This window comes from Peromyscus eremicus, chromosome 1 (genome assembly GCF_949786415.1).
Source record: "Peromyscus eremicus chromosome 1, PerEre_H2_v1, whole genome shotgun sequence".
In the NCBI taxonomy this organism is placed as follows: domain Eukaryota; kingdom Metazoa; phylum Chordata; class Mammalia; order Rodentia; family Cricetidae; genus Peromyscus; species Peromyscus eremicus.
Window position 1 is genome coordinate 91118983 of NC_081416.1, and position 72089 is coordinate 91191071.

The 72089-nt window shown below is 40.8% G+C and overlaps 1 protein-coding gene, 1 long non-coding RNA gene and 1 other non-coding gene across 3 annotated transcripts; all 3 read left to right on the plus strand.

Moving 5' to 3' along the window:
- The first annotated feature begins 7042 nt into the window (after positions 1-7042).
- LOC131915489 (uncharacterized) lies at positions 7043-51462 on the plus strand. The gene is made up of 3 exons (XR_009380341.1): positions 7043-7271; positions 8830-8944; positions 50659-51462. It is a non-coding gene; the product is annotated as an uncharacterized LOC131915489 (long non-coding RNA).
- A 2180-nt stretch (positions 51463-53642) lies between these two features.
- Positions 53643-66852, plus strand: Eif4g2 (eukaryotic translation initiation factor 4 gamma 2). The gene is made up of 24 exons (XM_059259790.1): positions 53643-54006; positions 54298-54416; positions 54482-54728; positions 55519-55645; positions 56056-56121; positions 56657-56797; positions 57655-57757; positions 58546-58677; positions 58767-58833; positions 58967-59118; positions 59446-59556; positions 59673-59756; positions 59839-59937; positions 60122-60260; positions 60343-60503; positions 60845-60958; positions 61497-61622; positions 61759-61863; positions 61961-62176; positions 62256-62514; positions 62615-62819; positions 62931-63142; positions 63239-63360; positions 64788-66852. Exons 1-24 carry the CDS (start codon positions 53643-53645, stop codon positions 64851-64853), a joined length of 3537 nt encoding a protein of 1178 aa, XP_059115773.1. The 3' UTR covers positions 64854-66852.
- LOC131903246 (small nucleolar RNA SNORD97) lies at positions 61010-61191 on the plus strand. The gene has a single exon (XR_009377486.1). It is a non-coding gene; the product is annotated as a small nucleolar RNA SNORD97 (small nucleolar RNA).
- Positions 66853-72089: the final 5237 nt, after the last annotated feature.

Below are 72089 nucleotides of genomic sequence, written 5' to 3' on the forward strand. Positions count from 1 at the left end.
AGAGTCCCCCTCAAATCAAAGGAAACTGAGCCTCCAAGAAGATTCCCAGAGGTGAAAAACTGCAAAGACTCTGAGACCAGATGAGCAGCCTGGAAGAGGTTTAGGCCAATTGAGGCACCTGGAAAGGACGCTCTCCAACCTGGTGAGCTGCCTGCAGGCTGTGCAGTGTGCTCCAGGTTGCCAGCTTTATGCTGGGGTGGACTTTGGTGGTACAGCTGTCTTTGAGGTTTTGTAGATCTTAGGCAAAGGGTGGTGATATGCTAGCCAGAAGCTGGGACTGTTCCCAAGTATTGCCAAAGACTAAGCCCCTGGGTGGGCACTTGGGTGGGTGGGCTGGTCATGTCAGGAAGGTGGGTTGCACTGGCTGCCAGAAATACAGAACTGGGCTTTTGGTGCCATTCCTTTGTTGAGTTTTTCAGTGCAGGCGAAGTTGGGGGAAGCAGGGCAGATGGGGTTTTCTAGCTTGTGCAGGGATGAGCTAGAAATTCCAACCGTGTAGTCTCCATACTCTGGTCTGCCACAGGCTCCCTCTCAGGGGTGAAGAGACTTGTGTTGCATCTCCTCAGAGAAAGTTTTGTCACACAACAACCATTTTTCCTTCTTTCCAGAATTACTTCCTTTTAGGCACAGCCCCTCATCTATTCCATGGGGTTTAAGTGGTGGATGAGAATAAATCTGCCCTCAAAACAGGAGGGGAGCTCAAGAGATGGTTCAGCAGCTAACACGTGCTGCTCTTGCAGAGGACCCGTTTGGTTCCCAGCACTCATGTCAGGCGGCTCACAACTGCCTTGCATCTCCAGCTCCAGGGGCTCTGATGCCCTCTTTTGGCCTCTGCAAACACTTACGCTCGCACACACAAACACACACACACACACACACACACACACACACACACAGAAGGGGAGGAGGGGAGGGGAAGGAGAGAGTATGAATGTATTAATAAGTCTTTAAACAGAGAGAGAGAGAGAGAGAGAGAGAGAGAGAGAGAGAGAGAGAGAGAGAGAGAGGCAGAGAGAGGAGAAGAGGAGAAGATAGTGCCCAAGGTGGCCATGCCAACTATTTAGTTCACAAACATAACCTAAAATTAAAGTCCCTTCTGGGAGCCGTTCTTCTAATGCTGCTGGAAAGAATGTTCTCTCTCCGAAGAAGTTTTGGGAGGTCTAGACCATTACACTGTCATGAAGAAAGGGTTTATCAATAGATATAGAGTAAAACAGACATCGAGTCATAGAATCTCCTCATGCCCCCACTGATGAATTTTTCCTGGTGGTTTTTGTTCAGGGTCTTAATACATAGCCTAGAAACTCTAATTGGCCATCCTCCTGCTATAGCCTCCTCCTGAATGCTGGGATTATAGGCATGCGCCACCACACCTGGTGCTAGGGACTGAACCTAGAAGCTGGGAGTGCACACAGACATTCAGGCACACACAAGGAATAAACGTAATTTTGAAAAGTTCTTCTTGAGCCTGGTCTAGGGAACATGTAAGAGGACAGAAGGAAGAGGATGAACACTAAAAACACTAACAGAGGGCTGGAGACATGTAGCACAAGTCCTAATTGGTCTTTTTTTTTTTTTTTTTTTTTTTTGGTTTTTCGAGACAGGGTTTCTCTGTGTAGCTTTGCGCCTTTCCTGGAACTCACTTGGTAGCCCAGGCTGGCCTCGAACTCACAGAGATCTGCCTGGCTCTGCTTCCCGAGTGCTGGGATTAAAGGCGTGCGCCACCACCGCCCGGCCTAATTGGTCTTAATAATAAAATTGTGGAGCCAGATATTGGAGAAAATGCTGAAAAATCAGTAAAGGAGCCAGCCACTAGAGAGACTTCTTACCTCTATCAAATCCTCAGCCTAAAAGAGGCCAAGCTCCTGTCTCCAGCCCACCTTATCACTTCCTCTCTCGACCCAGCCATATCATGTCCTGTTTCCTCCTCCCAACTGCTGGGATTAAAGGTGTGTGCCACCACTGCCTGGCCTCTAGTGGCTAGCTCCACACTTTGATGTCCAGGCAAGATTTATTTGTTAAAGCACTAACAAAATATCACTACAGAGACATGGCTCAGTGGTTAAGAGCATTGGTTACTCTCACAGAGGACCCAGGTTTGATTCTCAGTACCCACCTGGCTGTTTACAACCATCTGTAACTCCAGTTCTAGTGGCTCCAACACTTCTGGCCTCTACATGCATCAGGCATTGAAAGACCCTAACCCTTCAGGCTTACACCCCTCAAGCCCCAGGAGAATAAGGAACTAAAAAGTAAACTAGGTCCAAGGGCAACCTGACTCAGCCATTATTCAACCACCCCTGCAACAATGTAACAATGTAAAAAGATTTCTGTTAAGAGATGCTCTCAACTGTGACTGGGATAGTTGCAAATGTTCCAGGAAGGACCACTGTGACCTTTGTGTAAACTCCACTCCTGCCCTGATAACCCCCTTGAGGTTTTGGGAAGAATGTACATGTGGACCTGACTGTACCCACTCTGTGATCAGACCATGATCTTGTGAAACAAAATTGTATGGAAATTGTAATCTTATGGCTTTTGTGGGTTTTTCCTTTAAAAGTGCCCATGTGATTGCAATAGCCACGACTCTTGCTCTTTGGAGCAAAGTTTGCCCGACTGTACAGCCGCATCAATAAACACCTCTTGTTATTGCATCAACTGGACCGGAGTCTGGGTTCTTGGGGCGCCCACTTGAGACCCAAGATTTGGGGATCTAACAGCATGAGAGTGGTATACAGACATACATGCAGGCAAAACACCCACACACATAAAATTGAAAACTAACAACAAAAACACTAATGGAAAGTAACAACTTGATGCCTGTATCTGTAGGAGATGTAAAATGAGTCAAGAAAGACTGATGTGTACCAAGTGTACCAGTGTAGGGTTTTAAAAGAATATAAAATTTTTAAATATTTTACTTACTTACTACTTATGTGTATGGGTGAATACATAAAAATGAATATGAGAGAAATAGTGCAAGTCTCTGGAGGGAATATAAGCTACTTAAATACCTAATAATAATTTGACATGATTTGTTTGGTCATTAATACAGTCAGAATATGTTAAATTTTATGTAATGGTTACTTCTTAGGTCTTTAAATTTAACATATAAATATTATGTTTTTAAATTTCATAATCATAAAATACGGACACTTCCACTTATACTTTGCTATGATCTAATTCACAAGCTTAACTAAATATTTCTTAAATATTTAATGTTATTTATATATTCAACTAATTAAGTTTCCTTAGACATCTGAAACTATGATTACAAATGTAGTAATATCTTAGGCAGTGAACTCTTTATGAGCATTTCTATAACTTTGGCAAATCTAATACCAATAAACCAATCTTATACATATGGTCACTAAACAAGTAGCCTTTACTTACCAATTTTCATAGATGTCAAAAACCGAGAAAGCATAATGCTAATGATAATGTTCACACAAATAATGAAACTGTATTATCATTGTTAAATGTTTCGGATTCTGAAACTGGGCAGTGGTGGTGCATGCCATCTTTAATCCCAGCATTTGGGAGGCAGAGGTAGTTGGTTCTCTGTGAGTTCAAGGCCAGCCTGGTCTACAAACCAAGTTCCAGGACAGCCAGGGCTATTACACAGAGAAACTCAGTTTCAAACAAAAACAAGTGTTACAGGTTCTGATAGAAATGGAGGTGCAGCACGCCAGTCTTCCTTCAAGAAAGGACATACTGCATTGTTTGGGAAAGATGGTCTCTAGCTGTCAACTCTTTCAGGATCTGTCTGGGTAGCAGGCATGCCCTTTCAGGGCATCTATTAGCTGAGAGAGATAGGGTGCATCATCAGGCCCAGAATGAGACACTGACCCACAATACTGGATTCAAAGCTTCTTGGCTCATCATCTCTTCTGGAGAATTTACCTGCAGTGCAATCTAACCACAACCAAGATCAACAGAATTGCCATCTCAGACTTCCTACAGGAACCAAGTTCTTGTCATTGTTTCAGTGATGATTTTACTTGAGCCCAGATCACAGGGTTTTTTGTCTGTTTGTGTGTGTGTGTGTGTGTGTGTGTGTGTGTGTGTGTGTGTGTATGTGTGTACATCTAAGAGATTAAACTCAGGTATTGTTCTTCCAGAGCCATCTTGTTTCTTTTCTTCTCTGGAATTTTGGTTTGCTCTTTGTTTTTTAAAGTTTCTTTTACTTTATGTGTATGAGTGCTTTGCCTGCATGTGTGTATGTGCACCACATGTGTGCCTGTTGGATTCCCTGGAACTGAGCCACCAGATGGATACTGGCAATCAATCCCAGGTCATCTGCAGGAGCAACAAGTGCTCCGAACCTCTGAACCATTTCTCCAGTCCTCCCATCTTCTTTCTTAAGACACTGGGATCTTGGGGCTGGAGAGATGGCTCAGTGGTTTAGAGCATTGACTGTTCTTCCAGAGGACTTGAGCTCAATTCCCAGCACCCACATGGCGGATCACAACCATCTGTAATGAGATCTAGTGCCTTCTTCTGGCCTGCAGCCATACATTGCTAATATTCTGATCCTGCCCCTTGGAGCCCGCCCTGCATCCTGAGATAGAAGCCTCTTCTTAAGGAAGAACTCTGCCCATCTTTCTCTGTCTCTCCCTCATGTGCACCCCTCGGCCCCTCTTTCTCTCTTTTTCATATCTTCTCTTCATCTCTCTATAAAAAATTAAACCAGGGCCGTGGTGGTGCACACCTTTAATCCCAGCACTTGGGAGGCAGAGCCAGGCAGATCTCTGTGAGTTCGAGGCCAGCCTGGGCTACAGAGTGAGTTCCAGGAAAGGCGCAAAGCTACACAGAAAAACCCTGTCTCGAAAAACCAAAAAAAAAAAAAAAAAAAAAAAAAAAGAAAGAAAGAAAGAAAGAAAGAGTTTGCTAATAAATAAATAAACAAATAAATAAATAAAAGACACTGGGATCTTGAGCTTGCCAATTAGGTTAGACTGCCAGGTCAGAAAGCCTCAGGAATCTGCCTTCCCCAGCTCTGAGATTACAAATGTGTCCCTATGCCTCGCTTCTTAAATTGGTGCTGAGTACTAAACTCAGATGTTCACACTAGCCCTTTCCTACAAGCACCTTACTGAATTATCTTCCTACCCCTCCCTCCACATTTTCTAGACAAGATCTTGCTTTGTAACCCTGACACTTCTCAGTCTTGGTGAGAATCTTCTTTCCTCAGCCTTCTCAGTGCTGGGATTTCAAATATGTGCCAACACACCAGCTTTCAGTTCCTTTTTAAAAGTGAGGCTCCACCTTCTTACTTGATATATTACTGTAACCTTACAAGTCTTCTAATATAAATTAACTTTGCATGAATGCATACATGCCCACAAGCAAAATTTGTGGTTCCCACAACTAGAATTGAACCTAACACAGTCTATTTCTTGGACAAATTTGCAAAATTTATTTCTCTATGCTCAATGTCCTTCCCTGTAAATAAGATCTGATCATAGACTTCTGAAGAGAAAGAGTTAATACATTTAAAAGTACATAAAACAGCCTCTGGCTCCTATAGCATATTCCATAAATATTAGCTATTATCATTATTGGCTGAGTCCTATACTGCTTGTATTTATCTCGTAACCAACGTTTTATAATAATTTGACAAAGCAATGACAGAAAACCATCTGTATGTTTTAAGAACATTATAGAATCTTGTCTATTAACATGTTTAATTGATTAAATATTCTTCCCATTGTTCTAATTTTGAGGTTTTTCCAGTTTACAAAGATACAAATCAGGTATGTGAAGTTTAGATTAGAAGCATATATGTAAATGTAAAATAAATATATGAAATATTATTCCAAAATTATACTGAAGCTAGACAACTTCATTCAGTCCTGAAAACGATTATTAAGAGTTAGGCTTCTGCCGGGCGGTGGTGGCGCATGCCTTTAATCCCAGCACTCGGGAGGCAGAGCCAGGCGGATCTCTGTGAGTACGAGGCCAGCCTGGGCTACCAAGTGAGTTCCAGGACAGGCGCAAAGCTACACAGAGAAACCCTGTCTCGAAAAACCAAAAAAAAAAAAAAAAAAAGAGTTAGGCTTCTTTCGCCATATGAAGATGCTTGATCACTAGTTGAACGAGCATGTTTAAGAAAAACAAATCTCCTTGGTGTTAACTCCAAATGGAGAATTTTCTGTCGTTGGTGCAGGGTTTGAAACAATCCAACCTTCAGCCATTTCTGTGAAGTCTCACAAGGCCAAAATTTTGTAAATAATGGGAGCCACTCTCTAGTACTACTTGTACTTTCACACACAAAGTATTACCTATTTCAAGGTGTCAATCTAGGGAATGCCTCCGGGTCTACTGGGATGCCACACGATACCAAAGTGAAGAGCGCACACGGCCTCAATCCTAACCATGCCCTTTTGGGGAAAAGGGAGGACGAAGATGGATGGCTTAAAACATCCAAACGTTGCAGCCCACCAACGGAGGGTTCAGGAATAAGCTGGTAACTGTGAGGGGCACCTCAGAAAAAGAAGAGGTCTAGGGACTTTCTCTTTCGTCCCACACCTTGGCCACCTGGGAGACCTGACCTCCGCAGGGCCTGAACCCCTGACTGCCACGGTCAAGAATGATGCACAGTGGAGAAAGTGAGTTTTCCTCCTCGCTTCCCGGTACTGCGTGTCCGGGTCACGGGGTAGGTAGGGCCTTGGAGAAGTTGCTGAGATCCAGCAGCTCAGGCTCGCGAGTTTCCGATCCACACCTGTCAGCGCCACCCGCGCAGGACACCTGAGCCGAGGGGAATGCCGCCCTGGGCCTCCGCCTATCTCACGGCATCACCCAGGTGGAATTGGCGAAGCCCGGGAACCCGCTCCTGAACCAGCGCTGAGCCAACCACGGCGGACCGGGACTCGGAGGACAACAGCCCCGCATGCTACAGCCGGGCTCTGCCGGACCCCGCTCAGCCGCTAGCAACCCGCTCTGCGCCTCAACCAAGCCTGGGCCCTTAGTCCCGCCTTACTGCTCAGCGCGGATTGGTGGCAGGGATAAGCTCTGGCGCTGATTGGACGGCGGCGAAGTCGCTCCCGCAGACCATAGCGTCTGGCCGCCCCGGAGCACTCAAAGGCTTTCCAGGCCCAGCACCGCGCTAGCCCGGAATCGGAACCCTTAGAGGTGCCTTAGGCGGTATCCCCGAGCTGACAGCATCACCCCGTCCCGCGTCCTCCTCCCCTCTGTTTTGTTTTTCACCCCTCCCTCCTCCCTCCAGTCCGCGACGACTGGCTCTAGACCCGGCTCTGGCCTCGCTGAAGGTGAGGAGCAGAGCCGCCGGCGAGTGGGCTGCTCTGAAATGGCCGCTAGCCTGAGCTGTCTAAGATGGCGGTCTCGTGCTGGGCTGGGGACCGTGGCGCCGCGCTGCAGCCCAGCCGCGGCCGAGACAGTAGGCTGATGAAATGGAAAGGGGTCGAGTGTTGACACGACTTCGTGTCGACCGCACAGGTGACATCCTGGGGCGAGAGAAATCCTCAGGCAAGAGTGGGCTGCGACGGGACGCGAGCCTCCGGGGGCGTGGCGGGCTGCGGGCAGCGCACACCTGTGACCTCCCCGACAAGTCACTGAGGGATGGCTGTCCCTGGCCGCGGGGCAAGGTGACTGGGTCGAAAAGCTTGTAGGTCCCGGCCCGGCCTCTCCTGCTGCCTAGCCTTCGTGATTGGCCTGTGCTCCCGCCCCTCAAGGAGATACTGTTCACACCTAGGACAGCCCCACGGCGAAGGCAAAGGGTGAAAGGACTGCTTACCTTTCAGTTCAGTCCAAAGGGAGTGAACTGAAAACTTAGGAGCACAGGTTATTTGTCCTCAAGAGTTGGCGGGATGTACCTCTGAAGAGAAAGGCATGAGGTGCTGCTTTAAGAAAATGAAGCTACTTGTTCTCTGCCCACTTGACAACAAGGGCAGGAGGAGTCCGAATTTTATGGTGAACCATTGGTTCCATGAAATGTTTTTGTTTTGTTTTCGGTTTTTTTGTTTTATGTTTGCCAAATTCAAATCAAGGCTGAAAAGAGAGGCCACTGCTAAGGAATGGATTTTATAACTGCTGCCCAGTTTAAGATTGCCGCCTCTGGCAGTTGCAACATGCTGGTAATCTGTTTCTGCACACACACCAACTCTTAGTACCAGATGGTTGTGGTGCTTGATGAAGTAGAGGAAAACTCACAAGTAATGGTGAAGCACATGGGCTGTACAGTCAAACTTCTGAGGCTCAGTTATTGATTCTTCACTAACAAAATGAATTAACCTAGCAGGTAACAACTTCTCTGTGTCTTTCTCTAAAGTACAGTCATTAACATTCCCAGGTTTTTGACAATTGGATGAATTAACCTATGTGAGGAATTGAGCACAGATCCTAACAGCTCACAGAAAGTAATAAACAGTTACTCAGTGAGCATTAGTTGTCAGATTGGGGACAGAATTTGGTTATCGTAATGGTATATGTCATGTAACACTTGCCTGTATGATTTCATTTTAGATTCAGTGCTTAGTTTTAGAGATATTGAAATGGGGCTGTACTTCTTAAAAATAGGCTTAGGGGGTGGGGGGAAAATAGGCTTAGTTTTGTTTGTTTTTCCCCCCAAATGTTTCTGTGTTGTCAGTGGGTAAAGAAGCATTTCAAAGCAGGGAAACTGCAGGAATAGTAAGTAAAATGAAAATATTAGCATGTTTACTACCTGCTAGGCACAGTCTGTTTATATCCAAGAGCTGCACTGCAGTGAAGAATCATTTGTGTTGACTATTTAAAATATGATGGATGTTCATAGTGGAAGTTTATAGTTCTGATTGTCACAGTGTCTAATTTTAACCTTTCTTATTCTAGGCTTCTGGTTACTCCCATTCCCACCCTATCCTTTAATTTTATTCTTTTGAAGAATCTGCATTTCAAGCTATCAAGTTGGAGAGAGTGATTGCAGAAAGAAGTGTTCATTGTTCAGGTATCTTACCTACTAGCTATTAACAGGAAAACCATTTGATTTGAGGGTCTAAAAGGAAAAGAGAGAGCTTAATTTGTAACCACATGAAGTTTAAAATCAACGGGATCGATCTGTATAGCTTACAAATTTAGTTTAAAACTAGAAAACAGTATTCATTAAATGGTCTTAAGTTCGCATTACTTTTGTGTTTCTTTTATTACACGAGAGAAAAACCTACTAAAGTAAGTTTATATTTTCTTAAGATTTTGATTATTTCCTCTAACACAACAGTAGTCAGTAATTAGTAACAATGTGCATTACTTTAAAAAAAAGTCTTTAAGATAATGTAAATAGATATGTACTTTTAAGTCTAGAGAAGTAGTATCTGCTTTTTGGCTTGAAGTTTATTCTTCATTGTAAATACATAATGCTTAGGATACACTAGAATTCTCTGTCCTGGAACACTGTGTTTTCAATATAGCTTATTAGAATTGTTGCAGCCCTGAAGGGAGACTTGTGATACGTAATACTATCAACATTTAATGCATCTAATGGCAGTGGTTATCAGAAAGATAAAAGCAATTCTAAGATACTATCTACTATGAGATAAGGTTGGTAAATTATAGGCCACACAATCTGTTTTGGTACATAAAGTTTTATTGGAACACCCACCCATTCTTTAATCTGTTGTTGTGCTATAACTACAGAGTTGAATAGTTGCAACAGAGCCTGTATGACCCACAAAGCAAGCATTTTTACTGTATGGTCTTAAGTGTTTACCAACCCTTGCCATGGAAGGATTCCTAAAGATGTTTCTAAAGAGCTCTTCTTTAAAAATGTACATATGGCCGGGCGGTGGTGGCGCACGCCTTTAATCCCAGCACTCGGGAGGCAGAGGCAGGTGGATCTCTGTGAGTTCAAGGCCAGCCTGGTCTCCAAAGCGAGTTCCAGGAAAGGCGCAAAGCTACACAGAGAAACCCTGTCTCGAAAAACCAAAAAAAAAAAAAAAAAAAAAAAAAAAATGTACATATGAGGGGCTGGAGAGATGGCCCAGAAGTTAAGAGCACTGACAGCTCTTCCAGAGTTCCTAAGTTCAATTCCCAGTACCCACATGGTGGCTCACAACCATCTGTAATGAGATCTGGTGCCCTCCACTGTGTACATAATTAATAAATAAATAAATAAATAAATAAATAAATAAATAAATAAATGTGAACTTATTCTTATTTCGTAGCCTAATAGTTCCCAGTTATTTTTAGTATGTTAATATTCTCTGAGTGTTTTGAGGAAAAAAATAATACTAACAATAATTTTCTTTATAGTTTTAATGTAAGTTGATTTGAATATAAGCTTCACTACTAAACTCATTTCTGTAGTTTTTATTTTTATGTGATAATCTGCCTTTAAGAAAGGTGTGCCATACCTGAGAGTACCAGAAGTCGAATGAGAGATCACCTGATAAAAGAACAAGTGATGTTCCATCTTCAAAGTGATGCATAGGCAGCATTTATGAATTAACTGATGTGTTGCTATATATCTTCTCTCATCTTTGTTTCTTGTTTTACAATTTCAAAACATTTGTGATACTCGGGGTTAAGTCTAAATTAACCACGTTTTGTACCACAAACTTGTTACCCATGGATCTTTTGCTGAAACAAGGAAGTCTTAAACAAGAAGCAGAATCATTTTGTTACCAAATTGTATCTGAATCAGACAGTCCAAAGTTTGGAGTAGTACAAAGTGAAGATGAACCATTGCAGTCTTCATTTTCTATAAAACCAGAAGGTGAGCTTTCCAGGGTCAATTTCATGTCCAATTCCAATAAAATAGGAACATTTAGTAAGAAAATAAAAAGAAGAAAATATGATGAAAGTTATTTGTCCTTTGGATTTACTCACTTTGGAAATCGAGATGTACCTAATGCTCAGTGCATATTATGTAAGAAGATTTTATCCAATAGCTCTTTAGCTCCTAGTAAGCTTCGAAGACATTTAGAAACTAAACATATTGCATATAAAGACAAAGACATCAGCTTTTTCAAGCAGTATCTTGATTCACCTGAAAACAATAAACCTCCAGCACCTAAGACTGTCAATACAGATAATGAAAGTGCTACAGAAGCGTCATACAATGTAAGTTACCACATAGCCCTGAGTGGAGAGGCTCATACTATTGGAGAATTACTTATCAAACCTTGTGCAAAAGATGTAGTGATGCGGATGTTTGATGAACAGTATAGTAAAAAAAATAGATGCGGTACAACTCTCAAACAGTACTGTGGCACGCCGAATTAAAGATCTAGCTGCTGACATTGAAGAAGAGCTTGTTTGTAGACTGAAAATTTGTGATGGATTTTCACTGCAACTAGATGAATCAGCTGATATTTCAGGACTTGCTGTGCTGCTTGTGTTTATTCGTTATAGGTTTAATAAATCTATTGAGGAGGACCTACTCTTATGTGAATCTTTGCAGAGTAATGCAACTGGTGAAGAAATATTCAACTGCATCAACAGTTTTATGCAGAAACATGAAATTGAATGGAAAAAATGTGTTGATGTTTGCAGTGATGCTTCTAGGGCAGTGGATGGGAAAATTGCTGAGGCTGTCACCTTGATAAAATATGTAGCTCCAAAAAGTACCAGTAGTCACTGCTTATTATATCAACATGCATTAGCAGTTAAAATAATGCCTACATCTCTAAAAAGCGTGCTAGATCAAGCAGTACACATTATCAATTACATCAAAGCTCGACCACGTCAATCCTGGGTACTAAAAATTTTATGTGAAGAAATGGGTGCTCAGCACACAGGACTTCTTCTGAATACAGAAGTAAGGTGGCTTTCCCGAGGTAAAGTTCTTTTAAGACTTTTTGAACTTCAGCACGAACTATTGGTTTTTATGGATTCTGCTTTTCGACTATCTGGTTGCTTAACAAATTCATCTTGGCTGCTAAGACTTGCTTATCTTGCTGACATTTTTACTAAATTAAATGAGGTTAATCTGTCAGTGCAAGGAAAGAATATAACAGTGTTTACAGTGTTTGATAAAATGTCGTCATTGTTAAGAAAATTGGAGTTTTGGGCCTCATCTGTAGAAGAAGAAAACTTTGATTGTTTTCCTACACTCAGTGACTTTTTGACTGAAATTAATTCTACAATTGATAAAGATATTTGTTGTGCTATTGTGCAGCATCTAAGGGGTTTGCACTCTACTCTTTTGAAATATTTTCCTGTAACAAGTGAGAATAATGCTTGGGTTAGAAATCCATTTACAGTAACTGTTAAACCAGCCTCATTAGTAGCACAAGACTATGAGAGCCTGATTGATTTAACATCTGATTCCCAAGTGAAACAAACTTTCAGTGAACTGTCATTAAATGATTTTTGGAGTAGCCTAATTCATGAATACCCAAACATTGCAGGACGTGCTGTTCGTGTGCTCCTTCCTTTTGCAACAATGCACCTGTGTGAAACAGGGTTTTCATATTATGCTGCAACAAAAACCAAATACAGGAAAAGACTTGATGCTGCTCCTCATATGCGGATCCGACTTAGCAAGATTACACCTAATATTAAACGAATATGTGGTAAAAAGACACAAAAACACTGTTCTCATTGAAATTGGAGGGTTTGGGATGTCTCTTGGTAATATAAGATGAAAATAAAAGATTATTTACTTCATCTCTAGTATTGGAATTTTAAGAAACTAAGTCAAAAATTCAAACGTCATTGCTATTATTTCTTACATTGTAAATTTCAAAGGGTTCCATAGTCACAACTGGGAAATGATGATCCATAAAATAAAGTTCTAGTTCCTTACTTAGTGTAGCACTTTAGAGTATAGTTCCTACCCTTTTTCTATCCATGTTTGCCCTACAACCCTCCAGTTCTATGAAATGTCATTCCATTCCCTAAAAAACAGCAATTTCATGCTTTCAGGTTTCAAAAACTCGGTCATCCACATCTTGCTTCCTGGTGACTTCTACTTGCTTTTCAATACTATGACTTAATTTGCCAGGGTGCTCTTTCTATATATTTCAGTTTTCACCCTATTTTATCCTGTTGTATACTCCATGTGTGTGTGTATGTGTAGTCTCTTGTGATTTCAAATGTTACTGGGCTGATCCTTTAGAGGGTCTTACCCAGCTCTCTACCTTCATTATCTGGCAAAAGCCTTTACTAAAGTTCAGTAAAAAGGAGAGGAGGAGGATAGTGAAGGAGAACCAACAAAAAAATGGAAATGGAGATTTCTTACTTCACTAGTTGGTACGGTGACATGTACATCAAGTTTGGGGTTTTTTGGCTGTGGCTCAGGTACTCTGTTAGCTAGAATTCAGTATGACCCTTCTGCGGAAGTCATTGAGGAATGTCCTATCGTTTTGATACACTCTGAACTACAGAGGGAAAGGGGAAGAAATAATGAAAAATACTTCAGATATTTTCTCAGTTCTTCTTAGATTATTGCAAATTCCATTGTGCTTTAGCCTAAATTAATGAGACTTTTTGTGTAAAATACTTGGATGGCTAACTTAATTTATTAAGGCTATTAATTTGTTCTTGGAGTACTATAAAAAATTCCTTGTTGACTTGCTGTCTCTGGACTACTTTTCCCATGTCATGTCATATAACATTGGTAACCAATTCTGTTAAATATTTTGTGTTGCTCCTGGATTCAAGAGCTACTACAAATAGTCATTATTTAATCTCACTTACTGAAACATTTATTCTCCTGTTTTGGCAAATTGTGGTAAAATGACTTGGGCTCAAACTACTATTTAACTACTTAACTAAATGTTTGACTACAGCATTCTGAACTTTGTTAAATTTCCTTTTAATTCTTTTTTATTTATCTTATTTTATTTGGGGAGGGGTCCCTAGACAGGGTTTCTTTGTGTAACATTGGCTGTCCTGGAATTCGCTCTGTAGACTAGACTAGCCTCAAACTCACAGAGATCCTCCTGCCTCTGCTTCCCAAATGCTGGGATTAAAGGTATGCACTACTACCACCCAACTCAGTTAATTCACTTTTAAAATTAGCTTTCAGGGTGATTTTTGAAAGTTAAGTGAGACTGTGTTTAAAGACTGTGACCCAGAATAGGTGTATGGCATATGTCCTCTACTGTATCGAGTTCCCAAATAAATTTGTCTTAATAATTCACTAAGAGACTCAATAGTTGTCTAAGCCAGAAAACATATTTTGATATGAGGCAAAATGAAGCACTTCTGTCCAGGTTCTCCCCTACTCCTGCCTTTGTCAGCTTATTAAACATCTGTCTATCTGTCACCTCAGTAAATTGTTGTTTATGATTAATATTTGTAACAACGCTAAGACTTGGACTTGAGCAAGGTCACACCAAATGGCAAAAGTTTAGTCTTTCTTAAAGATGACACTTTTCTCTGTCATTGCCCTTCAGACTTTTCAAAGAAAAACAGTGACTTTATAATTCAGCACAACATTCCCTCCTAAAATCTGAACATTTGAAATTTTTTTTCTAAATTAATCCAAAATGGACCATCTACTTTAAACTATAACTTTATTTTCTTGTAAAAAAAATGTATAAATCACTGTAATATAAAATTAAGTATTCAAAAGTACATCATAGTTTCCCATACATACTGTACATTCTATGAACACACCTAGTATTAAACATGCCCCAGTTTGAGAAACATGCACAGAGCCGAGTCTGCATCTGTCTTGTCCTGAAATCTGGTAATTAAAGACTCTGTATGTGATTGCTGAGCTTGATTAAATCTCTCTCCAGGATGTCCCACTCTTCAAATATATTCTTTTCCTGAACCACATTTTTTTTTTTTTTGGCAGTCTGGTTTCTTCTATTTAAATTCAGTCTCATTAACTAGGACCCTGTTACCTGCTATTGGATCTCTAAGGCTGACCTTGCCCAACTTGATACCAACTCAAGAATTCCGAAACCTATCTGGCCCCTTGTATTTTGACGAGCATGCATAACTAGGGAGAATGGGCTCTTAGCATGCATGTAAAGATGGTCTGATGCCGGCTGGGTGATAGACTTGACTCCCACACCACAACTTCTTCTAAAATGCTCTAATCTCTTAGTTCTAACCAAATCCCCAGAGAGAAGACTCTTTCTCTCTATGTTTAAATACTTCTTGCCCTTCACAATTGGTTGGCTGTCCTATAAAAACCAAAGTTAGCAACACTGCCAGTCTCCCTTTCTTGACTGTTTACAAGCCTTTTGGTTATTGTGCCAGACAGCATCCTTGAGCACAGGAGCCTCTCAAGCCAGAGGGAAGCCACTATCTGATAACTGATAACTTTCCACACAAAAAAAAGAAATGTTGAAAGAAGAAATAAATGTCATTTGACTTAATAGAGTATCTACTTGGGGTCTAAATGGTATCTGCAAGGCACTATCAATGGCAGCTACCCTACCTGCCTATCAAGCAGTGATGCACAGATGTGTTCAACCCCAAAGGACTTTATCTTGTATTCTCTGTATTTCAAATAGTTGAAATTACTTAGACTTCTTAATGAGGATTGTTTCATTTTAATCTTGACTTATATCCACACATAAATACAATGGTAGTCGAGTTTTCTTATGGTCATTTATAAAACTCAACACATTTCTTTTTGGTTTGTTTGGTTTTTGGTTTTTGTTCTTTTGAGATAGGTTTCTCTGTATATCCCTGGCTGTTCTAGAACTCTGTTTTTAGACATGTTAGCCCCAAATTCATGGAGATTTGCTTGCCTCTACCTCCTGAGTGCTAGTATTAAAGGTGTGCATCACCATGCCCAGCAGCAACTTACTTCCTTTCTTTTTCTTTTTTTTTTTTTTCAAGACTGAATTTTTCTGTGTAGTTCTGACTGGCCTGGAACTTGCTCTAAAGACCATGGTGTCCTTAAACTAAGAGATCCACCTGCCTCTGCTTTCTGAGTGCTGGGATTAAAGGCATGTGCCGCCACCACCACCACCCTACCAAACTTCTGATCATAGAAAAGTGGATTGAATTTTCTAGTTAAAAGGTGAAATACAATTCATAGAGCCTTCCTTAAACAGGATGAGAAACTAGTCTGTATTTCAAGAGCTTCAAAGGCAGCATTTCGTTGGAAAAACTCCCTATTGCCTTAAGATTGTTTTATTCCCTAAAATGTAATTCACCTACAATTTACAAAATGGTCCATCAGCTTTGGAAATGTACCTGTGGAACTGCTTCATCTATCTATCTTTCTTTTCTTTCTTTTTTTTTTTAAAGTTACTATAACTGACTACTGTTAATTAGCACAGTGGAAAGAATTCTAAAGTAGGTATCAAGAGACTTGTGTTCCATAACTAATTAACTGTCTTACATTTAAGTTCATGCCTTTCTAGGTTTTAGTTAATTTTTTAAATGAAAAGGATTGAACTGGCCGGGTGGTGGTGGTGCACACCTTTAATCCCAGCACTTGGGAGGCAGAGGCAGGCAGATCTTTGTGAGTTCGAGGCCAGCCTGATCTACAGAGCGAGAGCCAGGACAGGCACTAAAACTACCCAGAGAAACCCTGTCTTGGAAAAAAAAAAAAAAAAGGATTGAACTGAAGCGATTTCTAAAGTTTTATAAGATATGATCAAATTTTAAACCCAAATAAAGATTAGGGACTCAGTTATTTGAAATTTAAAGGTTTTGCGTGTGTGTGTGTGTGTGTGTGTGTATGTGTGTGTATGTATGTGTGTGTGTGTATGACTCAGCTATTCAGAGCACTTGTTGCTCTTGCAGAGGACCAGCTGCCAGCACCCTCATGGCAGCTCTCAACCATCTATAACTCTAGTTCCAGGGGATCCAACTCTTCTGACCTCTGTGGGCACCAGGAATACATGTGGTATATATACTTCTATCCATGTGGGCAAAACATTCAAACACATAAAATTAATAAACCTAAAAAAATTTTTTTTGTTTGTTTTTTGAGACAGGGTTTCTTTTCATATCCCTGGCTGTCCTGGAACTCACTCTGTAGACCAGGCTGACCTTGAACTCACAAAGCTAACCTTTTTCAATTATCCTTTTACCATAATACTTTCCATCAATCAAATGATAAAATTAACAATTGCCCTTTCATGGATACTGACTGGAAAGAATGTAGTGTTTTGAGGGAGGGAGACATGCTTTGAAATTTGGGAAACATTTAAGGACAGGCTAAAATGTGTGCAGTTAGGTCCAGTTATCTTTCCATCTTATGCATCCTCAGTTGGTAGAGCATAAATCTGTCATAGTTACTATTCTATTCCTGTGAGGAGATACCATGACCAAGGCAACTTATAAAAGGAAGCATTTTATTGGAGACTTGATTACAGTTTTAGAAGGCTAGTCCATAATCATGGTGGGGAGCAGAGCGACAAGCAGGCATAGCACTGGAGCAGTAGCTGAGAGTTTTACATCCTGATCTGTAGACAGAGAGGGGCCTACTGGGCCTGGTGTGGGCTTATGAAGCCTCAAAGCCTACCCCTAATGACAAACCTCATCCAACAAGGCCACACCTCTTAATCCTTCTTACATAGTTCACTAACTGGGGACTAAGCATGCAAATATATGAGCCTATGGGAGCCATTCTCATTCAAATTACCACAAGATCATAATGTAGTTTCCAGAGTGTTCTTTGCCCCAATCCACAAGAAGAAACATTTTACATTATATTCTCTGTGTGTATGCCTAATTTGGCATATGTGAGGTGCATTCTCTAGATTTATATAAAGTTCTGTATTTAACTTATTAAGTGATGGCTAAGACTGATTCATTTGGGGTTTTTAACCCACTATTTGAAAGAAATTAAGGTAGAGTATTACTCTAGCTACAGGAATAGTGTGTGGCTCAATACAGGCTAGTGAAAAGCAAAGACAATATTTAGGGGAGTTAGAAAATATGTCTTTACTTAAGGAAAAGAGAAATATCCTGTGTGCTAGAATACTGTGGCACCATAGCTTAACACCTATGCAAAGCCAAAAAAACTGATAAGAAATTGAAACTTGGGCCTTAACCAAATCACACTTGATCACTACCTTGCTTTCATTTTTTTAAAGTCAACTAGACTAATAAATGCTTTTTAATGTCCAAAAGAGTTTTAGTTGTGATTTCTATTATAAGCAAAATCCATCTTAACATGATGGTCTAGAAGGAAAGCAAGAAGTAACAGAATTTCTTGAACTTTGCTGTGGTGTGTGCCATCCCAAAGTAACATGATTTTCTAGCCATCTACCAGTGTTTCCATTTAAAACTACCACTGGTACTATTTTGTAGATGAGAAGCTCAATTAGAACATGGCTTGATAATAGATATCATCAACTGTCTTTTTCTTTCAGTGGAACAACTTGCTATGGATTTTTTTTTTTTTAAGTTTAGGCTAGTCTTGAATTTGCTATATAATTGAAATTACAGATAAGGACCTATTCAATTTTCTTTAATTTGCTGAAGGTTAGTGTCTTAGTTAAGGTTTTGTTGCTGTGATGAGACACTATGATCACAGCAACTCTTATGAAGGAAAACATTTAATTGGTGGTAGCTTACAGTTCAGATGTTTAGTCCATTATCATCATGGTAGGAAGCATGGCAGCAATTGGGCAGATATGGTGCTGGAGAGGTAGCTCAGAGTTCTACATTTGGATGGACAGGCAGCAGGAAGGACAAGTGAGCCAGCCACCTGGCCTAGCTTGATCTTCTGAAACCTCAAAGTCCACCTCACAGTGACACACTTTCTCCAACAAGGCCACATCTCCAATAATGACAGTCCTTATGGGCCTATGGGAGCCATTTTCATTCAAACTACCACAGTAAAGATGATGAAATTTAAAAACAACACCTTAGTCAGTCATGATTTGCAGAGGAACTGCCAGACAGAAGTAGTTTGAGTAGTTCTCTACATTAAAAGTTGTTTTTTGTCAAAAACTTTAAATAGGTCCCCTAAAGGAGCCATTAATATAAGCATGGCCCCTATCCAAGATACTCTTGAAAAGCTTAGTTTTTATAACAGTGGTACCTTGAAAGACTGCTGAGCTTTTTCACTTTAAAGACCACTTTGAGAAATGTACACAGTAGTGGAGACTCATCTGTTTTTGTTTCCTTGAGATAGGATAGCACAGAATTCTCTTTGTAGCCCAAGCTAGCCTAGAATTCTGTCCTACTCCAGCCTCCCAATTACTGAGAGTGCAGGTATGCAACACTGTTCCTGGCTTACGACTTGCTGGGGGGTTTTTTGGGTTTTTGTTGTTGTTGTTGTTGTTTTGTTGTTGTTTTTGAGTTTGAGTTTCTTTTCATAATGTATAGCACCTTCTATATCAGGCTCTTTGTGTAACTTAAATTGAACAACTACCTGATTTGACCTAGAGAAATAGAGTATACTAGTCAGGCCTGCAATCTATGAAAATCCCCAATTTTGTTGTCTTAGGGCTTCTATTACTGTGACCAAAAAGCAAGTTGTGTAGTAAAGAGTTTATTCGGCTTACATTTCCACATCACTGTTCATCATCGAAGGAAATTAAGACAGGAATTCAAACAGGGTAGGAACCTGGAGGCAGGAGCTGATGCAGAGGCTATGGAGGGGTGCTGCTTACTGACTTGCTCCCCCTGGCTTGTTCAGCCTGCTTTCTTATAGAACCAAGGACCACCAGCCCAGGGATGGCACCACTCACCATGAGCTGAGCCCTCTCCTGTCAATCACTAATTACAAAAATGCCTTATGGCCAGATCATATGGAAGCATTTTCTCATCTGAGGTTCCTTCCTTTCAGATGACTCTAGCTTGTGTCAAGTTGATCTAAAATTAGCCAGGACTTTTGCTTTTGTTTTTATCAAGTGAGAGGAATGACTGTCACATGAAGAGACCTTAACTAGGTCCCTTCACCTGCACAGCTGCTGGATCTTGGCTGCTATGCCTCTCCCTACTCTTCCTCTCCTCTGAGAATTCTTGAGGAGTAGATTTTGCTGTTGGAATTATTTTAAGCTTAATTTTTAAATTCTATTCTTCTTGAATCATGATTTCAAGGCTTCATATAAAGTATTCTTTCCTCCCTGCCCAAACTATGTAAAGGGGAATGGTGATCTGAATAATAGAACATGGGATAAACTTAGACAATAGGACTTTATCCCACAACTTTTCTCTGCTACCTGAAACAGTGTTTTAAAAAATAGTCCATCCATTTCAGAGCACTTCATAGGTGTTAGGTAACTCATTCTTCACAAACTATATAACTAAGTCAGACCTATTGAGAGAATTCATTGTTTAACACTTAGGAAATACTTCATTCTTTTTACAGGAACCTTTAAAGTGCAAATGTTACTTTTTAATTCCAGATGATCAATGAAAAGACACTGTTAGGCTAGCAGAAGGAAATAACTGTAGTATTATCTTCAAAAATGCAAATGATTTGTGCTTGAAGAGTTTACCAGTTTCATTCAGCCGCTCTGATTCATCATTTCTTTTCTCGACCAAGCACCTGTTCCAAGAGACACAAGTGAATACTTCTGCCTTAACAGTAACTCACTTTTGAAGTGCATATCATTTAAATGTGCACATGGGATCTATCAAAGCACCATAGTTTGTTCAGACAGTTGTTATCAGGAATTAAACCATCTTTTCAGAAAGTCTTATGTGTGTGTTGGGAGGGAGGGTTCTGACAATAAATTGTATTTATTCTAGAAAACAGGTTACTCTGAAACCTGCAGTATCCAGACGAGTACAGAATTTTGCTTTCATCTATGTATAGTTCTGAGTTTAGTGACTTCTCGGTCTTACTCAGTAAACTGAGTTACAACATTTTCATATTGTTCTCGGGTTCATCATCAGTCCAACACTAAATTCTGCATTACTACTGAGTAGGCTGTATCTGTTGTACTTTTGATTATTTTTATACTTAAGAGAAAAGGCACTCTTTTCAACTAAACTACATGCCAAGAGATGAGTAAAGCTTATGAAGCAAAAGATCTGAAGTTGAAAACTCAAATTATGTTAATCAATGAAAAATTGTTCAGTCTATATATAAAGCCCTATCTGGAATTTAGTCAATGAAATAAACCAAGCCAGTGCTGTGTGTTGTATAACTGCTTATAAAACAGCCTTAGGGAGTCATGACAAAGCTAATGATAAATATTGCATTTTCAAGTCAAAATATTTTGAAACATAACCTTGACTATTTCTTAATAAACACTAACATCAGCTTCAAGAGAGCAGATTCTTTGAGTTCCTTATCTGTCTTTGTATTCTGAACATAAAATAATTCCTTATGACTAATGTTTATTTACTGAGTAAAGTTTGAATGTTAGTTACATAGTAGTGATGGAAAGGGTTTAGGCATGACTCTCAGGTCTAATAACTTTCTAACTGTGAGACCCTGAACAAGTCACTTAAGTCTTCTGACCCTAAGTTTCTTCATCTCTTAAAGGAAAGTAATAATTGGCCAAGCATGATAGCACACTATCATTGTAGGACTTAAGAGGTGAGGGTAGGAAGATGAGTGCAACATTAGCCTTAGCTACATGAGACTTAATCTCAAAAAAAAAAAAAAAACTATCTGCTCTGCCCAAAGTAAAGTCATCTAATTATGTAAACCACCATGGAAAATGCTGTAGCTTTATTTAAAGTCATTATTTTAATACCAACAGTGTTAATAACAGAATGTAGCCTGCAAGAGTAGACTTGAGTTCATAATAACATTCTTTTTTCTTCAATAATATACTGAGTGCCAATTGCTTTATGTAATTGCATTTAATAACATTTGTGAAGTAGACTATTAACCCTGTTTTGGAGACTAGGAAACTAAGTTTGTTATCTGATGCATTAAAAAAAAAAAGAAGAAGAAAAAAGAAAAGAAAAATTTAATTCTAGCACTTGGGAGGCAGAGGCAGACAGATCTCTGTAAGTTCAAGGCCAGCCTGGGCTACAGAGTAAGTTCCAGGATGGCCAAGACTAAGCAAAGAAACCCTGTCTCAAAAACAAAACAAAAAATGCTGTTTTAAAGCTAGAGTAAGTTTTGAGAGTTTTTTGGTTGGTTGGTTGGTTGGTTGGTTGGTTGGTTGGTTGGTTGGTTGATTGGTTGGTTGGTTTTTCTGGTCCAGCTTAATTTTTATGTTTATGTATTTATATACTAAAATATTGACCCGAGGACCTTATGCATGCTTGGCAAGCACACTGCCAGTGATCTCTAGCCACAGCAGTATTCCTTAATTCACAGTTTTTAACATGTCAGGAATCAGATGCAGCCTAGCTTCAAACTCTGCTTTGGAACCTCTCACAAACTGGTAGTGAAAGTGTGGCCAGGACTGTAGTCGTTTTGAGACTCCACTAGGGAAAGGTGTTCTTCCACATTTATTTGTGTCAGCAGGATGTGGTTTCTGTCGAGCTGTTCCAAGTTCTTTAATACGTGGACTTCTGTAGGGCAGATCACAACATACCTAAGCTGGCTCAATCAAGGTGAACAAGTGAAAGTGCCAGGAAGACTGCAGTCAGTCTTGTTGTTTGGAGACAGAGCCTTGAGCGTGCTAGATAAATGCTACACTGTTGAGCTACATCCCTATCTCTCAAGTCAATCTATTTATAATCCAGTTGTTTTAGAATTGATACCCCTGTGTTTCTGCTGTGTTCTAGTCATTCAAAACAAGTCAACTACATGATCCTGTTCCTATTCAAGATGTGAGAGTATTACAGAAGGGCATAAATACCAGGAGGCACAGATCATTGTCAGCAATTATAGGAGGCATCTCCCGTAGCCTGGGAGAGCTGAAGTTGCTTTTCCAGTTTCACATTGGTAATGGGTAGCAAACCTGAGACTCCCAAGTCACATCTGCCTAGCAGCAAAGCCATTGTACCCATCTATTATTCTTCTCCCAGTGAATGTAGAGTGATGTTTGGCTGGCATAAACCCACTTAGAAATTAGTAATTCTTCACTTTTTAAAATCTGTTTGTTCTCTAACATAGAATAAGCTGCTTTCATTCTAATTGTTTTTGCAAGGATTGTTTATCTTAAGCATTTTCTTCATAAATGTAAAGAGGTAAACTTTTCATTTTTGGTTTGTGATAACTGCCAAATTTCAGCAGTATCTGAATTTTCCTTTTTAAAAAAAAGTATAAGGGGAAGTTACTTTTCAGCAAGGCTAAAGAAAATAGTTTAGTAGATATCCTGGTACAATGAACAGACTGTGGGAGAACATATCTTTCATTTGTTAATTTACTCATAGTTTAGTCAGGGAAGGACATAGACATTTGTAAATAATAAAAGCATGTACAAGTTACGGTATAAATGTAGATAAGAAATAATGACCAAAGATGTATAACTCAAGAACTTAGACAGGAAAAAATACTTTGAGCCTTGCCACAAATTTGAATTTTCCAGGTAACCATAACACTGAGTTTTATTATTATTATTATTGTAGAGCCCAAGTTTAGATTATGAATGGATTTATAATTTTTGAGGACATTCTGAACCAGTTCAAAACAACAAAAAACTAGATATTTGCTCTGGGACAAGAGCTGTAGCTCATAGTTAAATCATTTGCCTCACATGTATAACATCCTAGATTGAATACTCAGTACTGTCAAAAATAAATAAATAAATTACAAATAAAACAGCGTGTGTTCCAAAGAAAAATAAAGTAACAAAACTGGAAGAGTAAGTTTCAGAAACAGTTTTTAATTACTCCAAAAGAATAATTGAGGTTTGGCTCAGTTGGTAGAGTGCCTCAAGTGTATGAAGTTCTGGGTTCAGTCCCCAACACTGTAAAACTGGGTGTAATGATTGCACACCTTTAACCCCAGAACTTAGGAGGCAGACACAGGCATATCTCTGTGAGTTCAAGATCAGCATAGTCTACATAGTGAGTTCCAGACTGGGCAAGCTACATAGCAAGACCTTGTCTCAAAAAACAAAAACAAAAACAAAAAAAACCCACAAAAACTATAGTGAAATACACACACACACACACACACACACACACACACACACACACATAGATACATATTCATGTCTGCATAACATAACATACATATGTAAAGAAATACTTTATTATGAAGTACATTTAGATTTACAGAAATCTCAAAAATAACCTTCACAAAGAATCCCCTAATGTTAACATGGAATAATGATTAAAATTAATTTTAAAAGAACAAAGCCATTATGAAAATTAGAAATATGGCTTATATATACTAGAACAAAAAAATAAAGTCAATGGTAATGATTAACATGTATAGATGGGTGCTAAATAAAAGGAGATTGATAGTTGCTCTATCCTTATTTCTACACCTATTTATTATGTTGTGTTACCTTCTATATTTTGTGGATTTGAGTTTTCAATGAATTAATAACCCTCAATCTTGAAATTTTTGAGTCCCTAGTATTTCCGCTTGAATGAATTACTAAGACTCCTTTTAACATTTCTCACTCTATTTGGCAACACAAGGTGAATGTCTGTGTCTCTTTCAAACCATTTTCATTCTTTTTTAGTATGTAGCAGCAACCATATTTCCCCTGGCTAAATGGAACTCTGTTTTCTTTCATTGTTCCAGTGGCATAAGAAGCCCAAAATAAGGCCAGATGTGGTGGCACATGCCACCTGGTCTACATAGTGAGTTCTAGGACAGCCAGGGCTATGTAGAAAGACCCTGTCTCTGAAAAGGAAAAAAAAAAACCACCAAAACAATCCAACAATAGTATAAACTTTCAGTTAAGTGAAGGTTAGGCCATTCTTGGGTTTTCTGGGGAGAGTATTATTACTTCCATGGATACTAAGATCTATAGGCAAAGATCAAAGTTATGGGACCAGAAAGCAAAATATGTTATGAGTTGGATCAGCAAGCATAACAGATGAGAGAAGCAGCACTTGATGTTTGCTGCTGCTGGTTCACTAAGCATAGTGCTGTAGGACAGGGATGAAGGGTAGAATGAAAATGTAAAGGCTGTGTAGGTACTGGCCTGTCATGTATTCTTTGCTTTTGTTTGTAACTCTTCTAAAGTGTAAAAAAAAAAAAATGTGAGGGGGTGATTTTTCAAGACAGAGTTTCTTGTGTAGCCCTGGCTGTCCTGGAACTCATTCTGTAGACCAGGCTGACCTTGAGCTCACAGATCTTTCTGCCTCTGCCTCCAAGTGCTGGGACTACAGACATGCGCCACTACTGCCCATCATAAAAACATTCCCAAAGGCTGTACAAAAACAGGATGTGGGAAATATTTGCCCTTAGATTATAATTTGCTAAACCCTGTTTTGGGCAGCACTGTAAATTTGAAAAGTACTCCCTCCCTGCTGACGTTGAAGCTAGCTAAGTTTAGAAAGCCATTTAAGAGTTCTAAAGCCCAGCTCCTTGTAGATAATGGGGTATAGTTAGATCAGTGAGCCTTGTGAGCATAGGGATTAACACTACTGTCTGATAATTTGTTTAAAGATGTGATATATGCCTATCCCCTGTGCATGGATTTGCTTTTATATGTCCCTTTTAGTGAAGGGTGAGAGAAAGATTTATGTATGTTACTTCAGATATCCTTGATATGCAAGATCCTTTCTCAGAGTACTCTATACACAAGGCTTTCTTTGTCTGAATTTCCCAAGATTAAGAAATTAGTGAGAGCTGTTCCCCTTAGTGAGGCCTCTCAGTCAGGCCTAAGTTAGATTTGTTCATTCACCCAAATCTTTAATTTCTTAGTGAGGTGCCATGTACTTTAATACTGGAAACTAATCAGCCACAAACCAACCAAAGATCTGTAAGCCAAACATTTCAATCACCATTCCTGACCCTATTTTATAATTTGCAGTGTGACTATAGCCATTACATTCTGCCACCTAGCCTCTGCCACTTTGGGGTCCTTCATGAACAATGATATATGAATGCTCGTTTTGAGCCTGGCATGGTGGCCCATGCCTTTAATCCCAGCATTTGGGGAGGCAGAGGCAGGCGGATCTCTGAGTTGGAGGCCAGCCTGGTCTACAAAGTGAGTTCCAGGACAGCTAATGTTCACAGTTGCTTGTTTTATTCTGCCAGTCTATTTCTTCACACTCTAGTTGGGAGATAACGTGCTTTAGGCCCTAGTTAGGACAGGAATAGATGATCCTGTACAAATAACAACCCAGACTTTGGAACTTGTCTTCAATCTTATATTTTAAAAAAAATGTTCAGGCGGTAGTGGCACAAGCCTTTAATCCCAGCACTTGGGAGGCAGAGGCAGGCGGATCTCTGTGAGTTCGAGGCCAGCCTGGGCTACAGAGTGAGTTCCAGGACAGGCTCCAAAGCTACACAGAGAAACCCTGTCTCAAAAAAAAAAAAAAATGTTGGCACTCAACTTTATTTTTTGTTTTGTCATTGGATGAATCTTGTTTTTAATTAGCACAATAACCTTTCTAACTACCCAAACTAGTGTCCCCAGGATCTCTTGTAAGCAAGAATTCTTATATCATCAATAAAACCAGTGCAATAAAATTACATTTTCCTACAAAGAGCACATATTCCTCAGCATTTTGCTTCTGTGACTTAGCAAAATCTTGTCATACTTCTGCCATGTAATCCTTCTCTCATGTTTACTTTGTAATTGATTGCCTAGAGCATACTAGGGTCTGCCTCAATTTAATACCTACAGCTAGTGATGGGGTAATAGGATAAAAAAGGAAAGCTGGTATTCCATGCAAGATGAGGTCTGTATTATCTATTATTATATAGAAAATTACCAAAATTTAGCAACTAAAAATAATAAGAATTGTCCTGTATAAAACTTTAGGCCTGTAATGTGGGATTAGCTGGGTAGTTCTGGCTTAGGTTCCCTTGTCAATTGGTGTCAAGGTGTCAGTGGAGGTAACAGTTATGAGAAGAGTTGACCACAGCTGGTAGAACTGATTTAAAGATAGCTCACTGACATGTCAAGTAAAGTAATGCTGGATGTTGGCTGAAGATTTCATTGCCGTCCTCAAAACATGGCCTTTGACTTTTCCCACACCAAAGAGAGAACAAATTGGAAACTACAATTTTTTTTTTTACATTGCTTCAGCAATAATGACATCAGCATCATTTGTGCAATATTCCACGGGTAACATAGGTCAGTCTACCTTAGAGTGGAAAGAGATGGTACACATAGGGATTTAATAAGAGTTGAAATATGGGCTTTTTTGGAGACTGACTACCATGAAAGTACAATAGGATTTTCAAGCTAGGAAAGTCCACCCTCATTAGGAGGGGAAAGGGACTGCTGTGGGCAATGAACATTCAGTATTTTGTGGGAATGGGAAGTCATTTTTTAAGTTTCGTTCTCTTCCAGTGAATATCCTAGTGTTCACACCATACATCAATGTTAATTTTACCTCTATAATTCAGCATTCCACTGATTCATATTCTGCTTCTGCTTTTGGTGTTAGACTTGTAGCTTTGGAGACAAGACATTTTTAAAGCAATACTAGAAAGTCCCTGGTTTTGTGAACATTCTCTAGCTGAGAATTTGGAATCTCTCCCCCCCCCCCCCCCCGCCTCCATTTTTTGAGACAGGGTTTCTATATGTAGCCTTGGCTACCCTTGAACTCTCTTTGTAGGCCAGGCTGTCCTCAATCTCACAGAGATCTGCCTGTCACAGCCTCCCAAGTGTTGGGGTAAAAGGTGTGTACTGCCACTGCTCGACTGAGAATTTGGAATCTTGAGTATAATTTTCTGTAAAAATTTTTACACAGGAACATCCAGCACAAACCCTACTTTTTGTGTCTTTTTTTTTATTTCCATAACAGTCTATAACTGTTGTCAGTTGGCCCATCAAAGACTTTCCTTTAATAGGCCTTCATTCCACATAACCACAGGTAATATTTTTTTAACAAAAATAATATATTTTCTCATGTAACTGAAGTTAATGGGTAGACCTAGATCCAAGGACTTGAATTTTTAAGAATCCCCTGTCATCTCTTGGTTCTGCCTTCCTTTGCTGTGATTGTATTCCCGAGAGACCCTTCCATGTGATAACAAAGATGATACCTGTCTTAATCTCACTATCTTAGCAATTCATAGGTGATATTTAAATGAATTTCTCCTACGTATATCATAAACTACCAGCTTTCCAATAGAAGTCAAATCCTCGCTGTTTTTAGATACAACCAGTTTAGATAACTCATCCAACATTCCTGTCTCCTGAACAATCTGTTGCTTACATCGTGATGCCTAATCTTGATTGTCAATGTTTTCATTTTGGTTTTTGGTTTTTGGTTTTTCTTTTTTTTTTTTTTTTTTTTTTTTGGTTTTTCGAGACAGGGTTTCTTTGTGTAGCTTTGCGCCTTTTCCTGGAACTCACTTGGTAGCCCAGGCTGGCCTCGAACTCACAGCGATCTGCCTGGCTCTGCCTCCCGAGTGCTGGGATTAAAGGCGCGCGCCACCACCGCCTGGCGGTTTTTGGTTTTTCAAGACAAGGTTTCTCTGTGTAACAGCTCTGGCTGTCCTGGAACTCAATTCATAGACCAGGCTTGCCTCAAACTCACAGAAATCCACCTGCTTTGCATCTAGAGTGCTAGGATTAAAGGTGTGCACCACCACTGCCCATCTTGGTTATCAACTTGAAACATCTGGAAAGAGGGAACCTCAATTGAGAAATTGCCTCTAAAAGATTGGTCTGTGGGCATGTCTGTGGAGGCATTTTCTTGATTGCTTATTGATGACACTGTATGGTGTCATCCCTGGGTAGGGAGGCCTGGGCTATATATAAAAGGTAGCTGAAGATGAGCAAGGAAGCAAGCAAGCTAGTAAGCAGCTTTTCTGCCTCTGCTCCTGCTTGAGTTCCTGCCCTAAAGTCCCTTAATGGATAGACTGTGATCAGGACATGTAAATAAACCCTTTCCTCCCCAAGTTGATTTTGGTTAACAAAGACCCAAACTAATATACACACTTCTGTTTGGTTGGTTTTGGTCTGCAGGTTGGGAGGAATAGGGTCTCAAACTGTAACTCAGGATGGTCTAAAACTCACTATGTAGTCTTGGCTGGCCTTGAGTTAATGGTGATCTTCCTGCTTCAACCTCCCAAATGTTGGGATTAAAGATGTGAGTCACCATTCCCAGCTACAACTTTTGTTATTACTGCATGTATAGGTTCAGTTGCATAAAAGAAAATGAAGGCAAGTGTGGTGGTTTGAATAGGAACAGCCCCCATAGACTCATGTGTTTGAATGCTTGGCCCAAACACAGTGGCACTATTAGGAGGTGTGACCTGGTTGGAGGAAAGTGTCATTGTGTGTCATTGTGTGGGTGGGCTTTGAGGTCTTCTATGCTCAAGCTATGGCCAGTGTGGTACACAGTCTCCTGATGCCTGTGGATCAAGATGTAGAACTCTTAGCTCCTTCTTCAGCACCATGTCGGCCTGCATGCTGCTATGCTTCTCGCCATGACAGTAATGGACTAAACCTCTAAAACTGTAAGCCAGCCTCAATTAAATGTTTTCCTTATAAGAGTTGCTATGGTCATTGCTCTTCACAGCAATAAAACCCTAACTAAGACCACTAGTTTAGGCAAAAATAAGAAAAGATGTAATACATAGACTAAATGTCTAGAAACCCATTGAAAAGACTAAAGGAGCGAGCTGTAGGACCCACTATTTGGAATCATCTTTAGTACTCATAACCACTCTTATATCTACTGTGATTAGAAAAGATCCCCCCCAAAAAAAAGAAAAAGAAAAGATCCCACCTTAATGGCTGTAGTTACCACCAGTGCTGTTCACCATGCAATCACATTACCAATGTTGCTGCTGCTGTTAGAAAAGGCAGCTAACTGCAGAGTCACATGCATCATCTCTAACAAGTCCACATAGCACATTACATTCCATGCATCTTTTCTCATATTTTAGTTTTGAATTTCTCTTAATGCAACACATTGGACTGAATCTAGAATCTAAGTGAAATTGGAGTCCAGGAAATGTCACTTGTTAGCTTTCTAGGTTTTTCAGATTAGAAAGGAGTTGAGCTTCTATGACATAGCATCAAGTCACAACTCTCATGACATTGATTAGATCAAGAATCACTACTATCGGACTGGGAAGCTAGGTCAGCTGATTCAAAGCAGGAGGGCATGAGTTCTATCCCCAGCACCCATATAAAATAGCAGTGGAGCAAACTAGTCATTCTAGTGCTGGGGAGACAGCAGGCTCACTGGAGCTCACTGGAGCTCACTGGAGCTCACTGGAGCTCACTGGCCTACTTGACCAGTTTCAGCTCAGTGAGAAATTGTCCAAAGAGAGAGAGAGAGGAGAGAGAGACAATGCCTGAGGAACAACTTCCAAAGTAGTCCTCTGACCTCTCCATACATATGGACAGACAGACATACCCACAAAGGATTGCCATTGTACTGTAGAATATATTGCTGGTTATATTGGCTACATTTTAGCTAGTTCTTTAAAAAATAGGGTTTTTTTTTTCAGATTTAGTTTTCTTTTATTAGCATAACCATAATTAAACACTGTACTATTTTTTATTATTTTTATTTTTTGTGCATTGGTGTTTTGGCATGGGTGTTGGGTCCTCTAGAACCGGAGTTACAGACAGTTGTGAGCTGCCATGTGGGTGCTGGGAATTGGACTTGGGTCCTCTGGAAGAACAGCCAGTGCTCTTAACCACTGAGCCATCTCCCCAGCCCTAAACACTGTACTATTTTATAATTCTTTGAGATTATAATAATTTTTAAAGCATTTACATGAACCTTTCTGTTTATGAGTACAGAAAATTCAAGGATTTTGTCAAATTTGGATTTGAATTTTGGCCTATTTGTTTTCTAACTATATAACTTTGAATAAACTTTTTAAACCTTAGCTGTACAGTGAGGCTTGTAATACTTTCCTCAATGAGTTGTGAGAGTTGAATAATATATGAAAGTGCCTGAAGTACAGGAAACACTTAACATTAAAGTGTCTTTCCCTTTCTCCTAGGATTCAGGAGCTGGAAAGAACATAAAAGATAACCTAGTCAAACCACACAATACTAATAAACCCTACAATACTAATAAACCCAAAGTCAAAGGAAGCAGATTCCCATAGCAAAGAATCATTTGGCACTTATATGTCAATAGTGTTGGGATTGAGAAATACTGGCTTAGATTTAGCCTCAAGACTTGTTTTTTCAGACTGTACTTCATTACATAGTCTTGGCTGGCTTGGTATCCAGCTGTATTGACTACTTTGACTTCAGACTTGTTTGTGATCCTTCCTCCTCTGCCTCCTGAGTGCTGCGACTATAGAAGCATGCTGATGTGCCAGGATAGACCCAAGACTTGTTCATTAGCCCTTAGGTTGTCAAGTTAGTACTTGTATAAGATTATGTTATCTCTTATCATTCCTGCCAATAACTTCCTCCGGCTGAAATACCTAAAGTTTAAAACCCTAAAGGATAAAATCCCCCAAAATATAATTCTGGAAACAAAGTCAGCTAGGCACAGTAGTGAGTCAACAGTCCTAGCCGTGTGGATGATGGCAGGGCAGTACCTTGAGCTTAGCAGTTACAAAGAGACCTTGTCTAAAACAAAAACTCTTCCATATAACCATACTCCCTGTTAGACAAGGTCAGCCTTCACACTCTCTTTAGGCAAGGTCAGCCTCCACACTCCCTGTTAGACAAGGTCAGCTTCCACATTCCCTTTAGACAAGGTCAGCCTCCACACTCCCTTTAGACAAGGTCACCCTCCACATTCCCTTTAGACAAGGTCACCCTCCACATTCCCTTTAGACAAGGTCACCCTCCACATTCCCCTTAGACAAGGTCAGCCTCCACACTCCCTTTAGACAAGGTCACCCTCCACATTCCCTTTAGACAAGGTTGGCCTCCATACCCCTGCTAAATTAGGTCGGCCTAGGTTTCTTTAATTTTGTGTTTTTGGGGGGGTTTTTTGTTGTTATTGTTTTGTTTTGTTTTTTCCGAGACAGGGTTTCTCTGGGTAGCTTTGCGCCTTTCCTGGAATTCACTCTGTAGTTCAGGCCGGCCTCGAACTCACAGAGATCTGCCTGCCTCTGCCTCCCGAGTGCTGGGATTAAAGGTGTGCGCCACCACCGCCCGGCTAATTTTATGTTTATACACTGTTTCTCCCAGAAGACTAAGAGCAATTTGGGAAACAGTAAACCACACTTCTCACATTCTATATGCTTATTGCACCTAACAGTTTTAATTTTTACTTACTGTTGTGTGTGATTGTGGGTTTGCATGTTCTACAGCAGACTCTCAGGAGTCAGTTCTCTTCTCCCATGGTTTCTGGGGATGAAACTCAGGTTGTCAGCTTCGCACAGCAAGCACTTTTACCAGTGACCCATCTTGCTAGCCCATGTTTCACAGTATTAATCTATAAAAATAATAGACCAACTTCTTCAGAATGTTCCTGTTCTCTAGACAGAAGGCCCAGAAAGAAAAATAGGACCCTCACCTATTCAACCTCGTCAAGTAAATCAAATCTTGGTTTCATGGGTCTCCATCTATTATGACCCATTCTTGACCAACCCAGGTTTTTATGTTGGCTTTTGACTTCTTTGCAAGTTTCTTGTTTGCTTGTCTTTAGCTGCTCTCTCTCCTAATGGCCAGAGAACCTGTTTCCATTTCTCCAGCTTCTCTATCCCCTAATACCCTAGTACCCTGGACTGTTAATAACACATCACACTTCAATTTCTTTGTCAGTGTCTTTCTTCCAAAGAACTCCTAGTTAACATGAAGGCAGAGATAACTTCTGCCTGCCTTCATTATTCCATCCCCAGCATCTTACACAGTGCCACAATGGCAGACATTTAGTAGTTATTATTGGGTGCATACAGTACTGTCTCAAATTTCTTTCAGATACATACTAGTAAATAACAATTTATATCACATTTTTAGTGCAATTGAACTTTTCTACACAAAATGAGTTATTAAACCATAATGGACTCCAGAAGGAAATTCAACAGAAAGTACAAACAAGAATATTTAAATCTTTAAAATGTGACTTCCTGTTTTAACACATGCTGATTAATGTTTTAGGGTCATGAGATCTGCTCCACAGCCCTCCTGACTATGGCACTTTCCTAGACTAGTACTTCTTACCCTTTGTTCTCTGAGGTTCCTGTATATAAGTCCTGGGGAATAGCTAGTGCACGTAAAAGAAAATAAGCCTTTTTTTTTAATGCCTTTCTCCTATGCCCTATCTTTGGGGCTGGGGAGATGGCTCAGCAGTTAAGAGCATTGGCTGCTCTCCCAGAGGACCCAGGTTCAATTTCTAGCTCCCACATGGTAGCTCACAATTGTCTGAAACTCCAGTTCCAGGGGATATAACACCCTCATAACAGACATATATGCAGACAAAACACCAATGCACATAAAAATAAATAAATTATACAAAAAAAGAGAAGCCTATTTATGGTAGTCTGAATGTAATCAGGTCTCATAATCTCATAGGGGATGGCACTATTAGGAGGTGTGGCTTTGTTGGAGCAGGTCTGGCCTTATTGGAAGTATGTCACTGTAGAGGTGGGCTTTGAGGTCTCGTATATGCCCAAACAACACCCAGTGCTTTAGTCCACTTCCTGTTGCCTTCTGATCAAGATGTAGCCAGCACCATGTCTGCCTGCATACTGCCATGCTCCCTGCCATGATAATGGACTGAACCTCTGAACTGTAAGCCACCACCACAATTAAATGTTTTCCTTTATAAGAGTTGCCGTGGTCTGGTATCTCTTCACAGTAATAGAAACCCTAACTAAGACAGAAGTTGGTACCAAGAGTAAGGTTATTGATGTGATAAACTGGACCATGTCTTTTGTTTGGAGGAACTTGGACTTTGGTACTTTGGGTTAGGAAAGCAGTGGAATGCTTTAAGCACTGCTTAGTGGGCCATACTAGTAGGAGCATGGAAGACAGTGGTGCTGAGAATGATTTTAAACTGTGGAGATCAAGAGGTTTCAGAGGAGAAAAGTGTTAGTATGTGGCCTATAGACTGGTCTTGTAATATTTTGGTGAAGAATGTGGCTGCTTTTTGTCCTTGTCTGAAAAGTCTGCCTGAAGCTAAAGTGAAGAGTTTTGGATTAATTCCACTGGCAGAGGAAATCTCAAAGCAGCCTAGTATAGACTCTATCATGTGATTATTAGTGATGACTCTGAGGAAGATTTATAATGAAAAAAACAAGCTGCACAAATAAAAATACAGATTGGGAAAAGGGCCACCAGAAAATGGAATAGAGCTAAATCCTGTGTTTAAGGAGACAAATGGATTAAGAAATTGAATGAAGGGAGTGGTGTCCTCAGGGCAAGATCCTACCCAGCTAAATTTCCAACTTGTGAAAAGAAATTAAAAGTTTAGAGCCAGAAGTGGTGGTACATACCTTTAATCCCAGCACTCCAGAGGCAAAGGCTGGTGGATCTCTGAGTTTAAGGCCAGCCTGGTCCACAGAACAAGTCCAAGGACAGTCAAGCTTAGGCAGTGAAGGTAACCATCAAAACCAGAAAGCTGGTGAAGATGTAATTGAACAAGGGGGCCATATTCTAGCCATGGCAAGCAGCAGAACTTGGCAGTTTCAGCCACATGGTTCTGGCTTTAGAGTTAAGGACAGAAGAACAGGTTATGGAATTTGCCTCCACACCTAAGGAAAGCCACTGAGGCCAGACATGTGTCAGGGGTGTCCCTGCATGGAGGCCTTGAGAGGCTATTCTGTGAAGCTGTGAAGGTGAAGCCTAGATTGCTTTGGAGACCCCAAGATGTTAGAGATGGGATACCTGCTGAGGAGAACTGCTAACAGGGAGTGGAGCCAGCCCAAGAGAAAGAAGTGTATTGCAGTCAACAAAGATGAACAGAGTTGAGGGTCTGAAGAGTGTTTTGACATCAGACATGGAGATGCTGAGTTTGGAGTTTGCCCAGCTGGTTTTCAGTCTTGCTTTTGTCCTGTCTTTTCCCCAATATACTCCCTTCCCTGCATTTTGGAATAGTAATGTATATCCTGTGCTATTATATGTTGGAAGTATGTGATCTGCTTTTTTAGTTTGATTTTACAGGGGATTACAGTTAAGGGATTACATGAATCCCAGAAGAGACTTTGAACTTTGAACTTTAAAACGTTGTTGAGACTGTGATAGATTATGGGGACTTTTGAAGTTGGACTAAATATATTTTGCATTATGATATTGTTAAAAGCTTATGGGGGCCAGGGAGTGGAATGTGGTAGTTTGAGTGTAATTGGCCCCCATAATCTCATAAGGAGTGGCATTGTTAGGAGGTATGGCTTTGTTGAAGTAGGTATAGCCTTGTTGAAGTAAGTGTGGCCTTGTTGGAGGAAGTATGTCACTGTGGGGGTGGGCTTAAGGTCTCATATATGCCCAAGCCCCTAGTGCTTCAGTTCACTTCCTGTTGCCTTCTGACGAAGATGTAGCCAGTACCATGTCTGGTTGCATGCTGCCATACTCCTTGCCATGATGATAATAGACTGAACCTCTGAACTGTAAGCTGCCACTGCAATTAAATGTTTTCCTTTATAAGAGTTGCCATGGTCATTGTGTCTCTTCACCGCAATAGAAACCCTAACTAAGACACTATCTTTCTTTGACTCTCTCTGTAGTGGTTGAACCAAGAGAGCTGGCAAGGCAAACCTTTTGAGTTAATCAGAAAGAAAAGAAAAAAATTACTTTCATCTAACCAAGGCCATTTCTTCTTGATTGCCTCCATTTTAGAGACATGCCAAACAAAAATTTTAAATTCATTAAGTTAAACTAAATTTCATATACCACTTGAATATATTTTTAGAAAAGATTGATTTAAAAGTATATTAGTCCACTTGGGTGGCTATAACATTACCATTCACTGGGCAATTTTTTAACTATAGCAAATTTTTTTTCTTAATCTGGAGGTTGGGAAGTCCAAAACCAAAATCCCAGCAGATCCAGTGTCAGGTGAGGGCCCTGCTTCTGATTCATAGGTGGTTCTCCTCTTTGTGTCTATGATGAAGAAGCAAAACAAGCTCCCTTGGTCCTCCTTCATCAGAGCACTTACCATATTAATAAGGGATCTCCCCTCTTGATCTAATCACCTCCCAAAGGCCTTACTTCTTAAACTGTCACCTGGGGAATTAAGACTTCAGCATATAAACTGGCCCAGGGAAGCATGTTTCACACCCCATAGCAGACATTTTCTTAGCCATGATCATTACTACTTGTCAGATTTTAAGAATTAGGGAGAAATATTAAAATTCTAAGTTTAAGCATGCTGCCACTACTGACAAATCAACTTGATTCTCTGGAGCCATCTGTTATTTACCCCATCCTCCTTGCCAAGTTTTGTCCTTGACTTACTCTTTCTGTTTTCCTCTGTCCCTTTCCTCCTTCCACTCTTCATCCTCCTTCTCCTTGCTTCCCTCACTTTGGCTCTCTGCAATTTCCTTAATAGTAGCCCAAGGATTGGTGACTCTCTGAAATCTATTACCCACTACCTAAGCTGTATGAGAGAATGAGTCACTCCATTCTATGGCTAGCAGACATCCTTGGTTCTTGGGCCAAACAGGTAGTCAACTCCTATTTAATGTAGCTAGTTACCCCAGGGTTCTTTTTTCTAATTTAGAAATGTGGTAGTATAGTTTATAGCATTTTTTTAATGGTTTTTCGAGACAAGGTTTCTCTGTGTAGCTTTGCGCCTTTCCTGGAACTCACTCTATAGTCCAGGCCGGCCTCGAACTCATAGAGATCCGCCTGCCTCTGCCTCCCGAGTGCTGGGATTAAAGGCATGCGCCACCATCACCCAGCAAGTTTATAGCTCTGAAACCCATTTACTTATTTTTCTGTGTCTATGTCTTCTTGTCTATTAAAGAAATAATATCAACTACCTCCTAAGATTGGTATACGCATATGAAATATTTGGAACATAGAGTGAAACATGGTAAACATTTACATTTATTATTATTATAGATTGACCCAGGACCTTGCTTGAGAGAGACTCATGGTACTTCTTATATCATAGTAACAATTCAGCAAGTGTTTATTAGCCATAGGATCCAGACAGTGTGCTAGGCAGATCATAGATATGAAACAAAAACTAACCCCAGCTTTCACGAGCAGTGCTTGGTCTATTGATAGTGCCAATGGCAAGGAATAGCTGTTTTTCTTGATGATCCTTTTGTTGGTTTGTTTCGACACAGGGTCTTGCTAAGTAGCCTTGGCTGGCTTGAACTGCTGTGTGATGCAGCCTGCCCTCAAACTTAGAGCAACTCTTCTCCCTCTATCTCCTGGGTGCTGGAATTACAGATTTGTACCACAATTCCAGGTTCTACTGATGTGTGTGTGTGTGTGTGTGTGTGTGTGTGTGTGTGTGTTCTACCTGCTAAGCCATCTCACTGTTTACTTTTGAATGCAAAAAAGCATTTTTACCTTGACTTGATTTTCTCTCTCTCTCTCTCTCTTTCTCGTGTGCATGTATTTATTTTTGAGGAAAGGTCTATGAGTTCATCCCATCCTGGAATTTGATATGTAGACTAGTCTGGCCCTGAATTTACAGAGATCCACCTGCCTCTGCCTCCTGAGTGCTGGGATTAAAAAGTTTGCCCCCATGCCTGGCTGCTGAGCCAGCTGGTTGGCTGTTCACATACTGCTATCCCAGTGGAAAACACCTTTTTATAATAGCCCTAGCATTCTTTTATATATTGTTTCCCTCAGGAGGACAGAAGCACTTTTCACATTCATGGTCTGCATGATTCCCTTTGTCTGTCTTGACTAAATCTAATAGAGACTGTCAAGACTATAACTTTTCCTATTATTAAAATAAACTAGGGATGATGAGATGGCTCAGTAGTTAAAGCACTTACCGTGCAAGTTTGGAGCCCCAGAACCTGAGTCAGTACTGAGTAGGGATGGCAGCTGGCCTGTACTTCCAGTCTTAGATGGTGGGATTTCTAGACCAAACTCGTGAGCTCTGAGTTTGATTTTTTTTTTTTTTTAAAGAATAAGAAAAACTAACAGGGCGATGGTGGCGCACACCTTTAATCCCAGTACTTGGGAGGCAGAGGCAGGCTGATCTCTGTGAGTTCGAGGCCAGCCTGGGCTACAGAATGAGTTCCAGGAAAGGTGCAAAGCTACACAGAGAAACCCTGTCTCGAAAAACCAAAAAAATAAAAAATTAAAAAATTAAAAAAAAAATAAGAAAAACTACATGCTGTCTTTCCCCAAATTCTCAGTTCTCCAAGTTCTCAAAAATCTTTGCTTTGAATCTTGAGCTGGTTCCAGTCTTTCTGGCTTTCTCTTTCTGGCTTTTTGAGTTGGTGGTTTGTCAATGTGTACACTTTCCCTTTGGCTGATATGAGATGTGAGAATTCAACTGTAATCAGAAAGGTGTCAGAATCAACCATTGACGTCTACACTTAACTTAGGGACTTTTCTTACCAGTTACTTCCCAGATCTAGCTAGATTTATTACTGGCTTATGATTAGTAATAAAAACATGCAGAAAAGAGCCAAACTTTTTTAATGTTCTCACCTGAAGATAATAAAGAACACTTTCTAAAACAAAATGTGAAGTTCTAATATAAATGACACCTGAGAGTCAAAAAGAAGAGGGAATGGATCTTCAGGAAAATATGGTGAATTAGCTAAAAAATAAAGAACAATTCTTTGTTCTTTTTTATCATTTCCACCTAAACAGAGACATCTTTATTTGTATAGTTACAAGTATTATCTCTTCTGGAGGATGCTCAGCAACCAAAATATGAAAATGAAAACATGGGAAACATACAATACAGATATTTGAAATTCTCTTTCTTAAAGTGGTCTATCTTAATGTCTGTCCTATTGCTATGAAGAGACACCATGACCACAGCAGCTCTTATAAAGGAAAACATTTAATTGGGGCTGGCTTACAGTTCAGAGGTTTAGTTCATTATCATCATGGTAAGAAGCATAGTGGCACACAGGTAGACATGGAACTGGAGAAGGAGCTGAGAGTTCTACATCCGGATGCACAAGCAGCAGGAAGAGCAAGACACTGGGTTTGGAATGGGCTTTTTGGAACTTCAAAGCCCTCCCCCAGTGACACAACAAGGCCTCTTAATCTTTTCAAATAGTACCACTCCCCAGTGATCAAATTTTCAAATCAAAAAGCCTATGGGGGCCATTCTCCTTCAGACCACCACATGGTCCTTTGAATTTATGTTTCAATTTGTGACAAAATTACTAAAAATATAGAGAGTATCTAACCATACAGCAAGCACAGCTCTGATTCACTGCCTGAACATGGATCAGAATCAAAGTATGAAATTCCTAGCACAGGAGGCATGAAGCAAATGAATTTCAAAGACTTGGCAAGGGAGTTTTGCTGGCATCTACTCCCTGCCTTGTGCAACTTTAGGGCAAGACCCAAAACATGGTTCTCATCATGCTTTGGTTTCATCATCTGTAGACTTGAATAGTTCTAGTTCCTCCTTACAGTCTCCTTTCATGGATACTGAGATCTGATTGCAAGAAAGTGCAGAACTCAGAAAAACAGTGCTACATAGTTTGAAGCATTGTAATTACATTTTAAAAATTATCTACAATCAGGTATTTCATTTTATTTTTACCTGTGGCTCTGGGAACAGCTTTATCTACCCATACAGAGTACCTCCATTCAAACTTTTATTATTATTTGTTTGTTTTGTTTTGGATAATTTTGTTTTGCTTTGTTATGTTTGTTTTAAGACAGGGTCTATCTACATAACCCTAGCTGTCCTGGAACTCACTCTATGAACCAGGCTGGCCTCATACTCCCAGGGATCCACCTGCCTCCTGAGTGCAGGGATTAAGGGCACATTCCACCATGCCCAGCTCGCGCTCTCTCTCTCTCTCTCTCTCTCTCTCTCTCTCTCTCTCTCTCTCTCTCTCTCTTAACTTGCTAAATAGCAGGGTTTTTTTTAATGGCTTTTCCAAACATCTTTGGTTCGAGTTGAATCTCCTCTCCCCATCTCCCTGCTTAAACTTTTCTATTCCCAGTATATCCATTCCTGCTTAAACTTTTCTATTTCCAGTATATCCATCCCTACTTAGACTCTTCTATTCCCAGTATATCCATCCCTGCTTAAACTTTTCTATTCCCAGTATATCTATCCCTGCTTAAACTCTTCTATTCCCAGTATATCCATCCCTGTTTAAACTTTTCTATTTCCAATATCCACCCCCATTAATTTTCTTAAGACATTTTCATAGGACATCTGTTCTACTATACCTCTTTCTTGAAGCTCCCCACAATGCCCACTTCCAGCTTCTTGTCCTTTATATACACTTACTACCACATAAAACAGATACATTAAACTCAGAAGCTAAGATCTGCATGAGAAAGAGCATGCACTATTTGTCTTTCTGAGCCATGGTCACCTCACATAATGTATTTTCCAGTTCCATCCTCTTGCCTGAAAAGTTCATAACTTCATTTTTCTTTGTGGCTGAATAAAATTCCATTGTATTTATGTACCACATTTTCATTATTTTTTTTCAGACAAGGTCTCATGTAGCCCAGGCTGGTTTTGAATTTCTATGTATTCCAGACTAGCTTTGAATTTATGATCTGCCTGTGTTAGCCTCCACAAGCATTGGGAGATTACAAGCATGAATTACTATGCCCAGGTAGGCAATCTTTTTTAATTAATAGCTTTTAAAATTATCAGTGTTCTGAATAAATCGAGAATAAAATTAATTCCAGTTTCTGTAATAGTCTTCCTAACAACCTCTGTATTTGAGTTTTTCTGAGTACTAGAACCAAGAATATATGTGTATGTGGCCTCTCTATATGTGTGTGTAGAGAGACTGGGAGAAAGAGACAGAGAGACAGAGATATTGAGCAACTGGCTCACTTGAAGGCGAACATAAAATGGGATAAACCAGCAGGCTAGAGGCAGGGAAGAGTTGTAGATGGGGGAGAAAGGAATATTTTCTTGATCCATTTATCATTTAATGGACGCTTCAGTTGATTTCATGTCTTGGCTATTCCAAATAATGTTGCAATAAACATGGGAATGTAGCTGTCTCTTGGACACACTAACTTTATTTCCTTTGCGTACATACCCAGCATTGGAACTGCTGGATTATGTGGCCATCTAGTGTTTTGTGGAACCACCATACTATTTTCCCTAATAACCAAACTAAGTTGCATTCCCACCAAGAATATAAAGGTACACGTTTTACCATACCCTCTCTAACAATTGTGATGGGTATTCTAGCAAGTATGGGGCAGTACATCTCATTGTGTTTTAAATTTGCATTTTCCCTATGAACATTTTTAATATATTACCTACTGGCCATTTGTGTGTCTTTTGATATATGTCTATTTAGGTTCTTTACCTGGTTTTCAATCAGGTTATTTGCTTTCTAGCTTTTGGGTTGAATTCTTTGTATATTTTGAACAGAAACCTCTTAACAGGTGAATGGTTTATAAATATTTCCTTTCATCCTACAAGTTCTTCATTCTGTTCACTGTTTCTTTAGCTATGCTGTTTAGTTTGGTATAATCCTGTTTGTCCTATTGTTTTGGTTGCTTGTGCTCTGGGAGCTATATTTAAAGAAAGCATTCCCAGATGTGGTAGTTTGGATGTAATTGGCCCCATAATCTCATAGGGAGTGGTGCTATTAGGAGATGTGACTTTATTGGAGGGGGTATGACCTTATTGGATGAAGTATGTCACTGGGGGAGGGGGCTTTGAGGTTTCCTATGCTCAGGATACTGCCCAGTGTCTCAGTCAACTTCCCATTGCCTCTGAGTCAAAATGTAAGACTCTCAGCTCCAGTACCACATTTCCCTGCATACCACTATGCTCCCTATCCTGATGATAATGGACTGAACCTCTGAAACTGTAAGCGAGCCACCTCAATTAAATGTTTTTATTTATAAGAGTTGCTGTGGTCATGGTGTCTCTTCACAGCAATAAAAACCTAAGACACCAGACCAGTGCCATAGAGCATATATTTTCTGCTGGTAGCTTTATTATTCCTGGACTTATATTTAAGTCTTTAATCCATTTTCAATTGATTTCTGTATATGATTATGAAATGAGAGTTTCAATTCCTTCTTAGATTATGTGGATATTCTGTTTTCCCTGCACTATTTATTGAAAAGGCCATCCCTATGCTGGATATTCTTGGCAACTTTTTGGAAAATCAGTTGACTATCAGTTTGTGAATTTATTTCCAGGTTCCCTGTTCTATCACATTGGTCTGTTTCTTTGTATGCTAGTACCATGCTGCTTTGATAAAAATAGCTTTGAAGTCCTATTATGGTACCTCTAGATTGCTTTGACTACTCAGGGTCTTTTCTATTTCCATATGAAGTTTAGAATTTTTTCTATTTCTATAAAGAATGTTATTGATATTTTGATAGAGATTGCATTGACTCTATAGATTCATCTATGTAGGATGAGCATCTTAACAGTATTTTTCCAACCCACAAACATGTAATCTCTGTCCATTTCTTTTTTGTCTCATTCCTGCCATTTATGCTTTGTAATTTTGTTTAGAGATTGTTTGCTTCTTTAAATTTATTCCTAAACACATTTTCTGAAGCTAACATATGGGATTATTTTCTTGCTTTCTTTTTCAGATAGCTCACAATTAGGGCACAGAAACTATTGATTTTTCTGTTTTGTTTTTGTTTTCTGTATCCTAAAATCCTACTTTATTCTAAAAGCTTTTATCTCCGAGAGGCATCTATAGCGTTTTCTACATGGAAGTCTACATAGTCTACAAACAAGGACATTTTAACTTCCTCCTTTCCAATATCAGTGGATTTTTTTCCTCCCTTTCTCTTACTTCTCTGTTTCCAACTTTTATTACAATGCAGCTATTAGAAGAAAAGCTTTCAAGTTTTTTCTGTTGAGTATGTTAACTGTGGGTTGTCCTGTGAGTAGGTTTTATTGTGCTGAGGTGTGTGCTGCTTCTATACCTAATTTGCTGAGGGTTTTTGTCAAGAATGAATGTTAAATTTTGTCAAATCCCTTTGCTGTCTGTGACTATTTAAATGATCATACAGTGTTTTACTTTATTCTGCTAATGTGATATATTCCATTTATAGATGTCTGGATGTTGAAAGATATTTGCATCTCTAAGATGAATCCCACCTAACCAGGGCAAATCATCTTTTAAAAATTTATCACATTTTGTGTGTTCACTCATGCATGGGTGTGGGTGTGAGCATACACACAACTTGTGAGGCTTGATGGCAAACATGTTTACCCACTGAGTCATCTCACAGGCCCCAAATCATCTGATTATGCTAACTATGTGGTCTAGCACTAAGCTACATTCACAGCACACAAGAAGTATTTTTTTTCATTTTACAAATGAAAAAAATTAGGTTGAAAAAAAAACCCCAATGCCTGTATCTATTGTTTTATACTTTTATTCCAGTGGTCTTTTATTAACTTTATATCCAAAAGTAGGAACATATCTTACCTTGATTCTAAAATCAATAAAGGACAGTATAAAAACAAAACAAAAATGAAAAAATAAAAAATCTGAACAGATCGATGAGTAAGGAATTTGAGTCAATAATAGAATGCCTCCCGTAATGAAAATTCCAGAACCTTATATTTGAGGTCTTGCATTCAACTGTTAGCAGCAAAAGATTTATTTCCTCTGCACACAAAAGTGTGGTGATATTTTATTTGTATGTTAATAAATAAAGTTTGCCTGGAGATCAGAGGAAATAGCAAGCCATTAAGTAAACACAAAAGTTAGGCAGTGATAGCACACGCCCTTAATCTGATCGCATGGCAGGCAGGGTCTCTGTGTGTTCAAGGACACACTAGGGAACAGCCAAGCATGGTGACACACGCCTTTAATCCCTGTACCAACCATAGACACCTGGAGGTCTGTACAAACAGGCAGTGACAAGGAAGTGAGATAGCTGGGCTAAGAGACAGTGAAAGGGCAGAACAGCAAGCCAGTAAAGGTGTGGGTAGATAGGAAGTAGCTCACTTTTGGTAGCTGCAGAGCTGGAGAGGTAAGGTTGGTGGCTATAACTATTTCCCTGATCCCTAAGGCTTTCACCCCTATATTTGGCTCCATTTTTTTGTTTGTTTGTTTTTTTTTTTTTTGCTTTTTTCAGACAGGGTTTCTCTGTGTAGCTTTGTGCCTCTCCTGGAACTCACTTGGTAGCCCAGGCTGGCCTCGAACTCACGGAGATCCGCCTGGCTCTGTCTCCCGAGTGCTGGGATTAAAGGTGTGCGCCACCACCGCCCAGCTTGGCTCCATGTTTTTTATTTAATAAGACAGTTTAAAAATTTGTCTACACAAAAGCATCCTTCAGAGCCTGTAAGATGGCTCAGCAGGTAAAAGTACTTGCCACCAAGTCTCATGAGTTCCATCTCTGGGACACACATTGTGAAGAAAGAGAACCAACTTCCTAATCTGTGCCAATAAAATGTACTTTCCTCCAAAGTATAATAAAATAATTGGTTTATTGCAATTAAATTTTTCTGTTGCATTTCACTAATTTCTATTTTCTAAGACACAGTTCTTCAGCTGCATTGTTTTAGCAAATTTTGATCACATTTAATTATAAAATGGACTATTAATATTGTTGCATAAAAAGTATAAATTATTTCTATCTGTAAATGACTCTGTTAAGATAAGGTCTGTAGCCCAGGCTGATTTAAAACTTGCAATTCTCCTTCCTCGACCTCTCAAGTGATGGAATCAAAGGCACGAACCACCAAACTGAGCTATAATTTTCTTTTTCAATAAATAAGAAAGGATATGATGGCACAGAGATGCAGATTAATCATCTCTCAACCTTTACCAGAGAAACGTCTATTTGCACTAGATGGAGGTTAACACAAAGACCCACAAATGGCCAGAGGTGCACAGAATAAGACACTGCAGAATGCTCAGCCCTAAATGCAACACCTATTCTGCTCTTCTGCCAAAGCTCAGGGATCACTGTAGAAGAGCCAGTGGTATGAATGAATACAAACAGTAGCTTCCAGACACATAGGACAGCTGCACATATAAACTCACAGTGGTTATGAGAACATGCACAAGCCCTGTGCAAGCTCAAGCCAGACCAAATCCTAGAATGAAGAAGGAAGGTGGACATGAAGTCCCAGCCCTATCTGAGGAGCTACAGGCAAATGATAGCTGCTGCGAAGAGAGAGTATTGCCCCTGTTAGCTTGCCCATACTCCAAAGGAGGGCCACACATCTATAAATACATGTACTTAGTGCGTATTTTAAAAAAAAAAAGGACACAATATTGGGTGGTAGGGAAGAGGTAGATGTGGAAGTAGTTGTGAGAAGGGTTGAATATGGTCAAAACTCATTGTATGAAATTCTCAAAGGATATAAAAAGAAAAGGAAAAGAGGAGAAAGGATTTGGTATTATCCCTATAATAGTAACTTGTATTCATGTATCTTTTACTGCTTTGGAGAGACAAGGAATAGTAGGAATCCTACACAACTTGAAGCAGCTCTCCTTTAACTTGCTGCCAGTTAATCTTGATCAATTTTCAGGACTGCTTCTTGCAAATGAGTATCACCCATTCTCCAACTTTAATTTTTCTCAATATATTATGAATCACAGTAAGTGAAAAAAACATCAGCTGTCGTCTTCACAATGTTCACTTGTGTCTCTAATCAAGTACAGAAAGTTTTACCTGTTCTCCACCCAAAACCAGTCATTGAAAAAAAAAACTCTTAAGTGATGCAACATGACAGGCAAGGTTCCTACTGTCATTGCGCTTACATACTAATGCAATGAGAAGACAAGACCTAAGAATGAAAATCATTTCAGAAAAGAAGGACTTCCAAGTGAGGAGACTATAACAGAGTGCTTAGAAAAGGGTACTAAGGGAAGCACCATTCTGACCCCTGCAGCTCTGGGGATTGATCCCAAGGCCTTGAGCATGCTAAGCAGTCACTGAATGACATCTGTAACTTCAAAGGTGGCTATCCAGGTTGAACCCTAAACTATGGGTTGAAAAAAAGAGTCAGCTATATAAGAAACTGGAGTGAAAGCTTTTGTGGTAGTGGTAATTTCTGTAAAACCATCCACTCACCAATGAAAAGTTATTAGCATTCAACAAAACAGAGCAGAGCACAGATATATTCAAGAGCTTTCTTTGCCTGCATGGTCAAATATCAAAGCATCGCTCTGTTACTGAAGAATGAATGTCCACAACTTATCTCCTATTATTCCTTCTATAAAATATTACAGAATTTTTTTTCTTGGTTGTCCAATTTAGCATGGATTCAACCATTCCCTGACCAGAATTTTTCTTTTTCTTTCTTCTTCTTCTTTTTTTTTTTTTTTTTTTTTTTTGTATTTCTGAGACAGAGTTTCAGTATGTATCTCTGGCTGTCCTGGAACTCATTATGTAGACCAGGCTGGCCTCAAACTTAGAGATCTGCCTGCCTTTGCCTCCCAAGTGCTGGATTGGCATATTTCTTTTTCGTTTTTTTTTTTTCTACACTGTGAACCACTTGAAAGTAATTATACCTAAGCTCCTTGCATAATCCTTAGTATATTAACACATTAACCTCTCCCAGATGGATAAAAACTGAATTTTAATCATATAGAACAGTGGTTCTCAACCTGTGGGTTACAACCCCTCTGGAGGTTGACTGACCCTTTTACAGGGGTCACCTAAAACCATTGGAAACACAGGTATTTACATAACAGTAGCAAAATTGCAGTTATGAAGTAACAACAAAAATAATTTTGATGGTTTGGGGTCACTACAACATGAGGAGCTGTATTAATGGGTCACAGCATTGTGAAGGTTGAGAAACACTGATATAGAACATGGTATAATGGAGCAAAACGTGAGTACCATGAGACTAGATTAAGGTTAACTATAGGAATGAAGGAGGGGTATGCCTAGAAATAGGGAAACAGTTTGAAACAAGCAGAAGTCCTTTTATGCCAAACTAAGGAAAGGAATTCAGAGGTTATTCTGTTAGAGGAAAGGTAGTGTGGTGATTTGAATAAGAATGGCCAGTATAGGCTCATATATTTTAAATGCCTAGTCACTGGGGAATGTCACCATTTGAAAGAATTAGGATTATGAGGCATGAGCTTGTTAGAAGTGTGTCACTGGGAGTGGGTCTTGAGGTTTCAAAAGCCCACGTCAAGCCTAGACTTTCTGCTTGCAGATCAGGGTGTAGCTCTGCCTGCCACCGCGCTCTCTGCCATGATAATGGACTAAGCCTCTCTGGAACTGTAAGCCAGCCCCTAACTAAATGCTTTCTTTTATAAGAGTTGCCTTGATCATGGTGTCTCTTCACAGCACTAGAACAGTGACTAAGATAGAGGTTGGTACAGGAGTGGGTTATGGCTGTGACAGGTTTCCCCAGGCTGCTTCTTAGTGGAATGTTGACTTGGGGACTTTGGATTAGGAAAGCAGTTCAATACTTAAAACAGGGCTTATTGGGCCATACTAGTAAGAGCATGGAAGAGAGTGGTGCAGGGAGCAATGTAAATTATGGCCTGGCTCAAGAAGTTTCAGGGAGGAAAAATATTAGTAAATGTCCTAGGGACTATTCTTTTGATAGTTTGGCAAAGAATGTGGCTGCTTTTTGCAATTGTGCTAAAAAAAAAAAAAAAAAAAAAAAAAAAAAAAAAAAAAAAAAAAAAAAGCCCGAGTTTAAATTGAAGAGTTTTGGACTAATGGCTGGCATTGGCAAGAGATTTCAATACAGCCTAGTATTGACTTCATCATGCGTATCTATAATGAAAAGGAGCAACCTAGACAAAGAGAAATACAAAATGAACAGTGTGAAGAGAAAAAGAGCACCAGGAAGTATAATAAAAAGTGTAAAAAAAAAAAAAAGTATAAAGAAAAGCCCCATGCTAAATGAAATAAAGGAAGTGGTGACTTAAGAGAAAGACCCCAACCTGCTAAGCTTCCAGCTTGTGAAAAAACTTAAAGGAAACAATAAGGAATCAACAACAGAAAGATGTTACAAATGTAATTGGAGGGAGGCACCAAGTTCCAGCTCTAGTAAGTTGCAGTACTTGGCAGTTTGACCACATGGTTCTTGCTTTAGAGTCAAGAATACAAGAAAGGGGTTATAGAATCTCCCTCCATGACTAAAGAAAACGACTAAAGCCAGGTGTGTGTCAGGGGCCTTCTTGCATGGAGGCCTAGAAACACTATTGTGTGAAGCTGTGAAGGTGAACCCAGGATTTCATTGGAGACCCCAAGATGTTAGATGTCAGAGTCATGGGATATCTGCCAAGGCAAGCTGCAGACTGGGTGTGTAGCTAGCCAAAGAGAAAGAAGGATGTTTCAGTCAACAAAGATGAAAGGACTTGGAAATCTGAAGAGCACTTTGACATCAGACATGGAGATGCAGAATTTGGAGTTTATCCTGCTGGTTTTTGGCTTTGCTTTGATCCAGTATTTCCTCACTATGCTCCCTTCCCTCTCTTTTGGAGTAGTAATGTATATTCTGTGCCATTGTTATGTTGGAAGTATGTATGATATGGCTATAAGCCTATGGAGACCAGGGAGTTGAATGTAGTGTTTTTAATAAGAATGGTCCTCATAGCTGGGCAGTAGCAGCACCCACTTTTTTTTTTTTTTTTTTTTTTTGGTTTTTCGAGACAAGGTTTCTCTGTGTAGCTTTGAAGCCTGTCCTGGAACTCACTCTGTAGCCCAGGCTGGCCTTGAACTCACAGAGATCCGCCTGCCTCTGCCTCCCAAGTGCTGGGATTAAAGGCCTACACCACCATTGCCTGGCTGAGACCCTCCTTTCTTATACAGCCTTACTAACACTATAGACTCCTAACTTCTTACCTAACCTCCTCCAGGAATGTAGATTGAGCACATAAACTCCCTTTTTGATATACTGACCGATCTTAGCTCTCAGTTGACCTCCTCCTTTAACCACTCCATTTTTGGGTTGTAAAAGAAAGCCTAACAGCAGTCACTACCTGGGGAAAACTTTTTTTTTTTTTTTTTTTTTTTTGGTTTTACGAGACAGGGTTTCTCTGTGTAGCTTTGGTGTTGTCCTGGATCTCGCTTTGTAGACCATGCTGGCCTCGAACTGACAGAGATCCACCAGCCTCTGCCTCCCGAGTGCTGGGATCAAAGGTGTGCGCCACCACCACCCGGCGTTTTCTGATTTCTTGAGACAAGGCTTCACCTTGTAGATGAGGCTGGCCTCACTCTCAGAGATCTGCCTACCTGTCTCCCAAGGCAGCACCTGCTTTTAATCCCAGCACTTGGAAGGCAGAGGCAGGCGAATCTGTGAGTTCGAGGCCAGCCTGATCTACCAAGCTAGTTCCAGGACAGCCAGAGTTACACAGAGAAACCCTGTCTCAAAACAAAGCAAAACAAACAAACAAAAAGAATGGCCCTTATAGCCTCATATATTTAAATGATTAGTCACCAAGGAGTGGCACTATTTGAAAGGATTAGAAGGATTAGTAGGTATGGCCTTGTTAGAGGAAGTATTTCACTGGTAGTGGGCTTTGATGTTTCAAAAGCCCATGGCAAGCCCAGACACACACACTCTCTCTTCCTCCCTCCCTCTCTCTCATTGTGGATGAGGATGTAGCTCTCAGCTACTTCTCCAGGATCACACCTGCCTACCACCATGCTCTCTGCCATGATGGACTAAGCCTCTGAAACTGTAAGCAAGGCCACAATTAAATGCTTTATTTTTATAAGAGTTGCCTTGGTCATGGTGTCTCTTCACAGCAATACAACAGTGAGGGCTTGATACGTATATCTGTGCTTCAAAAATGAGATGGTAGGGGAAATAAATGCATGCAGTGGAGTATTAGGTGTGAGCATTTAAAACATACATTTATATTTATTTGTATGCTTGGGGATGAGTGGGTCACTTGTACCTACCACAGTGCACCTGATGAGATAAGAGGACAACTTACAGGAATTGGTCCTGGGGCTCAAACTCATTTTCAGACTTAGGGGCAAACACCTTTACTCACTGGGCCATTTTACCAGCCCAGAAATAAATTTTTAAAGGCAGCAATACCTGTCTAACTGGCTCCCTAAGAGATGACAGGATGTCTGGGAGTGATGAAAAATAAGGCCAGCAGAAGAGGTAGGGTTAGCCCGGAATATAAAGGAATTAAAAGCTGAGATCCCTGGGTTTGAATGTCTGTTGTCTGCTTGGGAAAAGTCAATTTCCATTTTCTAGAGAGCAGTTTCCTTTCCTGGGAACTGCAAATATAATTTTCTGTAATCCTCTTCCCTGTGGTAGTGGTTGTTAAAACTTGATCACACACTGGAAATAAAATCAGAACTTTAAATACTATTGATATCTGGGTTCCAAAACCCAGAATTATCTGGTCTAGAATCAATAGCTGGGACCAAGTGCAAAAGACTGTGGGTGACACATCACTTTGAAGCTATAAGCAGCCCCCAATAGGTTCATGGTCATCTCTGTTAATTTTCTTATTGCTGTGACAAAAATTGCAGTAACACGTGAAGGGAAGAACATTTTAGCACACAACTTCAGAGATTTCAGTCCATCAAAGCAAGGAGGATACAGTAGCAGGCACACACAGCTTTGTCTAAGGTAATGGGAGTATGAGGTGAAGCTACCAGATCAGGGAGCAGAGAAGAGAGAAAGCAGCTCCAGGAGTAAGTGTAACCTTCAAAGGCTTGCCTCCAGTGACCTACTTCATTCGTCATGTTCAATCTCCAAACAGCTCCACAGCCTTCAAAAAGTGCCATTAGCCAGAGAACAAATGCTCAAAACACATGCCCGAAAGGGACAGTTCAGAGTCAAATCGTAACTCAGTATGTAACATTCTATGTCAGTGACGATGCTATGTCCCTTGCATATGTACTCTCATTAATCATTACAGCTCTATAAATGTCATTCCTCTCTTTACAGGTTCAAAACCGAAGAGAACAAATTACTCCCAGGATCGAGTACTGATGTACTGAATCTGTTGAACAGTTCAAAACAGCAAACTGACTGTACAGGCTAGAGAACACTACGAAAGGAGCACATCCAGTCAGATTAACTACAGAAGTCCTGTCTACCCACACCCATCTCCGTCCATGGCTGAGAGTCAACCTAAAACCTCTCAGGAAGGGTAGGCAAGTGCTCTACTGCTAAATTACATTCCTATCCCAAGAGAAAAATCTACTCAGCCACTCTTGCCATATGGGAATTTCAGGGTCATATTTTAAGATTTTTCCAAAAAAAAAAAAAGATGGAAATCTTTTCTTTGCATATAATCTCTTAATATTTCAGTGTCAAGTTGCTTAAAACAATATTATGTGGTTCAGACCAAATAAGGCTGCAAGTTTGCTTCTCTGGTTCATACAATGTTGAAATTGAGAAGGAAGAGCTCTGTACTTCAGATACAAGACTAGGAAATCCTTAAGCAGAAATGATAGTAACACACCAAGAATAGTGTGTGATGGAATAATAACCAATGAGGTGGGTGGTGCAGGAATCCCAGGCACAGACAACAAAAATATTTAGGAAGCTGAGGCAGGAAGATACCAAGTATGAGGCCATCCTGAGTTACATGGTGAGAGGCTCAAAAAAACAAAAATGATACTTGACATGATTAGTTAAAAACAATGTGAAAAGCCAGGCAGTGGTGGGGCACACCCTTAACTACAGCAAAGGCAGGAGGAACCCCCACCCCACCCCCAGACAGGGTTTCTCTGTGTAGTTTTGGTGACTGTCCTGGATCTCGCTCTGTAGACCAGGCTGGCCTCAATTCACAGAGATCTGCCTGCCTCCCAAGTGCTGGGATCAAAGGCGTGCGACACCACAGCCCAGCCAGCAAGAGGAACTTTATGAGTTTGAGGCCACCATTCTGCAGAGCTAGTTCCAGGACAGCCAAGACTACACAGTGAAACCCTGTCTCAAAATATATATATATATATATGTATGTATATATATGTAAAAACAAGACTCTTAGCAGTTTCCCAGACTTAACTAGAAATGAATAAAATAGGTATGTAAAGCTATTTGGTTACATTTAGAATCCAAGTATTTGAAATTTTATACATCCAAAATATGAATCAAACTTCAAATTTGTATGACTGAAAAGATTGTTTTTTTCAAGACAGGGTTTCTCTGTGTAGTAGCCTTAGCTATCCTTGAACTCACTCTGTAGACCAGGCTGGCCTTGAACTCACAGAGATCTGCCTGCCTCTGCCTCAAGTACTGGGGTTAAAGGTGTGTGCCACCACCCCCCAGCTGGAAAAAGTCAATTTTTTTAATCTACATTTATTTATTTTTTATTTTTGTCTTTGTTTTTATTTGTTCTACTTTGGTTTACTCCCTGTGAGCTCAGCACCTCACATGCTTGCATATCTACAAAACTCACAGCAGAGTTTTCTAATTATCAAGTCGAGAAAAGACCCTTAAAAGATATTACATGTGCATGGTGCCTCAGCATACACGTGGAGGTAAGAAGTCAACCTCTTCTTTCTATCATGTGGGTCCTGGAGATTGAACTCAGTCAAATTCCTTATTTTTAGGACATCCATGTTTTAGGACCAAGTGACTATTCTTTCACATCTACATTATTATAATGAGTATGGAGTTTTTTAATCACTGTTGCTACCACACAGATGTCTTCAGTATATCATGAGGCACATAAATCACTTGTATAAAACTAAAGTATCACATTATATATTTCTACAAGTTATAAACTTTTACAGAAGTTATACAAAGTGAAATCTCTTGTATCTTTTAAAAACTGCCCTTTCCCCAAAAATGTTTTTTCTTTTTCACACATAACTAACTCCAAAAATGAAAAAAATGCTTTTTACAGTTTTTAGTTTAAAGTGAATTTTATTTAATAGCATTAATTCTATAGCAAAGATCTAAGGATGCTAGATTGCATTAGAAACTGTCAACACCACACTGTGCTGTTATCAGACTTAAATGTTAAGGAGAGTACAATTTCTTCTGAAAATTCTATTTAAGGACTAGGTCTTTCACCATCAAGACATGCCAAATTAAGTTTGGGTCTTTGAAAATCCAGTTCTTGGGCATTCCAAGTCATGACTTAAAAACACACGTGCTTTTTTTTGGGGGGGGGGTGTCACCCGTTGTACCAAAAACTACAAAGCTCAAACACGGAGATTGGGCATTTCTGTTATTTACATACCTTTTTTTTTTTTTTTTTGGTTTTTTGGTTTTTTGAGACAGGGTTTCTCTGTGTAGCTTTGCGCCTTTCCTGAATCTCGCTCTGTAGACCAGGCTGGCCTTGAACTCACAGAGATCCACCTGCCTCTGCTTCCCTCTGTTAAAGGCGTGCGCCTCATTTTTGTAAAGCTAAAAATATTGAAAACATCTGGGCGGTGGTGGCACACGCCTTTAATCCCACCACTTGGAAGGCTGAAGGCGGATCTCTGTGAGTTCGAGGCCAGTCTGGTCTACAAAGCGAGTTCCAGGGCAACCAGGGCTAGCTATTACACAGAGTAGTCATGTATGGAAACGAGCACCACCACCACCCACAAAAAAACCCTCAGTGGGACACAGCCATAACCCATCCTTTAAACTGCCACCTGTAAGTAGTTTAACCTATCACCTTTGTAATGCCTCGTTTTCTTTATAACCCTAAGTAAAAGTGAAAACAGTGTGCAGCCCATCTTTAACATTTTTTTAAATATGAAGGAAATTTTTTAAAAACGAGCTTGCAATTTTAAATCCTCCAAATGCCCGCTCTCTACAAACACTTCTCTAGGCAGCCTAGCATATTCTGGGTCAAGCTTGGACACAGCAGGCCGAACATAGAGGGAATGCGAGACCTCTAGCCTAGGGTACAAAGGCAATCCCTCCTCTTGATCCTTTTCTCGTTACTCTGCAGATGGAGCACCAACAAACAGAACGCTCTCCTTTCGATGGGCACACGTCCCTCTCCTCAGTCCGCAGGCCCGCCCGAGGCCAGGCCACGAGGCCACGCGGAGTTCTCAGGGCGCCAGGCCGGAGCAGGTCAACGAGGAGGCAAGGAAGAGGTTCTTCTAGGCAAGCGTGGGGCTCGGACTCCGGAACAAAGCGCCGGCCCAGGAAGACACGCCGGCCCGGGGACGCACACTCACAGGGCTCCCGGCGCTACGCAAAAAACCCCGCAGCGCGCTGGCCCGCCACCCTTACGCCACTGGCTTGGCCCCAGAGCCTTCGCGAATATGGCTTTGCGCACTGCGGCGGGGCTGTGCCGCAACCTAGCTTGCCCGGTGGCTCCTCCCCGCCGGTCTGCGCGGATTGGTGGTGGACGGAAGCCCGGCTGCTGATTGGATAGCGAAGGAGCCACTCGGGGAGGCTCTGGTGGGTCGGCCGCCCCAGAGTGATAAGTTCGGCTTCAGACACGCCTCAGAGCCAGCAGCGAGCCGGAGCTCTATGGAGGTGGCGGCGGGTACCAGGTGGTGGCTGCAGCAGCGAGTCCTCTGAGCTGAGAGTTTCAGGCCGTCCCCGACTCCTTCCTCCCCCTTCCCTCCCCCTTTTTTGTTTTCCGTTCCCCTTCCCCCTCCCTTCCCCGTCCCCGACGACCGGATCCAGAGGAGGCAGCTGCGGCGGCAGCTGCTGAGTTCTCGGTGAAGGTGAGTGGAGCCGCCGCCGCCGCCGCCGAGCGGAGCCCTCTAAGATGGCCGCCGCCCCTGGCCGCTTCTTGTCGAGTGGTACAAAATGGCGGCCGCAGGCGGAGCCGGGCGGGGCGCCTTTCCTCTACCTCTGGGCCACCTAGAAGTCTCTGGCCTCTGCTTTCCTTCCCGTGCCGACCACGGAGAGAGAATCTGCGGTCTGGGCTAGGCCCGGCGTGCGGCTGAGTGGCGGGCTCGGCCGGGACCCTGACGCGGGGAGCGAGGACAGCGTGCGAGCGTGGCGGGCCTCGCGCCTCGGCGGGAGGGACGCGGCCAGCGGCAGGGCCCGGCCGTTGGCGCGGGACCAGCGAGGCGGACGAGTCCGGAGCCCGGCCTCCCGGTGGGGAGGAGGTGTGTGGGTCCTGTGGCGGGCTGCCCCGCTTGGGGGAGGCCGAGAGCGGCTCTCTGTTCCCTTTGTGGGCCGCGGCGCTGTCAGCCGGGGGATTTATGGTGGAGGAGGCGGGTGGGCAGGAGGCCGCCTTCCTGCGGGAGAACAAAGAAAGGGCCGGCCCGGAGGGGGCGCCTCCCGCCCAGGCCCGGGTCCTCCTAGGCGCCGGTCGGAAGCCCGGCCAGACTTGGCTTAGGGGAGGAACCCGCTGCTCTTTTGTTCGCGCGGAGTGGGGCGGAGGTTCCTGCTGCCATGTTGTGGCCCCGGTCTTCCGGCGGCTCTCCACACGCGCCCTGTGGGAAGGGGCGAAAGGACGAGCAGAGGAGAAAGCTGTCCAACAGCGGGAAATGAGACCCTGGCCTGCCTGTCAGTGCCCAGGCCGCACTTACCAGTACAGCAGACATTTCCCTCGTAGCACCGCCGGTGTTGAGAGCATTTCTGTTAAATAAGGCCCCAGAATATGGCGCGTTCTAGACAGTATCCAGATGTTTTTTTTTTTTACCCCCCCCCCCCCACACACACAAAGGCTATTCTTTGCAACCTTGAACACTAAGGGAATCCACGTAGCTAAACAAGATTTTACTTTGTATTTGTGGTTTTGACTTTGATCTATTTTAGTCTTTTGAGGGCTGCAATGCAGTGAAAGTTAATCAGCTGCATGCAGTATGAGCGCTGAAATAAATTATAATAGACTGAAGATTTATAGATCTGTATGTTGGCAGTACCTAATTTTGGTGTTCTCTCTCGTTCCAGGCTTTTCATTTGTACCATCCCCTCCCCTCCCCACCCCATCCATTAATATTATTCTTTTGAAGATTCTTCGTTGTCAAGCCGCCAAAGTGGAGAGTGCGATTGCAGAAGGGGGTGCTTCTCGTTTCAGGTATGGTTAGATATATGGAGGGGGTGTTTTGAAATGGCAAATCATAAAAACCACTACCAAATCCCACTTAATGGTGCTGTGGTTCTAGAATTGTTCTGAAGAGTAAATGGGTTAATTTGGGGAGGGGGGGTGTTTTGTCTGCACCTCCGTGTGCAGTGTCAGAAGAGGGCATCAGATCCCCTGGGACTGGAGTTGAAAACAGTTGTGAGCCACCATGTGGGTGTTAGGAATTGAACCATTGTCCTTTGGAAGAGCAGCCAGTGCTATCAAACAGCTGAGACATCTCTAGCCTCTGGTTCATTTTCTTTTAGGCCAGAGTTCAGTCTCGGTTGTGGTGCAATTTCTAAAATATAAATAGGTTCCCTTTTGAGTGAGACACAATTGGTATAGTAAAGTTTTCTTTTGAACAGTGCTTCTTCGGGCGGAGGAGGAAGTAGGGGTGCACCTCAGCACTATCCCAAGACTGCTGGCAACAGGTATGGTAACTTGAAAGACAGTGACTTTTATAAATTGTCAATTTGATTGATTAAAGACTTCTCAGTGCCTAACAGGATAATTCTTGGGAAATCATCAGTAATTCTGATGTGAATTCATAAATTCAAACTGTTTTTCATTCCCTTGGTTCATATTTGCTGGTATTCCAAAATTACGATCCCTGCTATTTGGTTTTTGTGATGTGGCCAGTATGGAATATGCTTGTTAAGCATTTTAGTATTAAGTCTGGAGGTTTGGTTCCTGGATCAGCAGTTTTGACATTACCTGGGAATATATTACCAGGAATGAAAAATTCTCATTACTACCCAAAACTTACTACAGCAGAAGTTGGGAATGGGCCTTCCAGATGATTCTGGTGCTGTTGGAGAAATAAAATTTCCAGGATTGCTTTGTTGTGGGGGAAATGTAAAGCCTAAGGTTTTGTTTCTGTTTAGCAAAGTTTTAGGGTCATGTGAGTGCATGCTGTGTTGGACTTTCCTAATTGTAAGCTGCTTTGTTGATGTTTTATCAAACTAGCGAGTTCCTGGGGAAAACCCCAGGGCAAAACGCTCAGAAATGGATTCCTGCACGAAGCACTAGACGAGATGACAACTCCGCAGCAAACAACTCCGCAAACGAAAAAGAACGACATGATGCGATCTTCAGGAAAGTAAGAGGGTAAGTGTCAGGGTCTGTTATGAGGGAGGAGGAGAGATTAGCTCTATTGGTGTAGTGTGTGTGGTGCACAGTTGAAAGGGAAGACTCACGGACCTTAGGAGTCCATTGCCCATAGGTGTTTGGCAGCAGGAGTCATTTGCTTATTTTACCCATAAGCTTGTGCTGTCATATCCATGTTGGTCTGGTGTGTAACATCAGTGATGTGGGTAAATACAACCATCTTAACTTATGTATGGTTAAGTCCAGATAATGAGAACCTCGTGCTCTGAGTTTTGAGAAAGGTTTCTTGTGAAACAGCAGGAAAGCCCAGATATAATTCAGATGTCATAGTATGTATCTGTGAGAAGTGCATTCCAGTGTCTCTGGTTAGATGAAAAATGAACATTTCTGTAACAGCATGCACAAGATTTCCATAAGCTCAAGCCAGAGAAAAATCCCAGCACAAAGGTGGGGGAGTGGGTCCATAAAGTCGCACTCTTAGCCAAGAAGCTACTGGCAATTCAGAGCTGCTGGGAGGGGGGGAATTTTATTTTGTCCCATGGAGTGATGCTGTACATGTTAGGCACATTCCAGGGCAAGGTCCAATGCTCAAGAACCAATGGCCAACACAAATTATGTTTTCAGTGACTTTTTCTTAGAGAAAGAGCATAAAGTGGGGTAGGGAAGGAGTTGGAGGTCAGAAAAGAGTATAATAAAAATACACTGTATAGAATTATCAAAGAATAAATTGGGGAGAAATGGGAACATTTTTCCCTGTTTAGGGAGCTAGTAAAGGGAGAGTCAATTTAAATGCTATTTTTTTTCAGCTTAGAAAATAATTGTTAACCCACACTTGAAATGTGTTTTTCCCCCCCCAGCATACTAAATAAGCTTACTCCTGAAAAGTTTGACAAGCTATGCCTTGAGCTCCTCAATGTGGGTGTAGAGTCTAAACTCATCCTTAAAGGGGTCATACTGCTGGTAAGTTTAAAATGTTAGCTTAAAAGAGGGCAAGAAAATAAATTAACAGACCCAAACTTACACTTGATTATTGCATTAAATCATGAGATAAGTCCTAGATATAGGTATGTGTGTCTGAGTAATGATATTAATAAAAGCAGAACCACTTTTAATGACATCAAGATTCAAAATGTGAACCTTGAATCATTTGCCTTGGTTTACCAAGCTGTCTGGAAACAGCTGTTGAGTTTTCCTTTTGTGAAAGTGGTTTTGGGAATTTGTGATAATTTATAGGATTCCGGCATCTTGTTTTGCATGACTACCAACCACAGAGTTAGATCTCCCACTCAACAGTGTCTTTGTGGTTTATAGTTCTAGTCCTGATTTTTTTTTTAAAGATTTATTTATTTATTATGTATACAGTGTTCTGCCTGCATGTATCCCTGCAGGCCAGAAGAGGGCACCATATCTCATTATGGATGGTTGTGAGCCACCATGTGGTTGCTAGGAATTGAACTCAGGACCTCTGAAAGAGCAGCCAGTACTCTTAACTGCTGAGCCATCTCTCCAGCCCTAGTCCTGATATTTTTTAGCTGGGGTATACAACATGAAATTTATTAGATAGTACCACAGATGATGTTTTAAAAAAAAAACTTTTAAAATGGTTTTATTTTTCTGAGGTGTTGTCCAAGTCCAAATGAATTGAGACTGTAGTTTGTTGTGAATTGTAAGATTAAGGCTATTTAAGGGGAGGGGCTCTTTTCAGCCTCTGATTCATGGTATTTTTTGTTTTGTAATGACTTCTGTAGATTGTGGACAAAGCCCTAGAAGAGCCAAAGTATAGCTCGCTGTATGCTCAGCTATGTCTGCGATTGGCAGAAGATGCACCAAACTTTGATGGCCCAGCAGCAGAGGGTCAACCAGGACAGAAGCAAAGCACAGTGAGTGGCAGTTTTTTGTTTATTTTGTTTTAAAATTAATTTGGAAGATTCCTTATTAGCAAAGTATAATGCCTGTTGTTTGCAAATAGACATTCAGACGCCTCTTGATTTCCAAATTGCAAGATGAATTTGAAAACCGAACCAGAAATGTTGATGGTAAGAATTTAAATTTACTATTAACTAGTACTGTGTCTTTATTAGATTTATGTATTCCGTGGCCTAGGTGTAAACTAGGTCAGAACACTTGCAAGAATGGTTCTAAGTGTTCTTTTTGCCTCCTCTCCCTCAGTCTATGATAAGCGTGAAAATCCCCTCCTCCCTGAGGAGGAGGAACAGAGAGCCATTGCTAAGATCAAGATGTTGGGGAACATCAAATTCATTGGAGAACTTGGCAAGCTTGATCTTATTCATGAATCTATCCTTCATAAGTGCATCAAAACAGTGAGTATGACTGGAGTAGCTTAGGGTGAGGTAGTCAGTGAGAACGTCCTTATTTGGGGGGAAATTAGTCAATTGTATCATCCGAGAAGATGGGTGGCTCCTAACATAGTTGTGGTAAACCAAACTCAGATTTTGAAGTGTGCATTATAAAGTAGAGATAGATTGGATTGCTTTGTCTGTGTTAAAATTTCCTAGAGGGATTTCTTCAACACAGACCAGTAGGAATGCATTGTTTTACATGATCTAGGAATTGAGTCAGTCCAAATCTAAGGAGGTAATACAACATAAGCCAGAATAACTAATGTTTTAAATGTGTTCCTTTGGTAGCTTTTGGAAAAGAAGAAGAGAGTCCAACTCAAAGATATGGGAGAGGATTTGGAGTGCCTCTGTCAGATAATGAGGACAGTAGGACCTCGCTTAGACCATGAACGAGCCAAGGTATGAGAACAGTGGGAAGGTAGTGTGTCTTGTGAGTTGGGGTGTGATACTCCAAAATGCCTTAAATAGTATACATATTTATCTTCTAATTTTGTTTTGTTTTGTCTTTTTATCAGTCCTTAATGGATCAGTACTTTGCCAGAATGTGTTCCTTAATGTTAAGTAAGGAATTGCCAGCAAGGATTCGTTTCCTACTGCAGGTAAAATTTTTAACAATGTCCAATAAGATTGAGTTTTTCCTTTGGAATAGTAAAATAAAATGTATACTTTTTTAAATGACAGGATACTGTAGAGTTGCGAGAACACCATTGGGTTCCTCGCAAGGCTTTTCTTGACAATGGACCAAAGACGATCAATCAAATCCGTCAAGATGCAGTAAAAGTAAGAGAAGTTTTGGTTTCTTTTTTATAGTGTAGTTCTTTCCTTAACTCTTCTGAAAACTAGAATTATCTTACTGGTAGTGAGGTTTCCTAGTGTCTTTCATTCCATTTTGGAGGGAAGTTACAGAACTGTAAGTAATTACGGGGTCTACAGACAACAGTACTTACCCACTTTCTTCTCAAAGGATCTAGGAGTGTTTATTCCTGCTCCTATGGCTCAAGGGAGGAATGACTTCTTCCTGGAGGGACCGTTCATGCCGCCAAGGATGAAAATGGATAGGGACCCACTTGGAGGACTTGCTGATATGTTTGGGCAAATGCCAGGTAATTTTTAAGTAAAGTAGTGTTTTGGTTAAACTAAAAGTTAATGTTTTAATGGAGTTCTAAGAGTTTTCTGTATTTTAAGGTAGTGGAATTGGTACTGGTCCAGGAGTTATCCAGGATAGATTTTCACCCACGATGGGACGTCATCGTTCAAATCAGCTCTTCAATGGCCATGGGGGACACATCATGCCTCCCACACAGTCGCAATTTGGAGAGATGGGGGGCAAATTTATGAAAAGCCAGGTAAGACATTGACAGTGTTTATAATGTCAGTGCTAGCTTTAGGTCCAATACATTTTGCCCTTTATTATTTATTTTTAAATGAAGCAGAATTTTACTTTTGATACTTTTCTTTTTTCTTAATCTCCATCTGACAGTTGTTTCAATTTGAGTAAAATGTGTATCCTTAAAATTAGTAAAATCACATCAATTTATTCAACAGATAGGTTAGATATTCTTCCCTGTTTCATCTTTTCTGGGCAAATGCAGTTAAATCTCTGGGCAAGGCAATGGCATGGCTCATTCCCTTGGTACTCGATTACCATAATTTTTATCTAGACTTTCTCTCTCCCTTTCTGAAATAGGGGCTAAGCCAGCTCTACCATAACCAGAGTCAGGGACTCTTATCCCAGCTGCAAGGACAGTCGAAGGATATGCCACCTCGGTTTTCTAAGAAAGGACAGCTTAATGCAGATGAGGTACATTGCCTACATTACTTCTATGCAGTAGTTTGTCAGTGCAGACGTCTCTTGCCCGATGATTATAAAAAGACGCGAAAGAGGACTTAAGCTGGATGCTTTCCTTTTTTCTCTTTTCTCTTCTCTACTCTTTCTTTGACTCTTTATCTACTTTTCCTCTTTTTCTCTTGCTTCTTTTTCTCTCTTTGGATGTCCAGCGTCCTATGAGCGAAGATTATGAGATATGAGGGCAAGTTTCTAAGTAATTTTTACTAGTTAGCATGAGAAATGGTTAAGATGTTGGTGATTTCTCTGTAAGTAGAATAAAGTATCTATTTGTATTGCTGATATTGGCAAATTGTGGTACAAACTAAAGTTTGTAAACAGTATCTTACTCTTCCTCCAGTATCTTCCGCAGATTACTTTTCCCAGAAGTTGAATTTATTACATGATATGAAGTATCTTTTAGTTTTGTATAGAATTAATGCTAGGTATTAAAAGTGTTAACATTTCATGTTTATTAGCTCTTTTAACTTGGTTATGTGTTTTTTGATTTTAGATTAGTTTGAGGCCTGCTCAGTCGTTCCTAATGAATAAAAATCAGGTGCCAAAGCTTCAGCCCCAGATAACTATGATTCCTCCCAGTGCACAGCCACCACGCACTCAAACACCACCTCTGGGACAGGTATGGGCCCCAAAGTATCTACTCCCTGAAGATGTGTCCTCACTTCTCAGTGTTTCCTTCCCTCTGCTTCATGGTGGTACTGTTCTTTTTGGTTTGTTACATTTGATTAAACATGTGTTGTACTGCTTGTCTTTAGACACCTCAGCTTGGTCTCAAAACTAATCCACCACTTATCCAGGAAAAGCCTGCCAAGACTAGCAAAAAGCCACCACCGTCAAAGGAGGAACTATTTAAACTGACCGTAAGTTTCAAATAGCTCCCTAAATCATCATCTCTACTGCTTAGAAAACAAATGAGGACAGGGACCACTGATGGGAATTGGATTGTGTTCTTTTCAGGAAGCCGTTGTGACTGAATATCTGAACAGTGGAAATGCAAACGAGGCCGTCAGTGGTGTGAGAGAAATGAGAGCCCCGAAACACTTTCTTCCTGAGATGTTAAGCAAAGTGATCATCCTGTCACTAGATAGAAGTGATGAAGATAAAGAAAAAGCAAGCTCTTTGATCAGTTTACTCAAACAGGAAGGGATAGCCACAAGTGACAACTTCATGCAGGTAGAACATTGTACTGATTGTGTGGTAACACTTTCCAGTTATGATTGGAAACTAAAACTTTTTTTATATCCTTCCCAAGGCTTTCCTGAACGTATTGGAGCAGTGCCCCAAACTGGAGGTTGACATCCCCTTGGTGAAATCTTATTTGGCACAGTTTGCAGCTCGTGCTATAATTTCAGAGTTGGTGAGCATTTCAGAACTAGCTCAACCGCTGGAGAGTGGCACCCACTTCCCTCTCTTCTTACTTTGTCTTCAACAATTAGCTAAATTACAAGATCGAGAATGGTTAACTGAACTTTTTCAACAAAGCAAGGTCAATATGCAGAAAATGCTGCCAGGTAAGAGCTAGCTGACTGATGGAGATTTTTGTGTATTAGGAAATTATTTGTAAAACTCTTGTCTTGGGCCAACCTGGTAAAGTGAGAAATGTCTTTACAGAAATTGATCAGAATAAGGATCGAATGTTGGAGATTTTGGAAGGAAAGGGACTGAGTTTCTTATTCCCGCTCCTTAAATTGGAGAAGGAGCTATTGAAGCAAATTAAGCTGGATCCATCCCCTCAAACTATATATAAATGGATTAAAGATAACATCTCTCCCAAACTTCATGTAGATAAAGGATTTGTGAACATCTTAATGACCAGGTAAGCTGAATAGTTTCATTTGCTAGAAAGAAAGCCTATACAGGGCAGAGGCCCGAGAATTAGTGTTAAACTAGACAACTGTGAAGTTTCTAACATGATTCTGCTGTTCAGCTTCTTACAGTACATTTCTAGTGAAGTAAGCCCACCTAGCGATGAAACAGATTCTTCCTCTGCTCCTTCCAAAGAACAGTTAGAGCAAGAAAAACAACTGCTGCTCTCTTTTAAGCCAGTGATGCAGAAATTCCTTCATGATCATGTGGACCTCCAGGTCAGTGCCCTGTATGCTCTGCAGGTGCACTGTTACAACAGCAGCTTCCCAAAAGGTGAGGTGACTGGGGGCAGGAGTTAGGGGATGAGGGCAGTCTGAAATACCACACCGAATAATGGAATCACATGCTGGGTTTTTGTTCTGTTTTAAGGCATGTTACTTCGATTTTTTGTTCATTTCTATGACATGGAAATTATTGAAGAGGAAGCTTTCTTGGCTTGGAAGGAAGACATAACTCAAGAGTTTCCAGGAAAAGGCAAGGCTTTGTTCCAGGTAAGTGTTTTGTTAAGATTTTTTGCTATTGACTTGGCTTGTTTTTTTTGTTTGTTTGGTTTTTTTTTTTTTTATTGTTGTTGTCTGTCTTTAGTAGTGTGTCAGTCTGCACTGTTATATACAAGATGTGGTTAACTAGGCAGCTAGCAAATGTGATAGATAGGATGAAATGGGATGTAAAGGTGTTCAATTAGAGGTAGGTAACAATTTTGGCAAAGCTGCTTACATGGTTAAAGGATTAAATAAGTTTGGGTTTTAACTTAAAAGCATATTTTTTAGTTTGATTTTCTGTTACCAAGTGGAATTGGAGCCCTGGGAATAGAACTTGACATGAAACTACTCTTAATCTTTACATAGTGTACATATATTAACTTGAGTGCTAAAGGTTATTATTTAGCACAATTGAGGTAGTACTCTACTAATTTTTCTAGGGCCTCAGTTTTTAAGGAAGCCCTGGTTTACAGCTTCTAAGGTTTGTTAGACTACTTTGTAAGGATCATTCTTAAGAATTTATCCCTACTCCTTTTTTTTTTTTTTTTTTGGAGAATCTGACAGTAATTCCAGAATGCAGCTTGGCATACCCTACTTCCATATATATATATATATACACACATATATATACTGATAAAACTTGGTTTGGAAGAGTTGCTGTCTTGGACAAGCTGAAGTGTAAGGCTAGTTCATTGACGCTAGGTGCCTTGAAGCCGCCTAACACTTAGGGGTTAGAGGTTCAGGAACCCTCAGCTACAAGTTCAAGGCAAGCCTGGACACTAGTAAGAGATCCTGTTTTCTGGTGGGCAGCTAGAGAGACAGCTCAGAAACTTATACCTGTCTTATCTCCAGTTCCCAAAGGCCCAGTGCCCCTTTCTGGCTGTTGTGGGCCCTGTGCATACATAATACACAAACCTTTGAAAGGGAGGAAAGCTGGAAATGGTTCAGTAGGTAAAGCTCATGAAGACCAAAGTTCAGATCCCAGAATCCGTTTAATCTCTTTGGGTTAATTTCTGGTTATATATCCTTAATCAGAACTTTAATTTTTTTTTATTTTTTTTTTTTTGGTTTTTCGAGACAGGGTTTCTCTGTGTAGCTTTGCGCCTTTCCTGGAACTCGCTTTGGAGACCAGGCTGGCCTCGAACTCACAGAGATCCACCTGCCTCTGCCTCCTGAGTGCTGGGATTAAAGGCATGCGCCACCACCGCCCAGCCGATATATTTTTATTTTATGTGCATTGGTGTTTTGCTAGATCCCCTGGAATTGGAGCTATAGACAGTTGTGAGCTGCCATGTGAATGCTAGGTATTGAACCCAGGTCCTCTGGAAGAGCAGTCAGTGTTCTTAATTAACCACCGGGCCATCTCTCCAGCCCCCAAACTTAATTTTTATATACTATACTACGAAGTTTCATTAAATTACAAATTTAATTTACAGGTAAATCAGTGGCTAACCTGGCTAGAAACTGCTGAAGAAGAAGAATCAGAGGAAGAAGCTGACTAAAGAACCAGCCAAAGCCTTAAATTGTGCAAAACATACTGTTGCTATGATGTAACTGCATTTGACCTAACCACTGCGAAAATTCATTCCGCTGTAACGTTTTTTCACAATATTTAAAGCAGAAGCACGTCAGTAAGGTTTCCTTCTGCATAAGGTTTTTGTAGTGTGATGTCTTAATCATAGTCTACCATCAAATACTTTAGGAGTATCCTTAATGTTTAGATAGAATATTAGCAGCATGCAATAATTACATCCTAAGTTCTCAAGCAGAGGCAGTCTATTGCAAGGACCTTCTTTGCTGCCAGTTACCATAGGCTGTTTTAAGTTAGAAAACTGAATAGCAACACTGAATACTGTAGAGATGCACTTTGCTCAGTAATACTTGAGTTGTTGCAATATTTGATTATCCATTTGGTTGTTACAGAAAAATTCTTAACTGTAATTGATGGTTGTTGCCGTAATAGTATATTGCCTGTATTTCTACCTCTAGTAATGGGCTTTATGTGCTAGATTTTAATATCCTTGAGCCTGGGCAAGTGCACAAGTCTTTTTAAAAGAAACATGGTTTACTTGCACAAAACTGATCAGTTTTGAGAGATCTTTAATGCCCTTGAAGTGGTTTTTGTGGGTGTGAAACAAATGGTGAGAATTTGAATTGGTCCCTCTTATTATAGTATTGAAATTAAGTCTACTTAATTTATCAAGTCATGTTCATGCCCTGATTTTATATACTTGTATCTATCAATAAACATTGTGATACTTGATGTAGTTGTACATGACTTCAAATAGTACCTGCAAAGTTATGGAGAATTATTCATTTTGTTTTGAGGTATGGACTTATCTCAGTTTAAGAACTTGGGAAATTTTTAGCTACGTAGTCTTAACACCAGTGCTATTCAGTAGTGATTCACCCTGTAAGCATCATTCGTTGTCATATTTTCAAGTATTCAGTTTTTCACCCTATGACTGTTTCTTGTCAGTCTAGTTCTAATACAAACTGTCAACTTAGTCTGGAGCTGCCTTTACTGTTATAGACTTTGTATCAACTCTTCAGCTCTGCTTCCTCTTTGCTGAGGTACCTGCTTAGCCCTTAATCTCCATTTACTCTTCAAAACAAAACAACCAGAGCAAGAAACGGAAAAATAAAACTGCTGTGTCCGTTTAGAACCCAGCAAATGCTAGACTTTTAAGTCATCGTAAAATTTGCTCCCTCGCTGCTTTTGATTTTGTCTAGCCCTTGCAATATGCAGTTCCTCTACCTGAAACAGTGCTCTCCTTAAGCTGTTAACCTTCAGATGTTGGTGTAATTAATTTCACTCAAAGATCTTGCCTTCTTCCTCTGCCAGGACAGTGAGGAGTTTGTGGCAGTCAAGGTTTTTTTTGAGATGTTACTGGAAGGTCCACAGGGAACCCAGAGAACAGTAGACCACAGAAATAGCCTGGCTGGGTCAAGTCCCACTGTGTCCCCGGCATCCTCTGCCAATATCTGTTCTCAGGTGTCAACCAGTTCCAAAAGCCTACAGTGGAATTGAGTAGGGACAGATAGACCCCTTGCTTTCTCCCAGCCAGAACCCTGGTCTGCTTTGGGGGCTCTCATCATCAATTCTTAGTGGAGTAAAAGAAACTGGGAAGAGTTGCTTAAGTGGACAGACAAGGATAATTGTGGGATTGAGGCTCATCCCACAATAGCCTAGCCTGTGGTCCACTACTCATTCACCCCTTGGTGAAAGCTGAGCACCAAAGGGACAGTGTAGGTGCATCTCATCACTGCTGAATGGGATTTTGTAACCTTCAATCTTAGTGAATTTTGGGAATTAAGGAATTACAGGGCAGTTCAGAATTAGGTTTAGGATCCAAAATGTCCTGGATAAAAGATTGTCTTTGAACTGAAGATTGATTGACTGCATGGTAACTGAGTTAGGGCTAACACACTAACTGAAATGATCTGTGTATTGCCCCACCCACTAGAAAAACTAGTAACAAATAAATGTTTGGATAGTGACCTGGGTTTTTCTCATTTGTTACACCCCTTGATCCTAATACTTTACAGTGCTTGTAACCCAGTTTTAAACATTCAGCCTTCACAAATGCAATGGTTATATGGTGTGTGTGTGTGTGTGTGTGTGTGTGTGTGTGTGTGTGTGTGTGACTTTTTAAGGCACTCTAAAAAGTGAGTTCCTTGAAAGCAGGCTCTGGAACTGCTCATGCTGTGATAGATGGATAATCCTTTCATATACCCCCAAATGAAGGTTATCCTCCAAATCCTTGGGGTGGGTGTTGTGGACCAGCTGTAGCTCTCAGTATTGAGGTAGGGTAGGAGACAGATTTACAAAGCTCTTCCCCACTTTTGTCTCCCTGTTAGACAAGCTGACAAGTCCAGTCCAGGTAGATAGGAGCAGAATAGCCGAAACTTGGAATCACTTGGCCTCTCCACACCCCCACATCACTTGGAACCTGGGTCTGGAAAACAGGCCGCCAGAAAGCCTTCCATCCACCCACCAAGAGTGCTCTCAGCCCTCTGCCAGGCCCCAGGATGGGACTTGAGTGGCAAGATCTTTGTCCTGCATCCAAAAAGACCTGGTGGACATAATCAAGTGAGAATCTCAGCTTCAGCTTGGTTCAATGACAATGATGTGACTCAGCAGTGACACCTTAGGGCTGGCTGTTAAGGTCAGCTGAACACTGATCTGGAACATACTCTGGTTGGCAGGAGAGACAAATACTTAGGGTAGTATTCCATTGAGGGAGGGAAGACAGGGAAGGGAATGATGTCAGTGCTACCTGAAATGGTGTTCAAAGAACACAACTTGTGGAGGGAGATAAAGATCAAAGTTCAGGAGGGAATCAAGCCACTATCTAGAGGAAGAACATTCAGAGGAAGCAAATCCACGGACCTGAGGTGGGGATGATTGCTCACTGTGTCTTGAGAATCTCGAGGTCAGAGTGGTTGAGCAGAGTAAGGTTGCCTGAGGCTGGAGATCAATGGAGTGATTGGTAGAACCAGTCCAACAGAATAAAGACAGGCCTTTATTCAAAATGGAATGGACTGGCCTCTGAAGATCATATTACCAAGCAGTGATAATTCACTAAAATACCCAATGTCTGCATTTGTTAGGACATTTGGTTGATTCACTGAGCATTTAGTATGTCAAATTGGAGTAGAAACACTTGCTTCATTCCATCTAATCTTAGCTTCCCCGGGTACTATGCTATCTCTAATTTACTGATGGAGGAAACAATTGAATAAGTCATAACACCTTGACCAAAAGCTTTAAATGGTTCCAACCCCAACCTTGCATTGTGGTTCAAGTTATTGCTCATTTCTTTTTATTCAGTCTGGGACCCCTGCTCAAGGATGATCCCACCCACATTCAGGTGGATCTTCTGTCTCCAGTTAAAATAGAGCTGGAGAGATGGCTCAGCTCTTCCAGAGGTCCTGAGTTCAATATCCAGCAACCACATGGTGGCTTGCAACCATCTATAATGGGATCTGATGCCCTCTTCTGGCATGCAGGCATACATACAGACAGCATTCATACATTTTTTAAAAATGGATAAATAGGTCGGGCGTCGGTGGCACATGCCTTTAATCCCAGCACTCAGGAGGCAGAGCCAGGGGATTTCTGTGAGTTCGAGGCCAGCCTGGTCTACAAATCAAGATCCAGGACAGGCACCAAAACTACACAGAGAAACTCTGACTCAAAAAAACAATAATAATAATAAATATTTAAAACTTTCTGGGAATAGACACACCCAGAGGTTTACTCACAATAAAGTTAGCAAGGAAGGTTAACCATCACATCCAGTAAGAAGCTTCATGCCTATGGGATGGGCCCTTCATACATCCATGTGTATGTGTGTGTCTGCTTGTCTGTGTGTAATGACACAGCACTTGCATGGGGACAGAGGATAGCTTTTCAGAAGTCCATTCTACCTTGTTTGTGAGGAAGAGTCTCTTTGTTCCTGCCACAGCACAACAGTAAGTGAGTTTCCATCCACTTGTGTCTCCACGTTCCATCCCATTGGAGTGCTAGAATTACAGACATGAGCCACTTCAGCTGGCTTTAAGGTTGGTTCTTGGAATTCAGTTCAGATAGTGTGACTTGTGCAGCAAATGCCATGTCACCAGCCCCCTTTTCCCTTTTTCTGCACTCCTTCCTATAATGTGACTGGTCAAGTACTGTGTGACTTCCTGGAATGGAAATGATGTAAACAAATGTCTAGTCACCCTAGATAGAGCATGGATGACAGACAAAAAAAAAATCCAAGTCTAGTTTGGGGAGCCAGTGAGTTTACAGAAGCATGGATGAAGAGGGTACCAGCACTCACCTTTCTTTGCTTCCTGATTGTGGGTACAATGTGACCAATGACCTCACGTTACCACCACCATGCCTTCCCTGCCACTGTGGACTATATCTCTTGAACTGTAGCTCAAAATAAATCCTTCCCTCCATGAATTGCTTGTTAGCTATTTTGGTCTCATTAACCAGAGAAGTTACTGGTGGTTTGAATGGGAAATGTCCCCTGTGGGAGCATGTAACTGAACACTTGGTTGCCTAGGTGGTTGTACTATTTGGAGAGGTTATGAAATTTTTAGGAAGTGGAGCCTTGCTGGAGGCAGTTATGTCACTGGGAACAGGATTTGAAAGTTTATTGCCTCACCCAACTTCCAGTTCTTGCTTTCTGTTTCCAATGTACAGCAGAAATGACATCATCCAGCACCCTGCTCTGGCCACTTGCTGCCATGCCTTCCTCACCATTATGGACTCTTTTGGAACCATAAGCCAAAATAAACTCTTAGCCATTGGCGTGGTCATGGTGTTTTGTCACACACAGCAACAGAAAAGTAAGAAAGACAGTAACTTATGCACTGGACTTGTGTGGCCGGAGCTGGGAGAGCCTCTGGAGCTGCGGTCACCATGGGGTTGGACTGGAAGACCTGAAGTACAGGACACTCAGCTTTCAACACCCCTGTGATGGACTGGATTGTATCCAACTCAAAAGGCCTAAATGTGGCCTCACTTGGGAAAGGTCTTTGCCAATGTGACCAAGTTAAGATGAAGTCCTGAGCCGGGCGGTGGTGGCGCACACCTTTAATCCCAGCACTCGGGAGGCAGAGCCAGGCGGATCTCTGTGAGTTCGAGGCCAGCCTGGGCTACCAAGTGAGTTCCAGGAAAAGGCGCAAAGCTACACAGAGAAACCCTGTCTTGAAAAACCAAAAAAAAAAAAGATGAAGTCCTGAGGATGGTCCCTAGTCCTGTAGGATAATGTCCTTACAAAAAAGAAGAAACACAGACACAGACAATATCATTGATGACAGATAGGAGGGATGACCTCTAGACATGGAGGGATGCCCAAGAGTGCAGGCGACACTATTTGCATTAAGACACCCCATTACTGTGGCCCTGGGAGCCTACTACACCTGCTCCTCCCCAGAGCCATCCCCCACTCAAGGACTACCATGCCTTCCAGCTCCCTAGAACTCCAAAGCTGCTTCATTCAATGCCAATGACCCTTTAATATAATTCCTTATATTGTGGTGACCCCCAACCATAAAATTATTGTCGTTGCTACTTCATAGCTGTAATTTTGTTACTGTTATGAATCATAATGTAAATATTTTCATAGAAGTTTGCCAAAGGGCTCGCCAAGCCAAGCATGATGCTGCAAGTGAATGAATGAATGATGGCCCTCTCTTCAGTTACTCAGAATAATTCTCTGAAGAAACTTCCAGGAGTCATCTGTTTTAGGAGTAAAAATTTTAAAAAAAAAATTAAAAAGGGAAAGAAGAAAGATAATTATACTAACAATTTCTGTAACTTGGCAGGGAATGACCTTTTGAGGAAGTTTCAGATTTTGAGGAGCTTAATTTATATAATTTATAATATAAAATCATAAAGTCAATGCAGGGCCTTCAAGGATGCCTGAGTGAAAATCATGATTGTGTGAAAATACTTAAACCATAAAGGTAAATGGCAGTATGGGGCGCCAGGGGGTTGCCAATATGTCTGATTCAAAACACGGATAATTAATGGCAAGATAAGGAAAGAATCTGTCATACACATCTCAGGAGTTGACCACAAACAGCTCTTCAAAAATCAGGCAGGAAAAAGAGCAAGGTTTCAAAGCCCTGAGATGGAGACATCATATATCCCAATTCAGACAGTAGGGAGGCACAACTGTCAGGAGCCTGGGAACTAAGAGTCTGAATAACTCTAAAGCTCATATTTTCTTCTAATGCAGCAGTTCAGATTGGAGTTTATTTCCAAATACAATGGGGAAACTCCAGGTACAGCATCTATGGCAACCATTTGGTCGCATTTTGTTTGTTTGCAATACTGATGATGAAACTCGGAGCCTCATACATGCTAGGCAAGAATTTTACCACGAAGCTACAACCCCTCCTCAGACTTGCAAAGTTTAATTTCCAAATTACTCTTCAGAAAAAAACAAAAATCCAGCTCTCGTCAGTTCTCTCCAGCCACACAAGGCCTTCGCAGTTACTTGTTCTGCACAACGTTGTTCTATTTGGAAATGACACATATGTTTGAAATTGTCCCCACCACTGCTGGTTTGTGATGCTCACAAAGGCCTTGAAAGAGTTGGTCTTTAAAGAAATTGAAAGCTTTAAGCACTGTTCTGGGGGACTTGACTGTACAGTCTCAAGAGTCATCAGAAGCCAAAACAAGCATTTTTAAAGACAACTTTAAACTTAATATTGTGTATGTGTATGGTGTACGTATGTGCACCATTTGCTTGCAGTACCTGTGGGGGCCAGAAGAGAACATCATCCTCTGGAGCTGGAGTTACAAGTGTTTGTGAGCTGTTAGATGGGTGCCAGGAATTGAATTCATTTCCTATTCACCACTGAGCTATCTCTCCAGCCCAGGGCATACGTTTCTTTAAGATTTATTTTTATTACTTTTTTTTTTTGAGACAGGGTTTCTCTGTGTACAGCTGTTTGTCCTAGAACTTGCTCTGTAGACCTGGCTGGCCTCAAACCCAGAAATCTGCCTGCCTCTGCCTCCCTGGTGCTGGGATTAAAGGTGTGCACCACCACTGCCCAGCTATTTTTATTACTTTTACTTGTGTTTCTGAGTAGATATTTGTGTGGGATTGTGCACATGAATGAAGGTGTCCATGGAAGCAAGAGGTATCAGATCTCCCTAGAGCTTAAGTTACAGGAAATTGTGAGCTGCCCAACGTGGGTGCTGGGAACTGAACTTGGGTCCTCTGGAA

Excerpts from the sequence above, each read along its gene's own strand:
- Eif4g2 (XM_059259790.1), top strand. The coding sequence starts at position 53,643 with ATGGGCACACGTCCCTCTCCTCAGTCCGCAGGCCCGCCCGAGGCCAGG. Across the intron at positions 61,864-61,960 it reads AGGAACTATTTAAACTGACC|GAAGCCGTTGTGACTGAATA; the intron begins GTAAGTTTCAAA and ends TGTTCTTTTCAG. Across the intron at positions 62,177-62,255 it reads CAAGTGACAACTTCATGCAG|GCTTTCCTGAACGTATTGGA; the intron begins GTAGAACATTGT and ends ATCCTTCCCAAG.